Below are 72,089 nucleotides of genomic sequence, written 5' to 3' on the forward strand. Positions count from 1 at the left end.
CTTTAATGTGATGGGAAAATATTTTTCATTGATGGTAAAAGCAATACCAAAACCATCACCTTATATAAGTCACATTAGCTTAAATAGCATAACAGGAAGGCATACTTTCTCTAGATTAAATTCAACATGGGTTGAATTTTTCATTTCATTGAATTTTTCACAGAGACAGTGTCTTGATTTGGGTATTAGCTGAATTAAATTGGTAATAGACTCTGGCTTTGGGAGGTCTGGTACTTTACTCTGGATGCAAAGCTCTTTTCTGAAATGAAGTCCACTCCCTATAGTGGTCACTAGCTGGTTGATGATAAGACAACACTAGGCATCATATTTCACTAAGCACGTTGGCATTGCAATAGTGACCACTCGGGGACTCTATTCCATTATTTCTATAACTCCCCAGGAAGAACTATCTGAACTCATTCACAATCCTGGTCTAGTAAATCAGAATGTCATAATTAGAGCCCAGAAATCTGCATTTCTCCTGTTTTCCAGGTGTCATAGATGTATTTAAGAACAATAATGAAAGCTATAATGTGACATCCATCACTTTTCTCATCAGCTCCAGATCCTTCATGAGTTTGTATTTTTGAAGCCTATACAATCCACACAATCACAGGTGCTGAGTACAACTTACTGGTTGTCAACGCCTTCATGGAAGTGTTAGTGCTGCCACTCCTGTAATATAGGCATGTGTCCGCTGACCATGACCAGACATGTCTGAATCCCAGTAAGAAACGTGACTGGGACTTAAGGTTGGACACTGTCATGGCCTTGCCTTGTTTTATTCTTGCTCAAGTGTGTAAGAAGTGCCACTTGCTGTTTATTTTTTCATTTTCTGAAATGCTCACTCCACTGAAAATAGATTAAGTTAAGACAGTTGGGTTTCTTTGGGGTGGGGGGGAAGCTGTGTCCCACAGCTTTTCATCAGTGTCTCATATGGAATTGCCAATAGTGAAGAGTGTATATAACTTCTAAGTCAATAGAAGAATATATTTAACCCATATAAAAACAAGAAGAGAGAGACAAAGGAACACAGAATAGACAGAACAAATATTTCTATTTGAATGAGATGATAGACTTAAAACTGAATGTAAAAGCAATTTACTTGAATTTAAATGTATTAACACCAATTAATTGAAACTTTCAGGACAGATTTTTTTCAGTTAAAAGAATAAACAGAAGACTTATAGAATATAATTCCTCATTACATTCCTTACTACAATTATGCTAGGAACCAATAAAAAAAGAATAACTGGAAAATCCTCTTATGACTGGAAATTAAGAAGTGTACTTCTAAATAACCTATGGGTCAAAAGAAATCCCAGTGAATATTAGAAAATATTTTGATCTAACTGAAAATGAAAATACATTTCAAAATTTGAATTAAAAAATTACAATGAAAATTTGGAAATACTTTGATCTGACTGAAAATAAAACTATGTGTAAAAATTTGTGAAATGCCACTGATACCATACTTAGAAGTGTATAATGTTGTGTACATTTATTAGAAAACAAGAAAGGTTGAAAATCAATGAGTTGGCATACATCTTAGAAGTTAGGAGAAGAACATCCAATTGAATAAAAAGAAAGTAGGAGAAAGAAAATAATAAAGATAAGAGAAATTAATGAAACAGAAACAAACAATAGAGAAGGCCAGTAAAGAAAACGTTTCATTGAGAAGCCTAACAAAATTAATAAATGCTGGACAAGACTATCAAAAATATAAGGGAGAAGGCACAAACAAGCAATATCAAAACTAAAAAAGAGGTAGTAAATGTTCTGCAAACATCTGGGAAAAATAATCAGATGCAAAGAAACCGTGTCTGAGATTTGCTTTAAAATAATCCAGAGAAAGGGGGTAGTGGGAAGAATAAAGATGAAATAAATTGGTCATGTGTTCAAAATTATTGAAGCTGTGGGAAAGTACATTAGAGTTCATCATACTATTCTCTCTAGTTTGGTATATGGTTGGAATTTTTCAGAGACAGAGAAGAGAGGGAGAGAAAAAGAAAGAGAAAGAGAGGGAAATGAGAGAGAGAGAGAAATGAGAGAGGGAGAGAGGGAGAGAAAGAGAAAGAGAGAGAGGGAGGAAGGGAGGGAGGGAGGAAGGAAAGGGAATTTATCGAAGAGTAATATTTGTAGAATGTTCCAGTTTACACCGTTTGACTTCGTATCCCAGCTGCCTCTTATTTCACCTGAGTTGTCCTTTTGTGACAAAGTATCCATTTTAATACTTGCCGTAAAATAATCTTGATGAACTGGGTAGACCTCCTTTTTGTACTTTCACCTAATACCATTGCTTTATCTAGTTTCATATGTAATATATGTTCAATGAACAAAGTTGTCACTATAAAACTGAAGAGAAATGGTAATCTGCCACTCTTTTTGCTAGCCCTAACCATCCTAGCTAACACCTCCTTCTACAGGCAACAAGCAAGGCACCAGCTGATCAAATGAGGTGCACTTTGCAGGAAGGACATCCCCGTCTGACTCTGGGCTCTGGCGGAAGTAAAAGACTACTCAACACGGCTGCCCTGTCAGCTACTTGGTGTTCTAGTGAGTTGTGCCATGACTCATGCTATGACCTATGAGATGCAAGAAATCGCCAGGCTGCCAGTAGTGGAGTCTGAGAGGAAAGGAGAAATTAAAAGTTAAATGAGGAATTTATGTGGGAAAACAGCTGTGTAGTCCTGCCATAAGATGTATAGACTAGAAATATCTAAACTCTCTTGCTATAATGGTTTGTTATTTATTGAATGGAGTAAAACCTATAACTATCCACTTCTTCACTGTTAGGTAATGCTTTCTTATTTTCTAATACTTTCGAACTTTGAATTTTAGAAAAAAAATTAGTATTGAATTTCAGTTCCAAGGGTGTTGCTGTAAACATGTGATTTACACAAAATATTAGTTTACATTTACCAGTCATTATAGGAGTCATAGCATTATTCCTCACCACACACACACACACACACACAAGACAGAAGACACAAATCTGCTAAAGTATCAGTATTCTACTTCAAAATTAATAGTTATTTTGAGAAGGCTATTCCTGAAGACAAAAGTTAGCACAAGCAGCTGCAGAAGGTGTTATTTACACATCATTCTGTGAAGCATGATTTTTCATTTAGATCAAATGACTGCTGTAATTAATATCACTCATTTTGTTAATATAAGGTTTCTTGTGCACATATGAAAAGCGAAGTGACAGCCATAGATGTATTGGCTCCATTATTCAATAACTTCCCAAACATGTAAACACTGGCCTTATGCTACTGTCATCAGAGGCTTCAAATAGAAAATCAGTTAATTCAATAATGCTTTTGTTGTTTACACAGAGTAAAGTGCTAGGGAGTTCATTTATGCAGAAGCAAATGCTTGGGTGTTCACTCTGTTGAAAGTAAAATGAGACATTTTTGTGAATACTATTGTAAATTTCATGTAAAAGCTCAACAATGGAGACAAAATTATTTGCTTTTGTGATAAAGATACAAATTTTGGTGAACCATGACACCAATATTAAGCAATATTCTTACTAAATTTCAAACTTGTGTCACACAAGTTTCAGACTTGGGGTACACATGCTAATTCATAATTACATCCAAAGAAGCTGCTATATTCTGCTAATTGAAATAAAAGCTCTAGTTGTCAGTACGTACAGAGATATGTAAATTTGGCAATGAAATAAAAAATTTTACAATTAACTTAATATTGAGTATTTATATATATAGTTGTATATATATATAAACTTAATATTAATTCAACCTCAATGTCCTACAATGCTTTTGAGGTTCTTCATAAATAAGACTTCTAAAATTTGTTTTTATTTTTCTCAAAATCAGTTGGAAAACTTTAATTAAAATGTTCAACAAATGGAACAGCATAAACCTTCAGCTCTCAGAGTTATTAACTGTAATTAAGTAACAAAGCTTTCAGAGAGATGGAAATAAAAGTATTGATACATTCCTTTAAAAACAAGGAGGACCTGGAGAAATAAACTATGGGAACTCATATGGTGTATAAGATTTTGCATTAAAACATTATAATTGAGACGTGATATTTTAACTTGACATAAGAATTTTTTGATGGAGTTCCTACTTCTAATTGGGTAAATTTATATTCTGAACTGGAGTGGAATGAAATTGAAAAGGCCCAAAATTTTGCAGCATATAAATTTAGTGAATGCTCAAAAGAGTCAAAACCATAGACCACTTGTTTGATGAATTTTGCCTTGCAAAAATATTTTTCAAAGAAATGTACTCTGAATTGAAGCAAAAAGACAGGACAAGCAAAATATTTGGACTGAAATATTTATGTATTCCATTATGAAAAAAATAATAAAATTTATTCCAGGAAACTACTATGAGTTTTGAGGTACCTCAACACCTGTAGAAAGAGTATGTGCTCAATTAAAAATATTTTGATCTACAAAGAAAAGTCAATTGAAATTGTCAACAATATCAAATTTAGAAAGATAAAACCAATTTCAAAAACACTGTGGGCAATTACATGAAAAAGGTTAAAAATAATAAGACAATATTTTAAAAAGTATATTCTTTAGAAAAATATCAGTGATACAATAATATCAGTGACAAATACAGCCAAGAAACTAATTAAATGACATGACTATTTACTAAGAACAAACATTTTTAGGTCATTTTATAATGTTTAGGATATAAACATTGAATATAAAAAAGGGTTTTTTTGCATTAATGAAAATAGATATGCTACTTATATTTTATAGAAAGGCTTTTATCTTTTAAAATAGACTTTCAATCATTTTATAAGTACACTACAATAACAAAATCAATTTTAGGTAAATAAATAAATACATCAAAAATAAAGAATTTCAATAATTTGTAGTACCCTTCTCACTCTCAAAAGTGTTCCAGTAGGATTATGAATCATATTGTCACTATCATCACGAACAGCTTAAAGAAAAGGAACTTGGAAACTTACATTACATATTTTTACAAGTTTCCAAATACATCTGACTTACCTAAAAATATTTAATTACCAAAGATGAAAGAAGGAATTGAAAATGTAAACAATACTATCACTATTAAACAAATAAACTCTGTAAATAAGTATCTTCACCCAGAGAAAACTCCAGGCCAAGAGCAGTTACCAATGATGTTTAGCAAATATTCAGGGAGGAATAATGTCATTTTTACACAAACACAGAGAAAAGAAAAGGTGGGAAAGCTTGACATTTTTATTTTATAATGCCAGCATAACATTTATGACAAAACTTGACAAAGGCATTATGGGGGAAAAAGTTACAGACAAATCTAACTCATGAACATACAACCAAAATTCTTAAAAGCTGTATAAGCAAGCCACACCAGGATTAATACAACATAACTAATTTTGATTAGACCAGGAAAGCAAAATTTGTTTAACATTAGTAAAGCTATCAGTATACTTCACCACATTAGGAGAATTATGGAGAAAGAAATTATCTCAATATGAGCAGAGAAACATTTGAAAAGATTTAACATACATTTATGACTTAAAAAAAATTCCTAGTGAACTAGGAATATTCCTAGTGCACTAGATTAAGAAAGAATCTTTCTTAATCTGATGAAGAGTATCTACAAAAAACCTTCAGCAGACATCTTACTTTATGGCAATATATTTTGAAAGCTTTTCCTTTGAGATCAGAAACAAGAATAAGATGGCCACTATCACCACTTCTACTCAAAATCATGATGTCCTATAAGAAAAATAAGTAGGAAATATAAAGATTGAAAATGAAGAAATGAAATTCTTATTATTCACAGATAGTGATTATATAGAAATTTTACAATAAAAGATGGCTTTTAAAAATTGCTGGATAAAGATAAATATACAAAAAAAATGGGTTGTATTCAATTGCAACTAACAAAAAGGGAATTTTTTTGAAATGTTGAATTTTTTGAAAGATGTCACTCTCAGTAGTATCAAATTACCAAATTTCTAGGGATAAATCTAAAGAAAGCCTTGTAAGACCTCTACATAGAACTTTATAAAGTATATAGTAGAAAAAACCAAAGAAAACATAATTAAGTAAATAGATGGATATATTATGCTTATGGAATGGTAAAATTAATATTGTTAAGATGTCAGTTCTCCCCAAACTGATCTTGATGATTTACTGCAATCTCCCCAAAAAATCCTAAAGTGTTTTTTTGGATAATTTCGGTGGGTCTTGAAAAGCTGATTCTAAAATTTCTATTAAAAGATTAAGAAAGCCAAGACTGTCCAAGAATCATTTGAAGGAAAGCCAAGTAAGGATTTGCTCTCACAAAAATCATATATCAACACTTATTATTTATAAAGTGGCAGTAATTAAGACACTGTAATATTGGCTCAAGGATCAATAGATAGACCTATGAGAAAAAGTAAAGAATCTATATAGCCCTACCCATATGTGGACTCTAGATTGAAGACAAAGGTGGCACTGTATAACCATGAAAAAATTATATCTCTTTAATAAGTAGTTTGGGGACAGTTGGATATACACAAGGACAAAATGAAACATCCTCTACCTTAAATTGCATGCAAATATCTACTTCAGGTAGATTGTAGAGCTAAATGTGAATGGCAAAACAATAAAGTTCTAAAATGTAATATAGGAGAGTATATGCATTACTGAAGGGAAGGCATTATCATTGAAGGAAAAGATTAATACATTGGAATATGTTAAATTAAAAATGTATATTCCTCAAAAGACATCAGCAGAGTGAAAGGCAAGCCACAGAGATAAAGAAGATATTTACCATCCTTAAACTAACAAAGGGCTCATATCCAGAAAATATAGAGAAATCAATAAGAAAATGGTCCATTTGATAGAAAAATGACCAAAACAATACTTTACAAAAGAGGATATACAAATAGCCAATAAACACATTAAAAAGGCTCAATTTCACTGTCATCAAGGAAATGCAAATTAAAACCACAATGCAGCACCACTACACAATTGCCAGAATGGATAAAATGAAAAAGACAAATAACAATTGCTTACGAGTATGCAGAATAACTGGAATTAATCACTGGTAGAAGTGTAAAACATACAACCACTTTAGAAAACTGGTCGTACTTATTAAAGCTGAACATTCACATATCTTACAAATCCAACAGTTCTACTCCAACAGAAATGAAAACACATTTGCACACACACACACACACACACACACAAAAACAGATACAAGAATATTCACAGCAGCATTATTCATCATATCTCCTAACTGAAAACTTTCCAAATGTCCACTTATGGTATATTCTTCTCAGGGAAATCTATTCAACATTGAAAACGAATGAGCTACAGTTACACCCACAACTTAAATGTACTTTCCAAATATACTGTTGAGTGAAAAAAGTCAGATACAAATGAATATATGCCATATTACTGTAGTGCAGTGTTAACAGTTACGATACTCACAGGGGAAATGACCAGATGTTTCTAGATTACCAAGATATCTCAAGATTTCTTTAAATAACTCAGAAAAAAATCAATCTTCTTGATCACCGAGTAAAAAATACTCTTTCACTTTGATAAAATCAAAAGTAGAGCTAAAGGGGAGGGATAAATTGGGAGTTTGGGATTGACATGTACACACAGCTATATTTAAAATAGATAACCAACAAGAACTTACTGTATAACACAGGGAATACCGCTCAATATTCTGTAATAACCAAAATGAGAAATGAATTTGAAAAAGAATAGATACATGTTTATGTATAAATGAATCACTTTGCTGTACACCTGAAACTAACACAACCTTGTTAATCAACTAGGCTCCAAAGTAAAAAAAAAAAAAGTAGGGCTAAAGATTTTTTCCCAAGAGGGAATTGTGCGTGCTTGGGTAGCATGCCTGGGGGAAAAACAAGAGTAGAGTACTATTTTTGTGTCATAGTGCATGAGTCCAAGTCTTGATTCTACCATTTACCAGCTGGAAGATTTTAGGCAAGTTGCTTACCTTCTCTGTGTCTCAATTAATTCATCTTTAAAAAGAGGATGATAACACTTACCTTACAGGATTGTTGGAAGAGTTAAATTATATAATACAAGCAAAATATGTAAAACACGTAGTGTTTAATAGTCACTAATGACACTCAATAAATGGGTGTTATGCTACACTTGTATGTTTTAACAGTTAAGTTCATGGAAAGGAAGAGAACTAATATTCTCTGAGTCTACTGTGCTTCAGTTACCGCATCAGCCAATTTCTATATTTTAATTCAGTCCACAAAATAATATTATTGAGTAAATATAATTTCTAATTAATAGTATTAGGTCAACATATTATGGGAGAGATGTCTGATCTTGCCCAAGAGAGATGTCTGCTCTTGCCGAAGACCAGACAACTTGTGTTGCAATAAAGGTCTTTTTGTCATAAATAATTGGAAGGTCACGTATCTGGCAATAAAATTTGAAACCTTCTCCATGCATTTCTGTCCTTTTGTTTTATAAAATGGCCCCCTTTTTTTCAGGGTCAGAAAAATTCTCAGACTCCATTTCTTCATTTTGTTTTACATTTCTTGCCTAATCCTTATCTAAGCAGCCAATCCCTCCCCAAACCCCAGTCATTTCCTTCTGGATCCAGACCTGCAGTTAGACTAGTCACTCCTTGGTACAAGTAGGGGTTTGCTCCAGGATCTCCCATAGATACAAAAATCCGTGGATGCTCGTCTATGGTTAGCAGAAGGCCAACTGTGATAGGTAGAAGTGAAATGAATAGAAGGGGACATTCTATTAGAGGCTTTTTACATGTCCTGCTCTAGGGGGTCAGTGTAATTGACTTCAGAGCTTAGGAAGAGAAGTTACACTTATCCATCCCTGATTCACCACCACCACCCACTCCTAATACATACTCCTTGCTGTTGTTTGTAAGTTGATTTTAAATTAGCCTCTAAGTATATCTCAAAGCTTAAAGAATTATGAGGTCTTAATATTCCCAGGATCCCACCAAGAAGTCAAATTTAAAAAAAAAAACAGAAATCAAGAACAAGAACCAGTGGCCTGGAAGGTCCTTTTCATGGTTGTTCAGAAAAATAAGTGCTATATTTGCTTCCATGAGAAGTAAGGGACACAGGCTTGAGGGAACGAGGTCATAAAGTATTAAGAACTATCCCAGTGGTGAGGGAAAAGAAAACCAGTCGTGCCATTTACTCCTTGGCTGAGGCTGCTCTCCAGAAGGGCTGCCCAGTCTTCCTGTGGTAAAATGGGAGGAGCTAGCATGCATACCTTAGGAGCATAACCATGATGAACACTGACACCAAGCGTAAAAATAAATGGGCTAATAAATGGACAGATTTCTTGAAGTTCCTAAACTTTCTAAGTGTGGAGAGTCTAAGGAGTTCAATTTTCCAGACTTAGCTCTCTATAAAAGAGATTAAATCATGCCATTTATCACCTTAATTGTATAATTAATTTTTAATATAAAATAATCATCGAGGTTGTCTTATTGATACAACTATAAGCATGGGAACCAAACTAGTTTTATCTATACCTCCTTTGACCACATCATTATAATCAAACCTATAGGTAATTAGGTAGTTTAAGCAAACCAGGCCCCAAAATCAACATTTTCAAAACAAATTAGATCAGTGGGTGATTATTCACTTTACAAAAGTCTTTGTTTTTCTAAGGCATCCACCATAGGATTTCTTTTTGAAGTAGAAGTGCTCTCTGGAGCATTTAAAGTATGACTCAAATTTCTTTTTTTTTTTTTTTTTTTTAAACACCAGGGACTCAAACCAAGTGAAATATCAGGTTGGGTCAGGTTGGGTTTGGAGAGCATTCTGATGTTCTGGTTTTGTTCCATTTCAATTGCTTTAGAAAAATTTATAATGTCAGTCACAGCACGAACTGACTCACAGAGGCTTTTGGGAGGAAGTGGGGTATGGAGTGGGGGACCTGTGGTCTGTTCACAGTGCCATAGAAAAGAATAACTCAGGGTTTTCTTTTCTTTCAGACTTGAATCTATTAATGGAATTCCTCCGGCTCTTTTAGCTCATAGTTTTATTTTGGTAAAAACTCTTGATTTACATACAATTTTTCAGAAAACTGCTTAAAATTAGGTAAATCTGAAACACAATCTGATCCTTCCACCCCCTGTAAAAGTAGAGGCCAACAAAAAATTCAGTTTTTATAACGATTTTAGGTATATAGTGAGTGCTAATCTTGACCTTTCTCTCTAAACAGAACAACTCAAATGCCATTAACATTTACCCATAATTCTTAGCTTCAATGTCTTCCATCTTTTCATAGTTTTTCTCTAAATAATCTTTAATTTCTCTATCTTATCTTTAAGGGTAAATCAAATTTGCAGTTAATATGTTAGTAAAGGTTTTTCCATTTCTGAGTATATGAAAAAAGTGAATTTTCCCAGTCTCTCTTCAATTCTAAGCCATAGGCTGTCTTAACTCTTTTCTTCCCCACTCCCTCATCTTTTTTAAAAAGGTAATACAATATATATTTTTGTTCCCAGATCATTTTCATATTAGCTTATGTCAATTAATCACACCCTATTTTGTATTTTATTGCTTTGATTAAATCTTTGCATTTTCTATTAACCATCATTCCATTATTAATATTATGCATTTTTCTTTTTAAAAAACAATCTTCCAAGATATTATGATCTATGTCTTTATATAGCATCATCCAGAAGTCTTTTGACTAATTTCTACTTTTATCATTCATGTATTGCAAAAAAAGATGAATTAACAGCAGCCCCAAGATCCACAGTGACAAACCCCAAGTCTTGTCCTCCCCTGTCACAGATCATCCTTGTTTGAGCTTGAATGGAGGAAACTGTGAGAGTTCCCACTGAAGAACATGGGTTTTAGAGCCAACAGACCTGGATTTGAGTCCTAGCCCTGCTATGTTCTCACCATGTGATGTTGGGATGTTTACTTAATCTGTCCAAATCCTCAGTTTCTGCATCTTTAACATAGAGATCATTGAGTTACTGGGATGAATAAGCATCATCTTTATGGAAACCATTGAGTGCAGACCCTAATAGAGAGCCTGTCCTCAACACTATTTTTACTGTCATATATTTGTCCTGTGTTTGTGAGAATATGTAAGTCTCATAAAGAGGACAAAGAGATATTCTCTGGGGGGCACATGAGCAGAGAAGTCTGACTATCTCCGAAATTTCTAAGAGATTTTCATATCCTCTGCGGCTCCAAAAAGTGCATTTTTTGACACCAACTTATCAAAATGCATGATGTGATACATAAGACAGCAACATTATGATTACCTCATTTAAAAGCATTAATACACAGTTAACTTTCAAATAGTGCCCTAGTCTCTACCCTCTCAGAGCTTATAATTTAATGCAGAGTACATCTGATATTATGTACACTAACAAGCGAGAGAAAAAACCCAACCAGAACAGCATTGCGGGTGTAGCTGGAGGAAAGTATAGCTCAACATACATGCTCCTACTAAGTGGTTTGTGGAGGTGGGGGAGGAGCATAGTATAAACCAAGAAATCCATAGGAAGCTGTGGTTCAAAAGAGGAAACAATCTTCTTTATACAAGAAGATCGTCATCAAGTTGTCCTAGTGTGACGGTTGATGGTGCAGGGAAATCGCATTACTTTACACCGAATGAAGACTCTGTATATAGAGGACCATGGGTTTCAACACAAATTGTTATGCCTTAGAATAAATCCTGAGTGTTTTCTGCATATTTAGTCAGAATCTTCAATTGAAACTACTCAACTTTTGGAAACAAGTAGTAGTATTAAAATCCAGTTTAACCAATGTACTAATTACTATGCTAGACATTCATAGGTCAAGGTGAAGAGACTTTAAAGTCTCAGACACTGAGCTTTGTTTGTATTTGCTACCACCAGAAACCATAGATACGGTTTCTGAGCCCTTAGGGATTAGGTGTCCAGGCATCTCAACAATGTGCTGCATTACTCTCTGAACTTACCATAGCCCTTCTCCACCTCAGAACTTCACTCAGACGGTTTTTTTTTTTAACTCAAATCCTGTTTTATTGTTTAAGGAGAATCCTATTATGCTGGCTTTGAGAAAAAGCTTTACTTTTTTGTCCTAAACTGGATGTTATGAACCCTTACACCTCTATGCTTTTGTCCATACACTTCCATGATCCCTGGATGCCATTCTCTCCTCTCTGTCTCTTGACACTTATTTATGCTTCATATTTTAAAAATAAATGTGTTCTTTCAGAAAGAACATTCCATGAGCCCTTCATGTTCCCCTAGCTAAGCAGAATCAATAGGTTCCTACTAGGCATTTGTACTATGCTTTTTTTATACACTTGTCTGACTTATTTATTTAATGTTACTTATGCTGTACTAGTGCCAGTAGGGGCACTTATGAGCAACAGTGGCACCTCAAGCAAAGACCAATAGGAGGGGCACCCCGCAGGGACAGTAGTAGCAGGGGCTTCATTGAATTTTGACAAAGCCAGGAGGGATTACTACAATGAACTGGCACAGGAGAGGACAAAAATTGTATTTGCAAAATGGTAGCTAACGATTTAGTGAGTGGATCACCCATAAGACAACTCCTGGATACCAATGAGTAATTTTAGAGGAAATAGAGCCAAAGAAAACCCTGTTGTGAGAATCATTTTGGTCCTATTTTAATCCCTAGAAAACACTGGATGTATTTGTAAACTCATTTTCCCCCTTTAAATTGCAATTCTTGAAGACAGGGAATGTTTTTTTCCTCTCTAAGTCTGGGTCATGGTCTTGCTGAGAAAAATCTATATTGAATTATATTCTTTCAATCAATCAGCTTCTTTGAATATTAGACCATTTAGATTATTACTTTAAAAATGCCCAAGAGTCTTTCATCATAAGAAAAAGATCAATGGTGATTTTCAATTTCTCAAGCTTTGAAAAGTGCTTTGGCCTACATGCTGAGCAAACCAGAAGATGAAAACATTTGAGGTTTTACTTCTCTTTCTTCCTGTGCACTGATTAAACTTAATTTCCTATTGTCAGTTTCTTGTCCTTTCTCCCAAAATTACTTTCAGAAAATATAGCTGTTTTTGGCATAGATTTTTGTACACAGAAATTTTCTATTCAGCTCTGAGCATAAGAATCATTTCATTAAATAATGATAATACCCCTAATTTATATATCACTTTACACTTGCAATACACAGACACATAGTCTCTCAGATGGTTCTTAAACCAACCCTCTTGAAATAAGCAGGATAATTATTATTGAATACTTTATCTATGTGGAAGCTGAAATCATTAGAAGCCAGTAAGTCAGAGTTCAAACTAGGTCTTCTGTCTCAGTATTTATATTCTTTCCACTGTGGCAGAAGACATCACATCCTGGTACTTTTCCTCAAACTTTGCTCCAGGAACATCTAGAAAGCACTTGTGAGCTCAGATTTCCTATGTACCACCATCTCTCTCTTTTTTGACCACATCCCTTCAAATTCTGCCCTTTGCAGATTTTGACCTCTGAGTGTCTCTGGACTTACATAATGTATTAAGTCTTCTCAGGGTAACCAAGTAAAATATAGTAAATAAAAGGAACAGCAGAATGGGCAAACATAAATATGTATTAGACTATTAAATCATCTATTCCCAAGAACAATGGTGCACAGAAATTGGAGATGAAAAACACCTATGAGGTCATCTTATCCACCCCCGTGCCAAAGCAGGTTCAAGCCCAGAATACTGACAGCCAAGTTGTCGTTTAGTTTCCAGCCCTGCCTTTTGAGGCTCTAGATTGTATCTCCTGCTGGAATCTGCTGGAGGGAAAACAGCAAAGTGATCTCAAAGTTGGAGCACTAACTGGGGTCCCAAGGGCCTTATTGCTCTGTGCAGAGGACAGTGTGCCTGTAATTGATCAGTTCTCCCCTAATGGATGTGGTCCTAATCAGGAATAATTCCCACAGAAACTTTCATAGGTAACTGGCTGAGAATGAAAGTCCAAATTAATAAAAAGCACACAAGCTCAAATTCTTTTTGAAGTCAGAAGTGACCAATGGGAATGCCATAATACACACACACACACACACACACACACACACACAAACACACACAGTTTGGGTGACTAGAAAACATGCCAAAACCAATGCCTTGATTCTTTCCCTATCATTTCCTAATTAATCTCTGAGGCAAATCAGTCACCTTCTGAGCTAGAGTGCTGAACATTGCTAGAGGTCCCTAAGTAGCCCCTAAAAAAAAATCGCTATTTGAAGAACAACAGTAACATCCAGAAGCATTCTTTATATAGACGTTTCTTTTTTAACCCTATTCTTATTTGAGAGAAGACTTCATTTTATACTTAAAAACATGTTACTGAAAGAAAGCAGATACGTGTTTTTAAAGTATAGGGAAAAGAATATTGTGCTGAGAATTTTTAAAAAGTGGAATGATAACCAAGTTGTAATCTAATCATTCAGCAGCTATGTGACCAGGAGCAAGGTACTTCTTTTTCTCTCCTATGAAAAAAGAGCATAGGGGCTTCCCTGGTGGCGCAGTGGTTGAGAGTCCGCCTGCCGTTGCAGGGGACATGGGTTCGTGCCCCGGTCCGGGAAGATCCCACATGCTGCGGAGCGGCTGGGCCCGTGAGCCATGGCCACTGAGCCTGCGCATCTGGAGCCTGTGCTCCGCAACGGGAGAGGCCACAACAATGAGAGGCCTGTGTACCGCAAAAAAAAAAAAAGAGCATAAAACCATATTGCCTCTAAGATGTTTTCCATTTCTAAAACCTACCAAATAGCCCAAAATATCTGTTTATTTTAAGTGAAGCCTGTGGAAAAAAGACTCCCCTTTTTTTCTGTTTTGCCAGAATGCCCTCAACCAGACCCAGCAGGAGAACTTGGAATGTTAAGAGAATGAACCTCCATTTTACGCTTTGGTTTTCAGAGCTCGGTTACATTAGTATCTTCTATGGAGAGAGATTTTGGGAAAGAAGCTGTAAGTTTAGACAAAAATGGTGCCCCGTATGTTTGAATTCCTCCAGAAGCTTTGGGCAGGAATTAGTTCCAAAGGCAGTGCCCTGTCTCCATCATTCCCCCCTCCCTAGCCTCCATCCCCCTCCCACTTCCTTCCTTTCTTCCCTCTGTACCATTTCCAGGAAACACTTTTCTCTTTTACACCCTAGACATTCTTTTTTTTTTTTTTTTTTTTTCCCGGTACACGGGCCTCTCACTGCCGTGGCCTCTCCCGTTGCGGAGCACAGGCTCCGGACGCGCAGGCCCAGCGGCCATGGCTCACGGGCCCAGCCGCTCCGCGGCATATGGGATCCTCCCAGACCGGGGCACGAACCCGTATCCCCTGCATCGGCAGGCGGACTCTCAACCACTGCGTCACCAGGGAGGCCTGACATTCTTTTTTTTTCTTTTCTTTTTTTTTTTTTTCGGTACACAGGCCTCTCACTGTTGTGGCCTCTCCCATTGCGGAGCACAGGCTCCGGATGTGCAGGCTCAGCGGCCATGGCTCATGGGCCCAGCCGCTCCGTGGCATGTGGGATCTTCCCGGACCGGGGCATGAACCCATGTCCCCTGCATCGGCAGGTGGACTTTCAACCACTGCGCCACCAGGGAAGCCCAGCCCAGACATTCTTAAAGAACTCCTAGTCTAAGCTCCTTTCTCACTAGAAAATTAATTGTTTAATTTTGACCTCAGTAGCAATCTCTATCTTATCTTTGGCCAATATTGTGGGTTTAAATGCAGCTTCATTTGGGGGCTAAGTTGTAAAACTTCCTTCTTACTTGTCTCTCTTCCTTTCCCTTGTCACTTTCTAGGTAATTTTTTTAAATCGTACAAAACATCTTTGTGTCCCTCTCTGCAACATGTTTAGTCCTACCTGAGGACCAGCCTCCCTCCCACTCCTGTGTCCTCACTGTCCCTTGACCATTTGTCAACAGGTGAGGTGTTAAATAAACTATCCATGTACCTCAACGTCCTAAGAATTTCAGAGAAGATTCACCTCTGATCCTTCAGACCCCAGCTGCTCTACTTCTGTATCATCAGGTACAGAATATAGTTTGTCTGTCTTTTCACTGGTCAACCGTTGCTAAACTAATATTTATATTCACTTGCATAAATTATGTTTTATGTGCTGGATAAAGAGGATAGAGTACTGAGGAGGAGAGACAGAAGATGAAGATGGAAAAATTGAGTACATGTTTTCTCAGTTCATCTTTGAACAAATAACGAGAAGATGAGTCAAAGTATAACTTGCCCTTTACTTGAACCACTGAATTTGGTTAGGGATAAAAAGGACTGACATAATTGTATCAGAGTGAACTTGTAAAGGTTCATCGGGCAGAACTAAGTCATTATAAATCTGTATGTGAGGACAGCTGGAGTGTGATAGCTCTGAGTACCAAGACGGTTACCTATCACAAGCACCTAATTTACTGAGAGATGTGTTTAGAAGACTTGAGGATGTGAACGCTGGCACCATTAATGATGGGGTAGGAGGAGAAATATCAGGAAAGAATCTGGGTTCTGTGCTGCAAATGCCCTCGGTAACTTTGATGGATCTATTCCCTTCCCAACACCATGTATTAAACAAGCATAAAAGCCCAATTCTACATTGATCAACAGTGAGAATTGAGCTTTGATTCTCTTAGGATCCTCTTCCTTACTTATGCTTGGACTGACTGCTTTGATCCAGTGGATGTTTATGGATTAGAGCTGAGGAAAATAGATTTTAATTTTGACTTTTAGATTTGAATATTTGAAAAGAAGAGGAAAAGTAAGGCAAGCATTACAATCACTAACCACTCACACACACACACACACACACACACACACAAAACACACTGTTTTGTTTCAGCAAATTATGCTCACAGACAAGGATTATCTTTGCCAATAATGTATTTAACGCTGGTTCACTGTGGAATTCTAATTTATAATATTTCACAAGCCAACAGCATAGGGGATAATGCCTTTTAATAAGACAATAAAGAAATAACATACTCCAAACCAATGATAGATTAATTGCACTATTGTTCAAGGCAAAGGGGAGATAAAAGAAAAAAGTCCAAATTTAGTAGAGATGTACCTTTCTCTGAGTTAGTTGTGAGAAGAGTCAGCTGAGCCAACCAAGAGCTGACATCCAGCTGCCAGTGCAAATCAAAAGTTCCTTGTCATTAGAGCACAATGCTAGCAGAACGGAGGCTCCAGTGTTGGCAAAAAAAGATGATCTCCTTCATGGAGCCACTACACAGTTTTCACCACTGTTGGCAAAGAGTAGCCTTGCCACGGCAGAAAAGATGCCCCAAGGTCTTCGGAGACCTATTTAGATCAGCAAAGAGTAGACTTGTCCATATTTAATACTCTCAGTAAGTGTTCACAAATTCTTGGTATTTAAAGTCTAAGTGTCCATTACATCATAGTTGCCCCTCCATGAGTTCATATCAATAAGCACTCAGTAGCACAACAATCTGATGACATCATCTGGACATGGCATCCCAATGTAAACAAATTCACCCTTAGATCAAAACAACTTCACTTAAACCATGAGCAAGTGGATTTGAAATCATAACAAACCAATACACAACAATCCACCCTATGATATCAAACCACTCACAGACTAATTTATCCCGAGGTCCCAAGGCTCCATACAAATCTAAGTTCACAAAAATATCAATCCACCCTGTGAGTCTACATCACTTACAATCTAATTTTCCCTTAATTTCTCACAGTATTGTTACTGCAAACTTCGTGAAATAAATTCTTAATATTATAAGCAAAAATATAACAAGGAATTCTTTAATATGGTGCCAGATCCAATCACCAAAACGTCAAAAATTAAGTTTCTTGGGCCTCCCTGGTGGCGCAAGTGGTTGAGAGTCCGCCTGCCGATGCAGGGGATACGGGTTCGTGCCCCGGTCTGGGAGGATCCCATATGCCGCGGAGCGGCTGGGCCCGTGAGCCATGGCCGCTGAGCCTGTGCGTCCGGAGCCTGCGCGTCCGGAGCCTGTGCTCCGCAACGGGGGAGGCCACAACAGTGAGAGGCCCGCGTACCGCAAAAAAAAAAAAAAAAAATTAAGTTTCTTAAGCCACTCAGTTAAGCTTCCTTGTCAATTGTGTTTCCTTGTAAACGGCGTTTTTATAAAACTAGGAGGTACCATCTCACATAGCACCAGCAAGCATGGGTTTGATTGCTGTAACATTAGCATTCAAGGCTGTCATTATTTTAGGGAATGCATGCTTTGTTTTCTTTTAAATTCCTGCGAAGTTATTTATACTTTGTTAATCTCATCTTCCAGGTGTTGTTTTTTTTTTTTTTTTTTTTTTTTTTTTTTTGCTGTACGCGGGCCTCTCACTGCTGTGGCCTCTCCCGTTGCGGAGCACAGGCTCCGGACACACAGGCCCCGCGGCCATGGCTCGCGGGCCCAGCCGCTCCGCGGCACGTGGGATCCTCCGGGATCGGGGCACGAACCCGCGTCCCCTGCATCGGCAGGCGGACTCCCAACCACTGCGCCACCAGGGAGGCCCCAGGTGTTGTTTTAATTGTCTTAAATTTCCTAATGTACAATTTACATTTATTAGATTAATTTTAGGAGGTCAATGTAAAATATTTCTCCAGTTATTTTAATGGTTCCTCCATCTTCTATTGACCTCACATAATATATTTTTTCCTTCTATTGTTACATTCATTACCTGTTCTAGTTTTACACATCCCATCATGTTGTGTTCCTTATTTTTCCCTTGGCTCCAAGAGATTAGGATAAATCTTGGCTTAGAGGATGTCATCATGATCCAGTTTCCCATATTATATATAACTGGTTGATGTGGCATCAAGGCCATCATCATGGGTACTTGTACCACAGGTATATCCAAAGGTCTAGCAGTGATAACGGTATTTAGGTTCCATTCCACAAACATATCCTTATGAACATGTTTTCCTTCTATCATAAGGGGCCTTTTCTGTGGCCTATAATAATTGACAATCAATCTTTAAAAAAAATCTTTATATCGTTTTTAAGGACCTCTTTACTTTTAGAATTATCCCCAACTGCTTTCTTCAGAATATCCAGTGCCCTATCAGTTTCTCTTTGAAAATCATTTATGTTTTGCACTATGCTGCTATTTCTATCCATCTGTGGGTCCAATGATGATAAAGTTTCCATTGCATGTGTGTTAAATTGCGATTGTTTATTTTCAAAATTTTTGAAGTCCAAATTAATTTGATCAATTTGAAATTGTGAAAAGGCTGCTGCCATTGTGACTCTAATTAGTTTTCTCACAAGCCCAACAGGAACCGTAGGGGTTTTCTTACCTTTAATGAGTCAATCTTTAACATAGATTGTAGGTTAGGCATACAGTCGGGCGAACAAAATTAAGCACAAATAGGGCATCTATATCGGCCTTAAGATCCTGTGTGTTGAATTATAGAGCATATGCTACTGTAGTGGGCTCTACTATTATGCAGTGAGAGGTTTAATGAGCATAGGTTCCCATATTCAGGGAGTGAAGACATTAGGAGTGAGATAGAAGGCCAGAGTGGAGCACCATGGATAATGATAAGTATTATGTTGATAGACTAGGTTTCCAATGTATCCTCTATATACATTACATGGTTTTCCTTTTTCTTGAAGTCAAGGCATAGTGTCCATGGATTACCGTTAACTTTCTAATGGGTTGATATGGGTTATATAAAGTAAGTTGTGAGTATTGTAAGTGATCTAATGTGGGTTATGAATGTTCAGTGGTAGAGTAGCCCATGAGTTATCGTGAGGGAGTGCTGTAACTATATCTATTCCTAAGGCATCCTCATTGTTCATGACTGTAGTATGATACTTAGAATTCCAAATGGTAAATTCTTGCTGGTGTGAACTTCATGTTGCTTACAAGTTGTCCCACATACTTGATCTCAGTATTTTACTTTGAGCCCTAAGTTTCCACCAGTCATCTATACACTCCTTTTGTGTTCTGTTCCATAAGTTATTATTTTAGACCAGTTAGCAATCTTTGAGATGTCATTAGTATAACGTAGATTTTTTGCATTGAAAACTCAAGGCTCCTGTTCCCCATATGGTTGTATTTATGTATGAGTTGCATTTCGTGCATCCCAGTGCATGTATTGGTTCTGTAAAACTGGTTCATCACTACTAGAACAGCCTGTGGCCTATATTCACAATATCTATACACCACATCATATGTTCAAAGTAGAGTAAATCATTTGGGGCATGGGCCACCATAACGTTTGGTTCATGGTTATGTTATCTGGTGCTTCACTACATGGAGATTTAGTATAATTTAATAAATTGAAGCTTAGATTATAATCTGGTGATGGCACTGTTGTATTGATGTGTCTTGTTATAGCACCAAACTAACAGTTTGTATCTGTTTAATATGGGTATGAATGGTCCTATACTCTCAGGCCCAGAGGAGACATTAGTATAGATTCTGTTCACACTGAGGATGGGCATATAGTGACTTATTCAATTTTACCTGACCATGCCTCACTCCATAGTTTCTCCTCCATAAGTTCATATCAATAAACACTCAGTAGCATGACAATTTGATGACATCATCCTGACATGGTGTCCCCACTGTAAACAAATTCACCCTTAGATCAAAATAGCTTCACTTAAACCATAAACAAGTGGATTTGAAATCATAACAAATCAAAACAGCATGTGCACACACGCACGCGCACACGCACACACACACACACACCAGTTGGGCATGGTCTACTTGCTTTCCAAAGGGTGGTCCCTGGACAAGAAGCATGGTCCTCACCTGACAGCTTTTAGAAATGCAGAATCTTGAGCTCCACCCTAGACATATGGGCTTAGAATCTGCATTTTCACATGAAGCCCAAGTGAGTTGTTTGAGAAGCAGTCTACTACAGCCACCCTAAAAAGGGGAAGGAGAAGCACCATGTAATGAGATAGAAATAAGGCATATAATTGGGAAGAGAATTCTGGAGAGCATTTTCCTAACCCTATTTTCAGCCTATGTCAAGAGGACCACTCATCTCCTAAAAAACTATGAAATAAGACAATAATCAACACATTCCACTTTGTTGTTTTTAAGGCGAGTCTGAATATGTTATTATCATCCCAGAAGCTTGATCTGAAATTCAAATAGGTGCCTCTAGAAGAACAATGCTGTTTCACGCACAACTGCAAAAAGTCACCAGAGGAAGGTTTCCCTCAGGGAATATAACTGGGTCACACATTATGGTACCCAGTCCAATGAATGGTGTTTTTCTAAAAATAAAATAAACCTTTAATTAAAAATAGGCATAAAGGGGCTTCCCAGGTGGCGCAGTGGTTGAGAGTCCACCTGCCGATGCAGGGGACACGGGTTCGTGCCCCAGTCCGGGAAGATCCCATGTGCCGCGGAGCGGCTGGACCTGTGAGCCATGGCCACTGAGCCTGCGCATCCAGAGCCTGTGCTCCACAACGGGAGAGGCCACAGCAGTGAGAGGCCCACGTACCGCGAAAAAAAAAAAAAAGAAAAAAGAAAAAGATAGGCATAAGCCTAAAAAGTTTATTGTTCTCTGCCTGCTAATTAAAACAATGATATACAATTTAGTGTATAATGAAAAGGAATACCATCTCTTTCACTAAATAGTTTTCAAGTGTTGTTTAACCTAATTGCTTTATTTCTATAGAAACAAAACTCACAAGCCTTTCCTTAAAGTCAAAATAGCCTTCCAGGGCTACACGGGCGAGCACTTTGAAGCTTAAGCACTCTTCGTAAGCAATGCCTACACGCAACCCATTCAGTTTACACTCTCTGGGCTCCAAATATTCTTCCTAAGTACTCCCTCCTGCTTCTGTTGAAGCTTTGCTAGTGGGAGAAGAAGCTTTTGGAAACCAGCCCCTCCCATCAAAGGAAACTCCCTCTCCACATTCAGCTGGACAGCAGGCAACAAGTTTCTCCTGATGAATCTAAACATTCCAGCTTTCTTTTTTTCCCTCCAAGGCTCCAGGCTCACATTGGGACTTTCCTCAGAATTGATTTCTATACCAACATCAATAGGTTTCTAGACAATTTCCTTGCTTTTCCAGAGACTTCAGAGATTTGCTTTTAATTAAAGGAGACCATTTTCCCTTTACGAACATTTTTTTCTAAAATAGGTTTTTATATCAACCTACATAGTAGTTTTTCCACAGGAAGACAAAGCATGTTTGAAGAAGTCTCTGTTGGCAGGACATATTGAGATGGCAAATTATGGGGAAATGTTTTTTTTGTGTGTTCCTTTACTTCAACATAATTATTTGCTTGTAAAATACATGAGAGGGAAAAAAATTCATGAGGATATTTTCAAGATCAGCGAACTCAGAAGTAGAATTGGGATCATCTAGCCTGAAGATAAAATTCTTAATCTTGTAGAGGTTAAGAATATGGAATCCAAAGTGTACTGCCATGGTTCAAAGCTTGGCTCTGCCAAAACTATGTTGGCAAATTGGGCAAATTACTTATCTGTGCCTTGGTTTCCCCATCAGGATAATAAAAAAACCTACTTATTAGTGTTGTTGTGAAGATTGAATGAAGTAACATACATAAAACACCTAAAATACCTAACATATAGCAAGCGCTACATAAAATAATTACTATTATTAATTGTAGGCTGCCGGAGTGTAAGAATGAAGCAATTTTCCTAACATGTTCAGAGCTATATTTGATTTCACCATAATTCTAGTCTTCGTATAATGCAGTTTATTACTGTTTTTTTTTTAATATGACAGCCTTGCCCTCAAGGAGTTTAAAGCATTTTGTATTATCCTCCCAGCAAGTATTCAGGTAACATATACATGCATCCTTTCTGGAATATGGGGAAACAGAGGAATTAAAAGTATAACTGACTTAATTGGGAACAAAGGCCAGCCTGTGGCCCATCTCTTTTGATGCCTCAGCAAATTTTCTTTCAACTAAAAAACACACTTCTTTAAAGCTAGTTCAAATCTGTTTTGACCTTGGAAGGGCTGAGAACCTCTGGTTTCCAGCTTTTCTATTATTCGAGCTTGCTCACTAATAAATAGCCCCATGGCTGGAAATCCCCTAAAAGGCTTAAAAAGAGATGAGGGCTGCCTGAATGTGATGGAGGGGCCTGAACTGACAACCTGCATTACAGTAATTGGAAATATTCTCCATGTTTTATTTCCCTACTTATCCACACAAAGGTGGCCCAGCCTCAGGTAACTAGGACCATAGTATACAGCTGAAAACAGGAATCTTTGAGAAGCAAAGGGAGAAGACTTACATCATCCTCTAAAAAAAGCAAACAGGATGGAAAAAAAAAGGGGGGGGAATGTCTTTACTCTCTCTGGAGATTCTTGGTTTACTGGAAAAACTGACTTGCACGACCACCATGCTGCTTCATGTCCCTTGTTTCTTCTCCAAGGCAATTGTTTCATGCAGCATGATCCACGTGCCCTAGAGTCAACCTAAACAAATGGGTGATTCCCTAGAAAGGTTTCTGGCCCCCAAACCCACCAAACTGTGGAGCTTCTGTGAACCATATTCAAACATCTGCCTTCAGTAAATGGGGCTGGAAATCTTGTGAGAACATGTTTCCTGGATGGTGATTTTGAGACTTCTTGCTTCTGGTCTCAGCCAAGACCAGAAGAGACAAAGCAGAAGCTGGATTGGAAAGGCAGAGAGAAGATCATTTCACTGGGGGATCATTTCCATTCCTAGCATATCGTTCCATCAAAGTTGGCAATAGAAGCTTCCATTGGGATTGGCATATATACACTAATAAGTATAAAATAGATAACTAATAAGAACCTGCTGTATAAAAAATAAATACATAAATATATTTTTTTAAAAGCTTCCATTAGCTCTCATTTAATCTGAATCCATTGTATTGCAACATCGCATACAAGGAATCGTGCTTGATTACAATCAGGGCCCCCAGAATACAGCCAAGGGCTTACTTTCGCATCGCTCAGGGCTGGAATACCGGGGTGAGGAGGTGAGGTATGTGGCCTGTTCCGGGTTTGCACAAGCCCTGCTTTGGTTCCGGGTTGCAGCACCGTGCCCTAAGCTTCGTGTTTCCTGGCCTGTACAAACACCCTGCACAGTTTGGGAAATGGGTGTCTGCCTGGCCACGAGTCTGCTGCTGCCATCCCGTCCCGGGTGGGCCAGCGCTGTAGGTTTGGACTCCTTCGAACACCTCAAAGTACTTTTTGAATGTTTTGGGTTCGCTAAAACCCTAAAGTGTGCTCGGCCTTCTTTCCCTCCCCCCGCTCCTTTTTCAAACCCCTGCGTGTTTCAAGGGAAATTTAATCCATATGTTTCTGATACATTTACACTTAACTCATCAAAATATTGTTTTGTGAAAACCACTGGATGTCCAGGGCTCTTTAGGAGTTCTTTTCATGGCACTTTTGAAAGCTTTTTTTTCTTAGAAACAGGAAGTCACATTTGGGCCAAAAGTTAAAAGAACTCGAACCTCAAAAATGAAAAAAAAAAAAAAAAAAAGGAATTCGATCTGGAGTTCCAAATCCACAGGTTTCCAGGGGGTTCTAAACTTGGCAAACCATCCCATGTTTTGCAAACCGAGGCCTATAAACAGAACCCAGAGTCAGGTTCCACAGTCTCTGCATGAGCATAGCCGCCCCTATGTTACCTGAGATAGAAAAGGATGCGGCAGGGGAATTATGGCAATAACCCTGCACATAAAAGAAAACTTAAAGTTCTTTGGTAGGACCATCAAAACCTGAGCAGGAGGATCTGAGCTTCATCCATGCCTTGGGGTGGATTTGATTGTTTCAAGTGCTGGGTAAATTACCAGCTCCCCTGTATACTTAAATCCTTGCTTTTTAAAAATAGAACATGAGCAATTTGGGCCAAAGGTGCTTTGTTTCTGCAGAGCCCAAAATGAAAACCAGGACCAGGAGCTTCAGCTGTAAAACCAGGGCTTTACAGCTACAAAGAGAAAAAGACTTTCCCCTCCAGAACCCTAATTACTCTTACTTTTCATTAAGATCTTGCCAAGGAGATTGCTCTCGGGCTGCCCACCCGCCCTGTTGCTGAAGGTTGTATTTTCCTACCCAGGATCTCTAGCTTAAGCCCATGAAAGGCAAGTTTAGTCATCTGATTTCTCCCAAGATTTGTCTGTCCTCTGTCAGCCTTGTATTTTAAAAGGAGTTCATAAAACCTACCTTACCATGACTGTCTTGACATGATTTTTATAACACTCCAATTAAACACTTTTCATCATGGTAAAATGCAACTCTGTTTTCCTGTTCAAGTCCGGGGGCAATTCTAGCTCCTGTCCTCTTAGGCCCAAAGTGAAAGAGAGCTGTTTGCACCTTTCTTCTCTTAGACTGGTTTCCCAGCCTTGATAAAGAATCCTCCCTGCTGTCTGACTTAATCCTCTCATGTGAGGGGAACACAGGAGAGGTGCACAGAGACCTGGACAGAGCCTTTTGAGGGTAACCAGGGAGAGCTCAAAAGTTCCTAGGAGTTCACCCCACTGAGCTTTGCATAGTGCAATGACCTGAATGTTTGTGGCCCCTTAAAATCCATATGTTGAAACCCTAATCCCCACATGATGGTAGGAGATGGGGTCCTTAGGAGCTAACTAGGCTATGAGGGTGAAGGTTTCATGAATGGGGTTAGTGTCCTTACAACAGGGCCCCAGAGAGATCCCTCACTCCTGTTCCACCATGTGAGGACACACCAAGGGGCCAGCAGTCTGCCACCAGGAATAGGGCTCTCACAAGCACCCGACCACGCCGGCACTCTGATCTCAGACTTCCAGCCTTCAGAACTGTAAGAAATAAACTTCTGCTGTTTATAAGCTACCCCACAGTTTTTTTTTACAGCATCCTGGACTAAGACAGATAGCTTTAGAGGCAGATCTTCCCCAGGCAACAGAGTACTATTTTCTATCTTTAGGATACAGAGCTGCCAGTTTCTTGTATGACAGGGAGCAACTTCTTTGTTCTGTCTCATTCCACCACACATGTGCACTCAGAAATATATATATTGTCCACAGGGTGCTTTGCTCTCCATCGGAAACCATACTCTCCACATGTGTCTACCCTGTTCAGAGCATTGCTGGAAGAAGTACCAACCTCATTGTCAAGGTCATTCCCTGTGTCTCATATTCCAAAACTTGAACAGTCTAAAAACTACTCCCGTGCCATGGGCATGCTCTGAGTAGTCATTTCGGGGTGTGTGCATATATTAAACTCCATACCCATACATGCTATGCATACTTACACATAAACAACATATCTGCTCTGGCCAGAACAGGACCAGGGAAGCAGCAGGCTTCGGGGCAGTGCTGGTGATGGAGAACGCCAGAGAAGGTGCTCAGTTCTCTTCAGCCTTGGCTTCATTCCCCACACACAGGGCCCCAGTGACTGCACATCGAGAGGAAAGGCCCCCGTCTAGGACTCAAGGCACCTTCCTGTTTGCTTGGCTGCCTTTGCACAATCTCTCTGAAAAATCAACTGTCTCCCCTTTCAGCCTCCCCCGGGGAAGGCTCTGGCAGTCCATGAAGTACTGTGTAAAACGTCTGTGAAATTTTTTTTTTAAATCCCAGGAAAACAGTTTTGGCCTGAGCCACTTTCTGTTAACCTTGGGTATGCACTTCTGATTTGAAAGCAGGAAAAAAGAAATGCCATATTGTTTCCTCTCAACTTCTCTTACCTTGCTTGGCATACCATTTGCCAGTTTAGACCACCTATCTTGCAGACCTGCCTTGGAAGAAAAGGCTCTCTGATGAGAAGAAAATCTAGGAATTTGTAAAGCAAGAATGCCCTCTAATGGAAATGCAAAGGACACCGTATGATTCACAAAATTATTATCCTGGTGCCTTATTTCAGTCTAAGTGGCAATAGAACTGCTCCAGATTTTAGATCTTGGGCTGAGAGTTAACATTTATTTCGTATATGATTCCGAAAGAATGAATACTTCAAATGACTGTGACCATTCTATATCTAAGCCCCTTGGTCTTGTATGGGTCTTATAAACTCTGTTCTAAGAGGTTCTTCAGGATTATTCTAGTCTTCTATGCCATTTCAGCTTCTATATCCAACCATGCTATGGTAGAGCAGTGCCAAGAACAAACAAAAATTATTCTCTGACTTGTCTAAATGTCCATCAGCTTTGTATAGACATAATTCCTCTCATCATTTTCCCTTATGTCTCTGTTTAAAAATGTGTCCCTTCCTCTGTCCCCGTGATGGTTGAGAAGTGTAAGTTTTCCACGCTCAATTTCTTTCAGGTTCAAGGTGGGGTACCCAATTCTCTCAGACTCATTTCCATCTGAGAAGTTTCTATTTTCTTTCATGAAGGCATATGTTTGCCATTGAGCCCGTTTCACTTGGCCCAGAGCACCACTGAAGCTCTCCTGGTCATGCAATAGTGCAGCATATGAGCCCAGGCAGAGCTGTGTCAGACAGCATAGGAGGGTTTTGTTCAGACTTGCTGACTGCACTTACTGAGAAAAACCCACATAGGCATTTTCCATAAAGACTGATGATTAGCTTAAATTGAACCTAGGATAAGGCTAAAGCTCTCCTGGCATTACATATCTATTTCCTCTGTTGGTCAATTAAATAATTAATACTGAATGGTGCAGAGGCGGTTGCCTGGCACTTAGCAGCCCATGTTTAAAGGCCTTCCCACCTACGGTTATTTAGCCATGATGATGGCTCGGGCAGTAGATGGGACCTAGCCAGGGTAGGACTTACTTTACATACCACCCAAGCAGAATCCCAGAATCCAGGCCATGGGTGGAACGCAGACCATTGACTTCTGAGGGTGGAGTTTTCTCAGATAAAAGCTGTAGAGATTGGTGTTGGCAATTTAATGTCATTAGAACCAAACCACATAGACGCTGCTACTTACTTCTCTCCCACTGGGGTGGAAAATTGCTGTCAGGCTTGTAGGCTGGTGGGTATTTACTAGACTTCTGACTGGACTAGTCAAACCTGAGCCAGTAGGAGTGTCTGCTCTCTTCTCAGATTTTGATTCATGGTCTTATCTTTGACTTCTGTGATTCAGATCATTAAATGACTTGGATGTGCCTGTGGCGAGGAGAAAGGGAGTGTTGGTGGGGAGGGAGGAGGGTTAGGGGTAGGGTTCTCTGGAAAGCCTACTATCTAATCCTACCTATAAAGATCTCTTGCCAAAAGGCCTCAAGCATCTAACACCACTGCTGGAGGGAGTGACGAAGTGAAGTTACTTAACATTAAGTACACCTGAGGGAAGACGTGAACTAAGCCACTTGCATTCCCACCGACCACAACCTGGCAGATCTGAGTCAACTCCTTGCCTGCTCTACACCTCTGTCCTTCCATCTCGAAAATGGAAACAATGATATCAACTCATATGGGTATGGAATGATTAAGTAGACCAATTACCTCCATATTAATAGAAAATTTGCATTTGGTTGGTCACCTTGGAGATATGCTTTGCATTGGAACTCTGGTCTTGAAAACATAGTAATGAGCCTGATATTCAGCATTCCATCATTGTCCATTTTTGTCTGCTGTTGCTGATTTGACACAACTGAGAAGCACATAACTAGTTCTTGTGTCCACGTGATTTTGTCATGAAGAACATGATTACCCTCTCCTGATTTCTCTGATGAAAGTCAATATCCTATTGAAAAATCACACCTGAGTTGGAGTAACTTACTTTTTTTACTTTTTTTTTTTTTTTTGGCGGTACACAGGCCTCTCACTGCTGTGGCCTCTCCCATTGCGGAGCACAGGCTCCGGACGCGCAGGCTCAGCGGCTATGGCTCACGGGCCCAGCCGCTCCGCGGCATGCGGGATCCTCCTAGACCGGGGCACGAACCCGCGTCCCCTGCATTGGCAGGCGGACTCTCAACCACTGCGCCACCAGGGAAGCCCTGGAGTAACTTACTTTTTAATGAAATAATTCCTATTTAAACTTTGGCAGTGTTTTTCATTGAGAAGGTCCTATTAAAAGTTCCAGTTTAGTTTCCAAACAACTTTTTAGCAAGATAGATCCTCTGCAATCATTATTCAAAAATTCAAGTAGTCATGAACAGCTGAACGCCAGTCTGTCGTTCTTTTTAGTACATTTTGGAAGGCTCTGAGGCTTCGCCCCAGATTTCCATCTTGCTGTAATATGAAATTCTGCTGTCACAATATATTTCTCTATGTTCAACACTTCTTCTCTTGTGGTATTTTAAAGTGCAAATGCACCAGGCAGGGTAACATCTCAACCAGCAGGGAAAAATTATAGAGAATAGAAAGTGCATTTTGTTTGAGAGTAAACTGGAACCTCCTTGATCCCTTTTATGGGCCTCCTCTTGTTTTAAGACAGCACAAGGGCAAGAAAGCCTAGAGGCCCACTTTGAAAAATATTCCAAGTCTCCAGCGGTGAGCAAATTAGATCCTTGCCCTGGCTGGGGCCTCGGCGCCTAGGGCAGACAACAAGGTAGAAGGCAGTGAGAAGCTGGCGGTCAGCACAAGAAGCATAATGAAGATGCAGTGCTGTAGGTCAGACGTGCGCAGGTGTATTAGTTGAATTATGTGTGGGTTCGGGACCTGAGAAGCAAAGTGTGGGCGGCCTGGCCTCAGGGGTACATAAAGAACTGTGTGGCAAGATCCTTACATGACCTCTGCCCAAAGTTGACTCAATCTGGTTCCAGCCAAATGTTATTCATTCCTCATTTTTAAGAGTGACATAGTCACTTACCAACTCCCAAAGCCCTGGAATTAATCAAACTTCAGAGAGAACCCAAAAGAAAAAATAGTATTTAAGTAATACCTGGTGATTGCCTATAAATCTTAGCATGGGGAGACCTCCAGTGGCTGTTAGAAAAATTGAACCCTGTGCTGTATGTCTCTATAATTTTGTTCAGATGACTGAAGAACCTGGAAAAGCTGTTGTTGCTATTGATACATAACATACTGCTATTGGTCTTTTTATATAAATAAATAAATCTCTCTATATATACTTATACATATATATAACTTGAATTTTTTGAAACTTTAGCTGTGCTGTCAACTTTGGAAAAAGTATCCCAGTTGTACCATGTTGGGTTGGCATTGTACAGAGATTAACAGCCATATTGGTCTAGAAACATTAAACATAATTTTTTCCATTTGTACAGGGGTAATGAACTGTATTAAATATGTAAGGTCTTATCTACATGGGTTTGAGTACAGAAACTAATATTCTCTAAATGTAAAAAAAAAGAAAAATTGAACCCTGATTAGTTTGGGCATCAGATAGTCTCTTAGAAGAAGTACAATCAACATTTTTAAATTACCTATTAATTATCCCCATTCATGTAATAGCATCTAAGATGAAGCTGGACAAACTCTCTAAGAGGAGGAAAGGAGTCTTGCTTGCCTAAAGATATAGGTCACAGCAGGGAAAGAGTTGATACTGAAGTTGGCTTTCTGAGTTTGTTCTGGCTTTTTCCTGGCAAAGTGTATGACTTTGGGCCCTTCTTTTTCCACTACCTGAGCTCCCTTCTCTGTTGCTTTCCTGTAGCTCTGTTATGAGGATCTAGCAAAATAGCAGATTTGACCACCTAGTAGATAAGGTGTCCTAAGAATGCTCATTCCATCCACTTTTCCCAAGATCATTGTTTATGGTTGTACCATTAGCTCTGGACCTTACAAAGAACAGAAATGTTTTGGTAGTTGTCTACTTCTGGGACTATTGTCTTCCCAACTTGCTTGACAACTGGCCCTTCATACTTCTTTATATCCATTAACTAGTGACTATCTGGTACATGGTCAGCACTGGGTGAATGCTGATTATATGCAACTATATATATATATATATATATATATATATATATATATATATATATATACTACAGACCTTGAGCATAACTCGTTGGATAAGTATCAGACCTGGCATAAAACTGAATAGGTCAAAAGTTCATAAGGCTGTATGATCAAAAGAAAAAACGAAGGTAAAATATGAATGAATATGGCCGTAACTCTCTGGGGTCCAAAGTGTTTTCACATGTATTATTTATATGTGGCAGGTTTCACTTTCCAAAGATGGTCAAAACAATATCTCCCATCTCATTGGCTCTTCTACAATATGACCTTGCCATGCCCATTGAGAGGTAGAGTCTAATTACACCTCCCCTTGAATCTGTGACCACTTGCAGTAACAGAGTACATTAGAAGTGACGCAGTGAGCTTCCAAGACCAGGTCCTACAAGGCAATATATCTTCTACTTTGTTTGCTTGAACCTTGCACTTGTCACCCCACACTTTCATATAAGAAGTCTGATTACAATTACATTGCCATACTGAAGAAGCCACATGTTGGTGCCCTGGTCAACTGCCCGCCCTATGAGTGAACCAAGTTGGACATCCCGCCAACTTGAGCTTTTAGATAATGGCATCTCCATTGGTTACAACTGACTACATCTGCATGGGTGACCCCAAGTGAGAACTACCCAGATGAACCCTGTCCCTGCAAATTATGAGCACAATAAAATTACTGTTTTAAACTGCTAATTTGGGGGTACGTAATTTGTTATGCAGCAACAGTATTCAGAACAATTTTTGAAGCTGGTGGAATTCCCATTTCAAAGATGAGGGTGGCTTCAGTTCATTAGCATTTGCTAGATACTGGGCATTGGTACAAAGATACTTTACATGTAAGCCATGCCTCAGTGATCTCCCAGACTACTAGAGAAGATGAGGGGTGGTGAAGATGGTGTGTGGGGAGGTCATGAATAGTACAACCAAAGTACTACAGAAGTGAGAAGAAGGAGATTGCTTTAATTCACATGATCAGAGAAGGCTTCATGTAGATGGTGACATTTGAACTTGACTTTAAACGATATCATGGATCTTTTTTGAAGAAGAAATATCATGCACAAAGATCCAGCCATGTGAATGGGAAGTGTTTTAGTGATAGTGAATTCTTTAAGCAACTGAACTTTAGCTCATGGCCTTCCCACCCCATCTCTAATCATTGCTTACTGAATCTAAAGTTAAGCTACCCATCAGGAAGCCGGCTGAATAATTCCACCAGAGAGAGCAATGAGCCTTTGAAACCGCCCAGAACTGCCAAAGGACACTCTCTTTGCCACATCTCCAAGGCTGAGATTTCCAGGGTTTAAAAAATAAGATCTATAATGTGAATTCTATAAAACCGTCTTTTGCAGTTATCCTTGAAACACTCAGAAGAGAGCTAAAGAATCCCTATTCCTTTTCTGTTTATTATTTTATATGCTAATTGTTTATTTTTAAAGTAGCATAAATTAATCTTGCATCAATAACAAATATAACTTATATCCAGGACTTGATATCTGAGATATCCCAATTGAATGTTGTTGTTGAAAGGCAGCAGTTTTAAAATTCAAGGCAATCTTTATTACTTATGTGACCATTTAAATTTGAAAAGTAATTCCTTCCCTTCCTCTTTTCCTCCTCCCCCCTTGAAAATACCCACTTTATTAATTATAACCTGGATCTAAGATACTCAACAAGGGTTTTACTTTTAAAGTTTTGAAAGAAACATTACAAAACAAAATTGGAAAATACATAGAAATTCGTTTAAATAGATAGATAGATAGATAGATAGATAGATAGATAGATATCATGGCTTGAAATGCCTATGTTGTAACCAAAATTTTTCTTTTGCACAATGAAAGCAACTTGGAAGAAAACATATTTAACTGGGAAGGAAAAAATCCAAACACTGTTGATTAGTCTTGGAACACAATACATAAGAGGCAAGGGTATCTGAGGATATATCAGCTAGAGCTGCTCTGTTCTGTTTAGTAGTCACTAGCCATATGTAGCTGTTTTAATTTAAATTAAAATTAAGTAAAATAAACAATTCAGTTCATCTGTTGCACTAGCCACACTACAAGTGTTCAGGAGCCACATGTGGCTAGTGGCTACCATTTTAGATCGGTAGATATCAAACATTTCCGTCATCACAGAAAGTTCTATTGAATAGCACTGCTCTAGATGATTAGCTATTTCCCTTCATCAGTATTCAGACAGCAGTGTGGAAATGATTTGAAATGCAAAGGCTCTAATAATTCTTGAATCACAAAGCACTATCTGTTTGTTGGAGGAGCACATTAATCCCACAATAAAAGGTCTTATTTGAATATTAACTTTGGAAGAGGGGTTGATAAGTTTGAAATATGGCTATACATTTTTACTCATTTTGAAAATTTTCATCAGTTTTTGCCTTGTGAATATCCAAATAGGTGTTAAGTCTTGAAACCAGTTTTGATTCTAGGAGGCATTTAGAAATTATAACTTTATAACATATATGTTAAGTAAGATGAATATTTGTACATAACTTCCCTTAAACCTGCCCAGAGACCAAGTAAAAAGAAAACATCGAAAGACAGTATTTGTTCTGAAATTAGTAGTAATATTCAATATACACAATTTTAATTTCAGCTTTCTTCATCATAAATTCATAAATTTCATTTATTCATTTATTCTTTCACTCATTTAACAAATGTTTGACCATTATCTGTGAGACTTAAATATTAAAATTTCTCTTTTCAAAAGATTTCAGCTTATTCAAAAAAGAACAACCAGTATGGGGAAACCATAGTAAGTGGAAACAGTTGAAAGAACTGGGAATGTTTTCTCTTGCAAAGAGAATTCTCAGGGAGCATACTGCTTTCTAAAAACATGAGGACTTTCATGTGGAAAAAGCATGAGAATCGTTCTTTATGATCGCAATGGAGAAGTGAATCAATGTATGAAAGCTACAGGACAAAAACTTGATTTGGAATTATTCTTAGTTCAAAACTAGCTAAAGATAGAAGATAGTGCTAAAAAAGAAGTGAGTTAAAAGTTACCAAAGACATTCAAGTCCAAGCTGGGTTTGTCAGTGATGTAGTGCAAAGAACCCAAAGATCAGGTGTTTGATTTTACAAGGTCTTCTATAAGGTCCTTCTGAACTTCTGTGATGCCAATATTAAACTGCATCACAGAAGTATTCTGAGGAATAATAAATTGTTTTACAGTGTTTATTACTAATAATTTTACCCTAGGGCTAAACTATGTAATAGGTAATGTTTGTCAAATGAAATTTTTTTCTTGATGATGTTTGCTTTTACAATCTAATCACCCCACTCATATATCAAAAAAAATTATAGGCTATATTCCTCATGCTATACATTTAATCCCTGTGACTCACTGATTTTGTAACTGGAAGTTTGTAACTCTTAATTTCTCTCACCTATTTCACTCATCTCCCCACCTCCCTCTCCTCTGGCAATCACCAGTTTGTTCTCTGTATCTATCACCTGTTTTTGTTTTATTATGTTTGTTCATTTGCTTTGGTTTTTAAATTCCACATATAAGTGAAATCATATGGTATTTGTCCTCTCTGTCTGATTTATTTCACTAAGCATAATACCTTCTAGGTCCATCCATGTTTTCACGAATAGAAAGATTTTATTCTTTTTTATGGCTGAGTATTCTTTTTTATGGCTGAGTAATATTCAATTATATACATACATCTTCTTTATCCATTCATCTACTGATGGACATTCAGACTATTTCCATATCTTGACTATGGTAAATAATGCTGTAATGAGCATGGATTGCATATACCTTTCTCAATTAGTGTTTTCATTTTCTTCAGACCAAAACCCAGTAACAGAATTGCTGTATCATATGGTATTTTTATTTTTAATTTTTTGAAGAACCTCCATACTAGAAAACTTTAGCTAGTTTTCTAGAGTGGCTGCACCAATTTACATCCCCACCAGCAGTGCACAAGTGTTCCTTTCTCCATGTTTGCACAACTACTTGCTATTTGTAGTCTTTTTGATAATAGCCATTCTGACAGGTATGAGTTGGTATCTCATTGTGGTTTTGACTTGCATTTCCCTGATGATTAATGATTTTGAGCTTTTTTTCATGTGCCTGTTGGTCATCTGTATGTCTTCTTTGGAAAATTGTCTCTTCAGGTCCTCTGCCCATTTTAAAGTAGGTTGGTTTTTTTTTTTTTCTACATTGAATTATATGAGTTTTTTTGGTATATTTTTTATATTAACCCCTTCCCTAGCTGTGTAAAAGCTTTTTAATTTGAAGTAGTCTAATTTGTTTATTTTTACTTTTGTTGCCCTTGCCTGAGGAGAAGTAACCAAAAAAAAATTGCTAAGACCAATGTCAAAGAACATGCTGCTTATGTTTTCTTCTGGGAGTTTTGTGGTTTCAAACCTTTAATATTTCAGGCTTTAATCCATTTTGAATTTAGTTTTGTATATAGTGCAAGTAGTCCAGTTTGATTCTTTTACATTAGCTGTGCACTTTTCCCTACACGTTTTATTGTAGAAGCTGTCTTTTCCACATTGTGTATTCTTGTCCTTATTGTCATATAAGTGTGGGTTCATTTCTGGGCTATCTATGCTGTCCCTTTGATCTATGTGTCTGTTTTTGTGCCTATACCATACTGTTTTGATTACTGTAGCTTTATAGTATAGTTTGAAATCCAGGAGCCTGATACTTCCAGCTTCATTCTTCTTTCTCAAGATTGTTTTGACTACTTAGTGTCTTTTGTGTTTCCATTTAAATTTTAGAATTATCTGTTCTAGTTCTGTGGAAAATGCCATTGATATTTTGATAGTGATTGCATTGAATCTGAAGATTGACTTGTGTAGTATGATCATTTTAACAATAGTAATTCTTCCAATCCATGAGCACAGTATATCTTTGCAATAGGTTTTGTCATCTTCAACTTCTTTCATCAGTGTCTCATAGTTTTCCAAGTACAGGTCTTTTACCACCTTAGTTAGATTTATTCCTAGATATTTTATTCTTCTTAATGCAATTGTAAATGGGATTGTCTTCTTAAATTCTCTTTCTGATAGTTGATTATTAATGTATAGAAACACAACAGACTTCTGTATATTAATTTTGCATCCTGCAACTTCACAAAATTCATTTATTACTTCTAATGGTTTTTTAATGACATCTTTAGGAACTTCTATATATGTAATCATGTCATCTGCAAACAGTGATAGTTTTATTTCTTCCTTTTCAATTTGGATTCTTTTATTTTTTCTCTTGTCTGATTTCTGTGGCTAGGACTTCAAATACTATGTTGCATAAAAGTGGTAAGAGTGGGCATTTTTGTCTTGTTTCTGATCTTAAAGGAAATGTTTTCAGCTTTTCCCCATTGAGTATGATGTTGGCTATAGGTTTGTCATATATGGACTTTATTATGCTGAGATATGATCCCTCTATTATAACTTTGTTGAGACTTCTTTATCATAAAGGGATACTGAATTTTATCAAATGATCTTTCTGCATCTATTGAGATGATCATGTGATTTTTATCCTTCATTTTGTTAATGCGGTATATCACATTGATTGGTTTGCAGATATTGAACCATCCTTGCATCCCTGGAATAAATCCCACTGGATCATGCTGTGTGATTCTTTTTAAATATTGCTGAATTATGTTTGATAATTTTTAAATGATTTTGCATCTATGTTCATCAGGGATATTGGCCTGTAATTTTCCTTTTTTGTGGTGCTTTTGTCTGGTTTTGGTATTAGGGTGATGCTGACCTCATAGAATGAGTTTGGAAGTGATACTTCCCCTGCAATTTTTTGGAATAGTTTGAGAAGGATAGGCATTAACTCTACTTTCAATGTTTGCTAGAAATCCACTGTAAAGCCATCTAGGCCTGCCTGGACTTTTGTTTGCTGGAAGCTTTTTTATTACTGATTTAATGTTATTACTGGTAATTGTTCTGTTAACATTTTCTATTTCTTCCTGATTCAGTCTTGGGGGATTATACTTTTCTAGGAATTTATTCTTTTCTTCTAGGTTGTCCATTTTATTGGCATAAAATTGTAGTGATCACTTATGATCCTTTGTGTTGTCAGTTGTAACTTCTTCATATCTGATTTTACTATTTTGTTCCTCTCTCTTTTCTTCTTGATGAATCTGGTTAAAATTATATTAACTTTGCTTATCTTTTCAAAGAAGCAGCTTTATTAAACTTTTCTATTTTTCTAGTGTTTGTTTCATTTATTTCTGTCTGATCTTTATGACTGATTTTTTTCCTTCTACTAACTGTGGATTTTGTTGGTTCTGTTTTTCTAGTTCCTTTAGGTGTACAGTTAGCTTTTTTATTTGAGATTTCTCTTGTTTCTTGAAGTAGACTTCTACTGCTGTAACTTCCCTCTTGGAATTGCTTTTGGTGTGCCCTGTGGATTTTGGATGTTTGTGCTTACATTTTCATTTACCTCCAGGTATTTTCTGATTTCCTCATTGATTTCTTCAATGACCCATTGGTTGTTTAGTAGCATATTGGTTAGCCTTCACATATTTGTGTTTTTGAAGAGTTTTTTTTTTCTCATGGTTGATTTCTAGTTTCATACTGTTATGGCCAGAAAAGATGCTTAATGATTTCAATCTTCTTAAATTAACTGAGACTTATTTTTGGCCTAGCATGTGATCTATCCTGAAGAATGTTCCGTATGCACTTGAAAAGGAAGTTTATCTGTTGCTTTTGGGTGGAATGTTCTATATATATCTTTAAAGTTAATTTGATCTAATGTGTTGTTTAATTGATTTTTTGTCTGGATGATCTATACATTGATGTAAATGGAGTGTTAAAATCTCCTACTATTATTGTGTTACTGTTAATTTATCCCTGTATGTTTGTTAATATTTGCTTTATGTACTTCGGTGTCCCTATGTTGGGTGCATATATGTTCACAATTGTTAATATCTTCTTGTTGGATCTATCTCTTTATCATTATGAAATGTCCTTCTTTGTCTCTTGTTACAGTCTTTGTTTTAAAGTCTATTTTGTCTGACATTTAATCAAAGTCTATCACATTTAATCAAAATATCTTCATAAATATTGATGATAAGCATTTGCCAAATTATATTGATTATAATTTTTAATCAAGAAAATAGAATGAATTATAGATTCAACTCACAAAAAATTTGATAAATCTGAAAAGTTTAGCACATTGGTCAATTTTTTTAAAGTTGCCAGGAGATTAACAACTTGATTAATAGTAAATATAATTTAGTAAGCAAGATGAAGACCATGTTTTATTTGTGCAGAAGAAAAATTACAGTATTATATGAAATACTGAATATGCTACAAATTATAGACATGGCATTGCACAGTACTTATAGCTCTCTGACTTCTACATAGCTACAGAAATTTACTAAAATGTCTTATAAAATGGTGATGGCCACCTCCATTTGAAAAGCTAAATATATCAGAAACCATTTCTGTTTCCATGTAGGAATCCAAACCAGAAATCAAACTTAAGATTGTCAGTAAATTTTGAAATGTTCCAAGCTTTGTCAGAATTTGTCAACTCATTTAAAAGTTATATTGACACAAATATACTGAGAGAGGAGAATAAAGTGTTACGCAATGAAACTGAAGCAGAGACATTTCATTTGATTAATGAGTGTCATCAGAACCTCTGTCTGAGTTTAATATCACTGTCTGTTCAGTGTATTTACTTGGAGTGAGTTTCACATTCAGTGATATGGGCCATGAAGCAAGTGTGAGCTCTCTATTTTAATTATTTCATAATTATTTAGGCTAATGTTAATTAATGATTCTTATAATTAATTATTAATACTGAAAATATTTTTGCTTTGATGTCTTCATCAGAAAGAAAGTTTTAATTTTTTTTCCTTCTTATAAGCTCTGGTAATAGAGGAATAAAATTAAATACATAAAAGTCCATTAAAAGACACCCTTATTGTCCTGGCATTTAAAAAAAAATGAAGCCTCACAAAAATGGTATCCTATCTTAATTGAGTAACACATATAATTTAAAATGTCAGGAACAACCTTATTAATTGAAATAAGCAGTTTCATCTGACTTTCATTTGTGTATGTGTTTTTGCCATTCATATTTAAAGGGTACACACTTGGGTAATATTGATGTTAATTTGGAAAGCTGACAGAATAGTTTTCTCTTGGATACTATGAAAGCCTAAGATGGCTCTTCATTATTTATGTAAAAGCTTCCTCAATGGGATTCTGAGTTTTCTGTCCAGTTTTCTTTGAGATTTCTTATCCAGGTGTTTCTTAAATTTTAATCCTCTAACAATCTTCACCAGAATCTTTGGAAAAATACATTAAAATGCAAACACCAAAATTTTACCAGAGTCAGATTAAGTAGATCTCTATAGGGTAGAGACCAGGAATTAGCATTAGAATTTTTTTTTCTTAACTTATTGAAGTTGAAGAATCTTCTATTAAAAGTTAACAAAATGTTCACCTTTACAAAGATGTAGAAACCAGGACTATATTTAACCTCCAACCTAAAACTCCTTTTAAAAACAACAGATAAAATATAACAAACAGCAGTTTTCAGACATTGGATATCCTACAGCACAGTCTCTCTGAGAGGGGAGAAACAATAGTGATTCCTATGATTGCCCCAGCAAGAGTTTCCAAGCTACCACCTAGGGAAAGGAGAATGCAGGAAGAGCCTCTTGATCTCTCTGAGTAGAACAGATAGAGCTGGGAGTCCAGGAATGCCAAAAGGGATAGAGTTTTCAGGGGAGGGTGCCACAAAGAAGAAATTTGCACAGGAGGAATCTCCAGAAATCAGTAGAGCCTCCATTTCATTTCTTCAGCCGAGTACCATCCAATATGCTCAAGTTTCTTAAGACTAAATTGACATTATACAGTTAAGGATTTTCTTCTTTTCTAATATAAGCATATAATGCTATAAATTCCCTTCTACATAAAGAAACTCTACAAGCTGCAAGGAAATTCAGAAATAGTTTCAAAATGAGATATTTATTAAAGAGATAAAAATCATTTTAAAAAAACAAGCAAAAATTGTGAGTTGAAGAACTCGATTAGTGAAATGAAATATACAATAGAAAGCATCTTCAATAGGGTAGAGCAAATGGAAGACAGAATCAGAAAAAGTGAGTTAGAGGATAAGAATTTTGAAATAATCCAGTTAGAGAACAAAGGAAAAAGAACGAAAAGGAGTGAAGAAAGCCTACAAAATCTATAGGATATCACCAAAAGAATAAATATTTGAATAATGAGGATTCCATAAGGAGAAGAGAGGGAGAAGGTGCAGAAAATTAATTTAAAAAATAATAGCAGAAAAATTCCCAAATCTGGGGAGGGAATTAACATCCAAGTTCATGAAGCTAATAGATAACCCTACAATCTCCATGCAACAATTCTTTCTCCATGACACATTATAGTAAAAATGTCAAAAATCAAGCATAAAGAAATAATTCTAAAAACAGCAAGGGAAAAAAGATCGTAGCCTACAAAGGAGCATCCATTAGTCTAACAACAGATTTCTCAGCAGAAACTCTATAGGCCAGGAAAGAGAGGAATAATAAAGCTTTAAGAGAAAAATATTGCCATCCAATAATTTTCTAACCAGCAAAGTTATCTTTCATCTGTGAAGGAGAAATAAAGAATCTCTCAGACAAACAAAAGCTATGGAGTTCATCACCACTAGACCTTGAAAGAAATACTGAAAGGAGTTCTTCAAGCTGAAATTAAAAGACATAAATCACTGACATGAAAAAAGCAAAAGTATATAACACACTGGTAAAGGTAAATATACAGTTAGACTTAGAAAGCTCTAATTTGTAATAGGATGGTGTATTAATCACCTAACTATAGTACAAAGGTCATAGGAAAGTTGTATTTAAAATAATTATTAAAATAATTACTATAATTTGTTAACGAATACCACAATATAAAAAGAGGTAAAGAATGACATCAAAATTATAAAAAGGAGTAAAAGAGTGAAGCTTTTATTAGCTTTTATCTTATTGTTATTAAACAATTAAAGTTAAGTTGCTATCAGTTTAAAATGTCCTGTTTTATATATGAGATGTCAGATGTAAGCCTCAAGGTAAACACAAAGCAAAGAGTTAGATCCACAAAACGTAAAGGAGAGAAACAGAGCATACCACCATGGAAAATCACCAATTTACAAAGATAGTCAGAAACAGAGGGGAAAAGAAACAATGAAAATACAAACAACCAGAAAACAATTAATAAAATGGCATTAGTAAGTCCTTATAAAGCTATAATAATTCTAAATGTAAATGGATTGAATTCACCAATCAAAAGGCAGAGTGGCTGGATGGGTTAAAAACAACAACAACAACTATATGATGCCTATAAGAGACTCACTACAGCTTAAAGTTCACACTTAAGCTCAAAGTGAAGCAATGGGAAAAGAAACTCCGTGCAACTGGAAACAAAAAGAAAACAGGGGCTTCAGACAAAATAGACTTTAAACAAAAATCAAGAAGATAAAATATTCATAAATATATAGGCACCCAACACAGGGGGACCTAAATATAATGAGTGAATTCTAACAGATCTGAAGAGAGAAAGAGACACTATACAATAGTAGTAAGGAAATTCAATACCTCACTTTCAACAATGGATTGATCATCTGGACAGAAAACGAACAAAGAGACTTTGAACTTGAACCATACATTGGACCAAATGGACCTAACAGACATTTACAAAACATTCCATCCAACAGGAGCAGATTACACATTCTTTGCAAGTGCACACAGAACATTCTTTAGGGTAGACCATATGATAGACCCAAAACAAGTCTTAACTAATTTAAGAAGATTGAAATCACGCCAAATATCTTTTTTCCTTGCCACAATGGTTTGAAAATAGAAATCGACAAGAGGAAAGATGAAAAATCTACAAATATGTAGAAATCAAACAACAAACTTCCCGAACAACCAATGGGTCATAGAAAAAATCAAAAGGGAATTAAGAAAAATATCTTGAACAAACGAAAATGGAAACACAACATACTAAAACCTATGGTATGCTACAGAAGCAATTCTGATTGAGAAGTTTATAATGATAACTGCATATATTAAGAAAATAGAAAGTTCTCAAATAAACAATCTAATTTTATATCTCAAAGAATGAGAAAAAGAAGAATGAACTTATTTCAGTTAGCAGAAGGAAGGAAATAACAAAGATAAGAGCAGAAATAAATCAAATACAGACCAGGAAAATAATGTAAACAATCAACTAAAAAAACTAAGAGCTATTTTTTCAAAAAGACAAACAAAATTAACAAATCTTTAGCTAGACTAAGTAAGAAAAAATAATGAAGATACAAATACAATCATAAATGAAAGCGGAGACATTATAACTGATACTAAAAACATACAAAGATCATAATAGACTACTATGAACAATTATATGCCAACACTGGATAACCTGGAAGAAATGCATAAATTCATAGGAACATACAAGCCACCAAGACTGAATGAGAAATATAGAAAATCCTAACACACCAATGAGTGAGGAGATTGAATCTGTCCAGCAAACAAAATAGGAATGTGTCCAGCAAACAAAAGTCCAGGAGCAAAAGTCTTCACTGGATAATCCTACCAAATATTTAAAGAATTATTGCCAATCCTTCTAAAACTCCTCCAAAAAAATTGAGGAATACAGAACATTTCCAAAATCATCTTACCAGATCATCATTTCCCAGATATCAAAGCCAGATAAGGACACTACAAGAAAAGAAAACTGTAAACAAATATTCCTGATAAATATAGATGCAAAAATTCTCAACAAAATATTAGCAAACAAATTTTGACAACACATAAAAAGGATTATACATTAATTACTAAGTGGGATTTATCCCTGGGATGCAAGAATGTTTCAACATATGCAAGTCAATCAATATGATACATCACATTAATTGAATAAAAGCTAAAAATCATTTGATCATTTCAAGAGGTGCAGAAAAAGAATTTGACAAAATACAACATACTTTCATGATAAAACCCACAACAAACTGGGTCTCGAAGAAATATACCTCAACATAATAAAGATGATATGCAACAAACTTATAGCTAACATTATACTCAATGGTGAAAAATTGAAACTTTTTCTCTAAGATTGGGAACAAAACAAGGATGCCCATTCTCACCACTCTTTTTCAACATAGTACTGGTAGTCCTAGATAGAGCAATCAGACAAGACAAAGAATAGAAGACATCCAAACTGGAAAAAGAAGTAAAATTGTCATTATTTGAAGATGATATGATCTTATATATAGAAATTCTAAAACTCAACCAAAAATTATTGGAATAAACAAATTCAGAAAAGCTGCAGAATATAAAACCAACATACAGAAACTAATTGTATTTCTATAAACTAACAAAGAAACATCTAAAAAAGAAAGAAAGAAAACTATCCTATTCACAATACCATCAAAAACAATTAAATGTATTTAAATAAATTTAAATAAATAAAGAGAAAGATCTGTACATGGAAAACTACAAGACTTTGATGAAAGAAATTAAAGAAAACATTAACAAATGGAAAAATATCTCCTGTTCATGGGTAGGAAGAATTAATATTTTTAAAATGTGCATACCACCAAAGCCATCTATAGATTCAGTGCAATCCCTGTCAAAATTTTGGTGGCATTTTTTACAGAAATAGAGAAAGCAACCCTAAAATTTGTATGGAACCACAAAAGACCCTGAATAGACAAAGCAATCATGAGAAAAAAGAACAAAGCATCACACTTCCTGATCTCAAACTATACTACAAATCTATAGTGACTAAAACAGTACTATTTTTGCATAAAAATAGACACATAGACCAATGAAACAAAATATAGAGGCCAGAAATTAGTCCCCGCATTTATGGTCAACTAATATTTGACAAGGGAGCCGAGAACACTCAGTGGTGAAAGGATAGTATCCTCAATAAATGATGTTGAGAAAACAGGATAAACACATGCATAAAAATGAACTTGGGGGCCTCCCTGGTGGCGCAAGTGGTTGAGAGTCCGCCTGCCGATGCAGGGGATACGGGTTCGTGCCCCGGTCTGGGAGGATCCCATGTGCCGCGGAGCGGCTGGGTCCGTGAGCCATGGCCGCTGAGCCTGCGCGTCCGGAGCCTGCGCGTCCGGAGCCTGTGCTCCACAACGGGGGAGGCCACAACAGTGAGAGGCCCGCATACCGCAAAAAAAAAAAAAAAAAAAAAATGAACTTGGACCCCTATCTTATACCACTCACAAAAATTAACTTGAAATGGATTGAAGACTTAACATAAGACCTGATACCATAAAATGCTTAGAAGAAAAACATGGAAAAGAAGCTCTCCAACACTGGTCTTGATGATAATTTGTTACAACACCAAAAGCACAAGGAACAAAAGCAAAAATCAAAGAATGCATCTACGTCAAACTAAATAGCTTCAGCACAGCAAAATAAACAATCAAAAAAATAAAAAGGCGACCTATGGAATGTGAGAAGATATTTGCAAAGTGTATATCAGATAAAAGTTTAATATCCAAAATATATGAAGAATTCACACAACTCAATAACAAAAAGCAAACAATTTGATTTAAAAGTGGGCAGATGAATTAAACAGGCAGTTTTCCAAAGAAGACCACCAGGTACATGAAAAGATGTTCAATATCACTAATAATCAGGGAAATGCAAATAAAAACCACAATGAGATATCACCTTATACCTCATAGTATATCACCTTATAATTAAAATGACTATCATCATGAAGGCAAGAGAGAACAAGTGTTGGCAAGGATGTGGAGAAAAGGGAACCCTTGTGCACTGTTGGTGGGAATATACTGGTTAAGCCACTGTGAAAACAGTATTGATGTTACTTAAATTTTTTAAAATAGAACTACCGTATGACCCAGCAATTACACTTCTAGATGTATATCCAGAGGCAATGAAAACAGAATATCAAACAGGTATATGCATTCTCATGTTTATTGCAGCATTATTTATAATAGCAAACTAATAGAAAAAACTTGTGTCTGTCAACAAATGAAAGGATAAAGAAGATGTGGTATATATATCACACACACAAAAACAATAGGGGATAGATTTGGCATAAGCTATGCAAGACTTCCACATTGAAAACTACAAAACATTGTTGAGAACAATTTTAAAAAAACTTAAATAAAGGTAGAAATATATCCTGTTCATAAAATTCAACCAGGCCCTTTTTGTAGAAATTCACATGTTGATTCTTAAATTTATATGGGAATTCGAAAGACCTAGACTAGCCCAAATGACTTAGAAAAACAAATTTGAAAGGTTTGCATTTCTTGATCTCAAGACTTATATAAAGACAATGTGGTATTGTCATAAAAATAAACAAGTAGATCAATGGAGCAGAAAGGGGCTCATGCATATATGGTCACTTGATTTGGGACAAAGTTCCAAAGCAATTCAAAGGAGTAAGGACAACTTTTTCAGCAAATTGAGCTGGAACAATCAGATAGTCATATACAAAAAATAAACCTTATCTCCCTCAATATACAAAAATTAACTTGAAATGGATTATAGATCTCATGTAGGAGCTAAAACTACAAAATTTTAGAAGTAAAGATAAAATCTTAGTGACCTAAACTTGACAAATATTTCTTAAATATAATACTAAGGGCAGACTGTAAAAGAATAAATCAATAAATTCAAAATGTTTGTCTTCAAAAGACACTTTTAAGAAAATAAAAAGGCAAGCCATAGAAAGAAAATATTTTCAAAATGTATACCCCCAAAAGTACTTGTATCTAAAATATATATATAAAGACTTCTTACAACTTAATAAGAAGATAAACAACTTAATAAAAAATGGGCAAAAGATTTGAGCAGATATTTCTCCATAGAAAATTTAGGGAGAGCAAATAAGCATGTGTAAAGATGCTCAACATCATTAGTCATTAGAGAAAGGCAAATTAGATGCACAGTGAAACACCACTACTCACATACTAGAATGTTAAAAATTATATATTGATCATACCCGGTGTTGACAAGGATGTGGAACAACTGGATCTTTCATTCACTGCTGGTATGAATGTAAAATAGTACAAATACTTTGAAAAAACACTTTACAGCTTCTTTAAAAAAAAATATGTACATAGGACCCAGCCACTCTGATCTCAGAGAGACAGCAGTGAGTGGTCCTGAAGAGAGATCTTAGTCCCCTGCCCAGGAATTGAACCTGGGTAGCCTGAATGAAAACCAGGAATACTAGCCTCTAGACCACCTGGGACTAGAGGCTAGAAACAAAGTGGTCCTGGCTCTTTCCCCTGTTTGAAAGCAAGAATATTTCAAGGAGGCAAAAACTGTAAAAACAGGTACAAAGTTTATTATTAGAGACACAGCACAATGTATGGGAGAGCACACAGAGAAGCAGTTTATTTATTTACGTCAGAAGGTAGGCAGAAATACACACCTGGAGAGAAAGGGAAAGGGTGTGGGCATCCTTCCTAATGAGGAGGAGTGCAGTCAAGAGGTGATTTAAATCTCTTATATAGGACAGTTCTTCTGGGTCTTTGTTTACCTTTGGCCAATTATCCCACTTCTTTTTCTACATCTGACCTGTTTTAGGACACTCCCCAACACGCATGTGCAACTTTTTGCTAAGATGGATCCCCCTGAAGAGGCCTGTGGGGCTATGTCCACAAATATTATGGGGTGGTGCCCCTTCCCTTTTTGACCCCCAAGGAACCTTTTTGTGCATGTGTAGACAAGGAAGTTTTCCTTGACCACAGGAATGGTCATCTTATCTCTTTATTCCAGCAGAGCTCAGCTTCTGCCACTAGCTTTGTCATTGGAGTTTCTGGGTGAGAACAAAGCTTCAGTTTCACTCCACTTGACAAACACCAGCTGTCCAGCCCAAGGGCCCATCTATCTCCCACCTCAACTCCACTTTATAATATTTACCCAAGGGAAATGAAAACATATTTCTATACAAAGACTTGCATATAGAATGGTCATAGTGACTACTTGCTTGCATTATCCAAAAAACTAGAAACTACCTAAATGTTCATCCACAGATTAATGGATAAGCAAATTATTGTATATCCATAAGTAGTAATAGTAGTTAGCAATAAAAATAAAAAACCATTGATATGCACAGCAACACATATGCATCTCAAAGTAACTATGCTTAGCAAAGCAAGCAAGATGGGGAAAGAATGGGAGTAAGGGGGCAATAGAGCATGAGGAAACTTTTAGTAGTGATAGTTTCATTAACTTAATCGTGGTGAAGATTTCACAGTTATATACATATATATGTCAAAAATCAAATTGTACCATCTTAAGTATGTATAATTTATTTTATATCAAAGTTGCCTCAATAAAGTTTGGGGTACATCCTACAAATACCACCATTAGCTCAGTTATGTTGATTTAATCACTTTTCCAAAACTCCTGAAAGGTTTTGTTTACTATTCTTCCACATAGACTGTCCTTTTCTTATGCTTCTTCGGAGTTCTCCTTCTTCCAAGATCCAGCCCAAATTCCTTTATTTTCATAAATTCTACCCATGGCGGCTACACTGATTGATTCTCTCAAAGACTTATAAGTTATGTTATATATCTGCTGAATGCTTTTCAAAATGCCAAATAAATCATTCCCATAATGGGCAACACCTTATGCTCACACATCTTTTTTTTTTCTCTTTTTTTTTATTAGTTTCTGCTTTATAACAAAGTGAATCAGTCATACATATACATCTGTTCCCACATCCCTTCCCTCATGCATCTCCCTCCCTCCCACGCTCCCCATCCCACCCCTCCAGGCGGTCACAAAGCACCGAGCTGATCTCCCTGTGCTCTGCGGCTGCTTCCCACTATCTATCTCCCTTACGTTTGGTAGTGTATATATGTCCATGCCTCTCTTTCGCTTTGTCACAGCTTACCCTTCCCCCTCCCCATATCCTCAAGTCCATTCTCTAGTAGGTCTGTGTCTTTATTCCCGTTTTACCCCTAGGTTCTTCATGACATTTTTTTTTAATTCCGTATATATGTGTTAGCATACGGTATTTGTCTTTCTCTTTCTGACTTACTTCACTCTGTATGACAGACTCTAGGTCTATCCACCTCATTACAAATAGCTCAGTTTCGTCTCTTTTTATGGCTGAGTAATATTCCATTGTATATATGCTCACACATCTTTTTAAGATATACTGTTTTAACTGAACTACTGCTACCTGGCAGTAATATGGCTGAATCCAGCATATAATTTTAAGCAAAGAAACGATACACATGAGTTCATATTGTATCTTTCCATTTATCAAAAGTTCAAGGATAGAGGTAAGAATAGTGGTTCTATTTTGAGGCTATTGACTGGGCAAAGAAATATTCTTTACCTAGGTTGCTGAAATAAGGATGTATGTGCACGTGTGTGCATACGTAATAAATGAAGTTTTTCTTTGTTATAGCTTGTTTCTATTCTTAACCAAATAAGAACCACATAATTATTTATTATTTTGTCTTTTAATCTATAGGTTTCCACTCCATCACTAACCTTGAAATTCTATATTGAAGAAACTAGATTGTTTGTCCTATGAGTTTCCCACAGTCAAAATTTTGTTGATTTCATCCACATTATGTCAATTAACATGTTCTTCTCTCCTCTGTGTGTCTTGTAAATTGATTGTTAGTTCTAGATGCTTGATCAGATGCCTGTTAATTTCTTTAGCAACACAGGTAGTGATATGTTCTTCCTTCAAGAGTTATGCAATTTCTGCTTGACTTTCTTTTTGTGATGTTATTAGCTGTAGACACTTAATGACTAATTATTGAGGACTGCCAATTGGTAGCATTCTAATTCTATTATTTGTTTGTTGTTGAGAAAATTATTGAATTTAAAGGGAAAAAAATAATCTTAACTTCTTCTCTTGTATCAAATGGTAAACATTTTTGTACATTTTCCTCTCTGATTACAATCATCCAGGGATGGCTTGGATCAGAGTGGAAGGGATAAAGAGGTTTTGTCAGATCTGGGATAATTGCAAAATAGCTAACATTTATTGAAACCTTACTTTTTTTTTTTTTTTTTTTTTTTTTGCGGTACGCGGGCCTCTCACTGCTGTGGCCTCTCCCGCCGCGGAGCACAGGCTCCGGACGCGCAGGCTCAGCGGCCATGGCTCACGGGCCCAGCTGCTCCGCGGCATGCGGGATCCTCCGTCCCCCGCATCGGCAGGCGGACTCCCAACCACTGCGCCACCAGGGAAGTCTGAAACCTTACTATTTTATTTGCTTAATTTAAAAATACATATAACAATAACTGTGTGCCAGGCACTGGTATCAGCACTGTGTTCATTTCTATTCACTTAATTTAATTCTCATAGTAACCCTATTGAAGGGTATTTTTTCCAGATACAGAGTTCATCCTTCTTACATATTATGAGAGGCCTGCTCCTGGCCAAAATGCATGACTTTCAGGTGTGACCATAGGTGATTACAAAGGCTTTAGCTGGCCGACGTCATGGGGAAAACTGCCCTGCCTACATCAGACTTGGTAGATAGCATGAATTGCAGTCCCTCAAAGTAGTTGCAGTCAGGGATTCAGGTCCCTCTGCTCTTACATGTTTGCATTTCTAACCTGGACACTTTCCATTTGAGACCCCTTTATTTGGGGCCTTCAACCTAGGTCTTTTTCAGCCATCCCTACTGAGGTCTTCTTTTTTTTTCTTTCTTTTCTTTTTATTGAAGTAGAGTTGATTTCCACTATTATATTAGTTTCAGGTGTACGACATAGTGAATCACTATTTATACTCCATTTAAAGTTATTATAAAATATTGATTCTATTCCTTATGTTATACAATATATCCTTGTAGCTTATTTATTTTATACATAAGGTAGTTTGTACCTTTTAATCCCCTACCATATATTGCCCCTCCCCATTTCTATCTTCCAACTGGTAACCACTAGTTTGTTCTCTATATCTGTGAGTTTCTCTTTCTCTGTCTGACTTTTTTCACTAAGCATGATAACTTCCAGATTCATCCACACTGTTGCAATAGCAAAAGTCCATCTTTTTTATGGCAGAGTAATATCCCATTGTATATATATACCACATCTTCTTTATCCATTTATCTGCTGATGAACACTTAGTTTGCTTCTATAGCTTGACATTTGTAAATAATACTGCTATGAACATTGGGGTGCATGTATCTTTTTGAATTAGTGTTTTTGTTTTCTTTGAATATATACCCACATGTGGAATTGCTGAATCACATGGTACTTCCATTTTCAGCTTTTTGAGGAACCTCCATACTGTTTTCTGTAGTGGCTACACAAATTTATATTCCTACCAACATTGTATTAGGGTTCCCATTTCTCCACATCCTCACCAACATTTGTTGTTTGTGGCCTTTTTGATGATAGCCATTCTGACATGTGTGGTTTTAATTTGCATTTCTCTGATGATTAATGATGTTGAGCATCTTTTCATGTGCCTATTGGCCACCTGTATGTCTTCTTTGTTCTTCTGTCCATTTTTTAATTGGGTCTTTAGTTTTTTGGATATTGAGTTGTATGAGCTGTTTATATATTTTGGATATTAACCCCTTAATGGACAAATCATTAGCAAGTATTTTCTCCCATTCTGTAGATTGTCTTTTCATTTTGTCAATATTTTCCTTTATTGTGAAAAAACTTAAGTTTAATTAGGTCTCATTTTTTTTATTCTGTTTCCTTTGGCTGAGGAGACAGATCTAAAAAAATATTGCTATGATTTATGTCAAAGAGTGTTCTGCCCATGTTTTCTTCCAGGATTTTTATGGTTTCTGGTCTTATATTTAGGTCTTTAATCAATTTTTAGTTTATTTTTTACATGGTGTGAGAAAATATTTGAACTTCATTTTTTTACATATAGCTGTCCAGTTTTCTCAGCACCACTTATTGAAGAGATTTTCTCATAGATTAATGGACCATAAATGCATGAGTTTATTTCTGGGTTCCTATTCTGTTCCATTGATCTATGTCTCTTTTTGTGCCAGTATGCATGTAGTATAGTCTGAAGCTTTGTAGTATAGTCTGAAGTCAGGGACATGATATCTCCAGCTTTGTTCTTTTTCCTCAGAATTGCTTTGGTTATTGGGGGTCTTTTGTACTTCCATATAAATTATAGAATTATTTGTTCTAGTTCAGAGGAAAATGTCATGGGCATTTTGATAGGGATTGCATTAAATTCGTAGATTGCTTTGGAGAGTAGGCACATCTTAACAATATTAATTCTTCCAATCCATGAGCAGGAGATATCTTTCCAATTCCTTCCATAATCTTCAATTTTCTTGATCAACATTTTATAGTTTTCAGAGTATAGGTCTTTCACTTACTTGGCTAAGTTTATTCCTAGGTATTTTATTCTTTTAATGTGATTTTAAATAGGATTATTTTCTTGCTTTCTCTTTCTGATAGTTCATTATTTCTGTATAGAAAATAAACAGATTTCTGTATATTAATCTTCATCTTTACTGAGTTCGTTTTTAGTTCCAATAGTTTTTTGGTGGAGACTTTATGGTTTTCTATACATAGTATCAAGTCATCTGCAAATAGTGACAGTTTTACTTCTTGTCTTCCAATTTGGATATCTTTTACTTCTTTTTCTTGTCTGACTGCTGTGGCTAGGACGTCCAACAGTATGTTAAATATAAGTGGTGAGAGTGGGCATCCTTTTCTTTTTCCTGATTTTAGAGGAAAACTTTAATCTTTTTTTTTTTTTTTTTTTTTAATTTTTTCTCCAAATGAATATTTTTTTTATTAGTTTCTGCTTTATAACAAAGTGAATCAGTCATACATATACATCTGTTCCCACATCCCCTCCCTCATGCATCTCCCTCCCTCCCACCCTCCCTATCCCTCCCCTCCAGGCAGTCACAAAGCACCGAGCTGATCTCCCTGTGCTCTGCGGCTGCTTCCCACTGTCTATCTAGCCTACGTTTGGTAGTGTATATATGTCCATGCCTCTCTTTCGCTTTGTCACAGCTTACCCTTCCCCCTCCCCATATCCTCAAGTCCATTCTCAAGTAGGTCTGTGTCTTTATTCCCGTTTTACCCCTAGGTTCTTCATGACATTTTTTTTTCTTATATTCCATATATATGTGTTAGCATACGGTATTTGTCTTTCTCTTTCTGACTTACTTCACTCTGTATGACAGACTCTAGGTCTATCCACCTCATTACAAATAGCTCAGTTTCGTTTCTTTTTATGGCTGAGTAATATTCCATTGTATATATGTGCCACATCTTCTTTATCCATTCATCCGATGATGGACACTTAGGTTGTTTCCAGCTCCGGGCTATTGTGAATAGAGCTGCAATGAACATTTTGGTACATGTCTCTTTTTGAATTATGGTTTTCTCAGGGTATATGCCTAGTAGTGGGATTGCTGGATCATATGGTAGTTCTATTTTTAGTTTTTTAAGGAACCTCCATACTGTTCTCCATAGTGGCTGTACCAATTCACATTCCCACCAGCAGTGCAAGAGTGTTCCCTTTTCTCCACACCCTCTCCAGCATTTATTGTTTCTAGATTTCTTGATGATGGCCATTCTGACTGGTGTGAGATGATATCTCATTGTAGTTTTGATTTGCATTTCTCTAATGATTAATGATGTTGAGCATTCTTTCATGTGTTTGTTGGCAGTCTGTATATCTTCTTTGGAGAAATGCCTATTTAAGTCTTCTGCCCATTTTTGGATTGGGTTGTTTGTTTTTTTGCTATTGAGCTGCATGAGCTGTTTATAAATTTTGGAGATTAATCCTTTGTCAGTTGCTTCATTTGCAAATATTTTCTCCCATTCTGAGGGTTGTCTTTTGGTCTTGTTTATGGTTTCCTTTGCTGTGCAAAAGCTTTGAAGTTTCATTAGGTCCCATGTGTTTATCTTTGTTTTTATTTCCATTTCTCTAGGAGGTGGGTCCAAAAGGATCTTGCTGTGATTTATGTCATAGAGTGTTCTACCTATGTTTTCCTCTAAGAGTTTGATAGTTTCTGGCCTTACATTTAAGTCTTTAATCCATTTTGAGCTTATTTTTGTGTATGGTGTTAGGGAATGATCTAATCTCATACTTTTACATGTCCCTGTCCAGTTTTCCCAGCACCACTTATTGAAGAGGCTGTCCTTTCTCCACTGTACATTCCTGCCTCCTTTATCAAAGATAAGTTGGTCATATGTGCGTGGGTTTATCTCTGGGCTTTCTATCCTGTTCCATTGATCTATCTTTCTGTTTTTATGCCAGTACCACACTGTCTTAATTACTGTAGCTTTGTAGTATAGTCTGAAGTCAGGGAGCCTGATTCCTCCAGCTCCTTTTTTCGTTCTCAAGATTGCTTTGGCTATTCGGGGTCTTTTGTTTTTCCAAACAAATTTTGAAATTTTTTGTTCTAGTTCTGTGAAAAATGCCAGTGGTAGTTTGATAGGGATTGCATTGAATCTGTAGATTGCTTTGGGTAGTAGAGTCATTTTCACAATATTGATTCTTCCAATCCAGGAGCATGGTATATCTCTCCATCTGTTTGTATCATCTTTAATTTCTTTCAGCAGTGTCTTATAATTTTCTGCATACAGGTCTTTTGTCTCCTTAGGTAGGTTTATTCCTAGATATTTTATTCTTTTTGTTGCAATGGTAAATGGGAGTGTTTTCTTGATTTCATTTTCAGATTTTTCATCATTAGTGTACAGGAATGCCAGAGATTTCTGTACATTAATTTTGTAACCTGCTACTTTACCAAATTCATTGATTAGCTCTAGTAGTTTTTCGGTAGCATCTTTAGGATTCTCTATGTATAGTATCATGTCATCTGCAAACAATGACAGCTTTACTTCTTCTTTTCCGATTTGGATTCCTTTTATTTCCTTTTCTTCTCTGATTGCTGTGGCTAAAACTTCCAAAACTAGGTTGAATAAGAGTGGTGAGAGTGGGCAACCTTGTCTTGTTCCTGATCTTAGTGGAAATGGTTTCAGTTTTTCACCATTGAGGACAATGTTGGCTGTGGGTTTGTCATATATGGCCTTTATTATGTTGAGGAAAGTTCCCTCTATGCCTACTTTCTGCAGGGTTTTTATCATAAATGGGTGTTGAATTTTGTCGAAAGCTTTCTCTGCATCTATTGAGATGATCATATGGTTTTTCTCCTTCAACTTGTTAATATGGTGTATCACATTGATTGATTTGCGTATATTGAAGAATCCTTGCATTCCTGGGATAAACCCCACTTGATCATGGTGTATGATCCTTTTAATGTGCTGTTGGATTCTGTTGAGGATTTTTGCATCTATGTTCATCAGTGATATTGGCCTGTAGTTTTCTTTCTTTGTGACATCCTTGCCTGGTTTTGGTATCAAGGTGATGGTGGCCTCGTAGAATGAGTTTGGGAGTGTTCCTTCCTCTGAAATTGTTTGGAAGAGTTTGAGAAGGATGGGTGTTAGCTCTTCTCTAAATGTTTGATAGAATTCGCCTGTGAAGCCATCTGGTCCTGGGCTTTTGTTTGATGGAAGATTTTTAATCACAGTTTCAATTTCAGTGCTTGTGATTGGTCTATTCATATTTTCTATTTCTTCCTGAGTCAGTCTTGGCAGGTTGTGCATTTCTAAGAATTTGTCCATTTCTTCCAGGTTGTCCATTTTATTGGCATAGAGTTGCTTGTAGTAATCTCTCATGATCTTTTGTATTTCTGCAGTGTCAGTTGTTACTTCTCCTTTTTCATTTCTAATTCTATTGATTTGAGTCTTCTCCCTTCTTTTCTTGATGAGTCTGGCTAATGGTTTGTCAATTTTGTTTATCTTCTCAAAGAACCAGCTTTTAGTTTGGTTGATCTTTGCTATCGTTTCCTTCATTTCTTTTTCATTTATTTCTGATCTGATCTTTATGATTTCTTTCCTTCTGCTAGCTTTGGGGGTTTTTTGTTCTTCTTTCTCTAATTGCTTTAGGTGCAGGGTCAGGTTGTTTACTCGAAATGTTTCCTGTTTCTTAAGGTTGGATTGTATTGCTATAAACTTCCCCCTTAGAACTGCTTTTGCTGCATCCCATAGGTTTTGGGTTGTCGTGTCTCCATTGTCATTTGTTTCTAGGTATTTTTTAATTTCCTCTCTGATTTCTTCAGTGATCACTTCGTTATTGAGTAGTGTATTGTTTAGCCTCCATGTGTTTGTATTTTTTACAGATCTTTTCCTGTAATTGATGTCTAGTCTCATAGCATTGTGGTCGGAAAAGATACTTGATACAATTTCAATTTTCTTAAATTTACCAAGGCTTGATTTGTGACCCAAGATATGATCTATCCTGGAGAATGTTCCATGAGCACTTGAGAAAAATGTGTATTCTGTTGTTTTTGGATGAAATGTCCTATAAATATCAACTAAGTCCATCTTGTTTAATGTATCATTTAAAGCTTGTGTTTCCTTATTTATTTTCATTTTGGACGATCTGTCCATTGGTGAAAGTGGGGTGTTAAAGTCCCCTAGTATGATTGTGTTACTGTCGATTTCCCCTTTTATGGCTGTTAGTATTTGCCTTATGTATTGAGGTGCTCCTATGTTGGGTGCATAAATATTTACAATTGTTATATCTTCTTCTTGGATCGATCCCTTGATCATTATGTAGTGTCCTTCTTTGTCTCTTCTAATAGTCTTTATTTTAAAGTCTATTTTGTCTGATATAAGAATTGCTACTCCAGCTTTCTTTTGATTTCCATTTGCATGGAATATCTTTTTCCATCCCCTTACTTTCAATCTGTATGTGTCTTTAGGTCTGAAGTGGGTCTCTTGTAGACAGCATATATATGGGTCTTGTTTTTGTATCCATTCAGCCACTCTGTGTCTTTTGGTGGGAGCATTTAGTCCATTTACATTTAAGGTAATTATTGATATGTATGTTCCTATTCCCATTTCCTTAATTGCTTTGGGTTCGTTATTGTAGGTATATTCCTTCTGTTGTGTTTCTTGCCTAGAGAAGTTCCTTTAGCATTTGTTGTAAAGCTGGTTTGGTGGTGCTGAACTCTCTCAGCTTTTGCTTGTCTGTAAAGGTTTTAATTTCTCCATCAAATCTGAATGAGATCCTTGCTGGGTAGAGTAATCTTGGCTGCAGGTTTCTCTCCTTCATCACTTTAATTATGTCCTGCCACTCCCTTCTGGCTTGTAGAGTTTCTGCTGAGAGATCAGCTGTTAACCTGATGGGGATTCCCTTGTGTGTTATTTGTTGTTTTTCCCTTGCTGCTTTTAATATGATTTCTTTGTGTTTAATTTTTGACAGTTTGATTAATATGTGTCTTGGTGTATTTCTCCTTGGATTTATTCTGTATGGGACTCTCTGCGCCTCCTGGACTTGATTAACTATTTCCTTTCCCATATTGGGGAAGTTTTCAACTATAATCTCTTCAAATATTTTCTCAGTCCCTTTCTTTTTCTCTTCTTCTTCTGGAACCCCTATAATTCGAATGTTGGTGCGTTTAATGTTGTCCCAGAGGTCTCTGAGACTGTCCTCTGTTCTTTTCAATCTTTTTTCTTTATTTTGCTCTGCATCAGTTATTTCCACTATTTTATCTTCCACCTCACTTATCCGTTCTTCTGCCTCAGTTATTCTGCTATTGATCCCATCTAGAGTATTTTTTATTTCATGTATTGTGTTTTTAATCGATGCTTGATTCATCTTTAGTTCTTCTAGGTCCTTGTTAACTGTTTCTCGCATTTTGTCTATTCTATTTCCAAGATTTTGGATCATCTTTACCATCATTATTCTGAATTCTTTTTCAGGTAGACTGCCTATTACCTCTTCATTTGTTAGGTCTGGTAGGTTTTTATCTTGCTCCTTCACCTGCTGTGTGTTTTTCTGTCTTCTCATTTTGCTTATGTTACTGTGTTTGGGGTCTCCTTTTTGCAGGCTGCAGATTCGTAGTTCCCGTTGTTTTTCGTGTCTGACCCCAGTGGCTAAGGTTGTTTCAGTAGGTTGTATAGACTTCCTGGTGGGGGGGACTAATGCCTGTGTTCTGGTGGTTGAGGCTCGATCTTGTCTTTCTGGTGGACAGGTCCACGTCTGGTGGTGTGTTTTGGGGTGCCTATGGCCTTATTATGTTTTTAGGTAGCTTCTCTGCTAATGGGTGGGGTTGTGTTCCTGCCTTGCTAGTTGCTTGGCATAGGGTGACCAGCACTGTGGCTTGCTGGTCGTTGACTGAAGCTGGGTGCTGGTGTTGGGATGGAGATCTCTGGGAGATTTTCGCTGCTTGATATTATGTGGAGCTGGGAGGTCTCTTGTGGACCCGTGTCCTGAAGTTGGCTCTCCCACTTCAGAGGCACAGCACTGGCTCCTGGCTGCAGCACCAAGAGCCTTTCATCCACCCAGCTCAGAATAACAGGGAGAAAAAGCAGAAAGAAAGAATTAGTAGAAGAGAGAAAGAGAGAGGGAAAGAAAGGAAGAAGGGAAGAAAGGAAGGAAGGAAGGAAGAAAGAAAGAAAGGAGGGAGGGAGTGAGGAAGGATGGAAAGAAAGAAGGAAAGAAAGGAGGGAGGGAGGGGGCAATGAAAGCAAAAGGAAGAGTGAATGGAAGAAGGGAGGGAGGGAGGGAGGAAGGGAAGAAAGAAAGAAAGACAGGAGGGAGGGAGGGAGGAAGGAAAGAAAAAGAAAGTGGAAAGAAGAAGGGTGGGAGGGAGGGAGGAAAGAAAAAGAAAGAAGGAAAGGAAGAGCGGAGGGAGGGAGGGAGGAAGGGAAGGTAGGAAAAAAAGAAAGAGCAGGTAAAGTAAAATAGAATAAAGTATGAAATATAGTAGCGTTATTAAAATTAGAAAGTAATTATTGAAAAAAAAAAAAAAAAAAAACGGACCGATAGAACCCTGGGACATATGGTGGAAGCAAAGCTATACAGAGAGAATCTTACACAGAAGATTACACATACACATTCACAAAAAGAGAGCAGGGGGAAAAATCAAAAATCTTGCTCTCCAAGCCCACCTCCTCAATTTGGGATAATTCGTTGTAAAAAGAGGAAAAGGGCAAGAAGTCTGAAATCTTGCTCTCTAAGTCCACCTCCTTACTTTGGAATAATTCGTTGTAAAAAGAGGAAAAGGGGGGAAAGTCTTAAATCTTGTCCTCAAAGTCCACTTCCTCAATTTGGGATGATTCGCTGTCCATTCATGCACTCCACAGACGCAGGGCACATCAAATGGACCGTGGAGCTTTAATCCGCTGCCTCCGAGGCTGCACAGAGAGATTTCCCTGACTCTGCTCTCACAGCTCCCGGGTCTCAGCCTTGGACCTGGCCCCGCCTCTGTGCGTAGGTCGCCGGAGGGCGTCCGTTCTTCGCTCAGACAGGACGGGTTTAAAGGAGCCGCTGATTCGGGGGCTCTGGCTCACTCATGCAGAGGGGAGGGAGGGGCGCGCAGTGTGGGGCGGGCCTGCGGCGGCAGAGGCCGGCGTGACGTTGCAGCAGCCCGTGGCGCTCCGTGCGCTTTCCCGGGAAAGCCGTCCCCGGGTCTCGGGACCCCGGCAGTGGCGGGGTGCACAGGTCCCCCGGAAGGCGGGGCGGACAGTGACCCGCGCTCGCACACAGGCCCCGCGGTTGCGGCGGCGGCGGCAGGCGGCGGCAGGCGGCGGCGGTGGCGGGCGGCGGGGGGCGGCGGCGGCAGCGGGCCTCGGCGGCGGCGGCGGTGGCGGGCCGCGGGGGCGGCGGCGGCGGCGGGCCGCGGCGGCGGTGGCGGCGGCGGCAGGCCGCGGGGGCGGCGGCGGCGGCGGCGGGCCGCGGCGGCGGCGGCGGGCCGCGGGGGCGGCGGCGGGCCGCGGGGGCGGCGGCGGGCGGCGGGCCGCGTCGGGCGGCGGCGGCGGCGGCGGGCCGCGGCGGCGGCGGCGGGCCGCGTCGGGCGGCGGCGGCGGCGGCGGGCCGCGGCGGCGGCGGGCGGCGGCGGGCGGTGGGCGGCGGCGGGCCGCGGCGGCTGCGGGCGGCGGCGGCCCACGCCCGTCTCCGAGGTCCACGCCTTACCCGCGGCTCGCGCCTGTCCCCGGCGCTTCCCTAAGCAGCCCTTTTAATGCCCTCTCCTCGCGCACCAGGAAACGAAAGTGAAAGTGAAAAAAGACTCTTGCCTCTTCAGCAACTCCAGACCCTTTCCCCGGACTCCCTCCGGGCTAGCCGTGGTGCACTAACCCCTTCAGGCTCTCTTCCTGCCGCCAGCCCCTGTCCTCTCCCTGCGCTCCGACTGAAAGCCGATACCCAAGCCTCAGCTCCCAGCCCCGCCCGCCACGGCGGCCCGAGCAGACAAGCCTCTCGGGCTGGTGTGTGCCTGAGGGCACCGATCCTCTGTGCCGGAATCTCTCCGCTTTGCCCTCCACACCCCTGTTGCTGTGCTCTCCTCCGCTACTCCGAAGCTTTCCCCCTCCGCCACCTGCAGTCTCCGCCCGCGAAGGGGCTTGCAGTGTGTAGAAACCTTCCCTCCTTCACGGCTCCCTCCCACTGGTGCAGGTCCCGTCCCTATCCTATTGTCTCTGTTTATTCTTTTTTTCTTTTGCCCTACCCAGGTATGTGGGGAGTTTCTTGCCTTTTAGGGGGTCTGAGGTCTTCTGTCGGCGTTCAGTAGGTGTTCTGTAGGAGTTGTTCCACGTGTAGATGAATTTCTGATGTATCTGTGGGGAGGAAGGTGATCTCCGCGTCTTACTCTTCCGCCATCTTCCTCCGGCCCTAACTTTAATCTTTTTACCATCGAGTATGATATTGGATATGAATTTGTCATGAATAACCTTTATTCTGTTGATATATATGCCCTCTATGCCAACTTTGATGAGAGTTTTTGTCATGAATGGATGTTGAATTTTGTCAAATGATTTTTCTGCATCTATTGAGATAATCATGTGATTTTTATTTTTCCTTTTGTCAATGTGGTGTATCATGTTGAATGATTTGTGGATAGTGGACTATCCTTGCATCCCTGAAATAAATCCCACTTGATAACAATACATGATCCTTTTTGTATATTGTTGAATTCGATCTGCCAATATTTTGTTGAGGATTTTTCCATCTATATTCATCAAAGATATTGGCCTGTAATTTTCTTTTTTTGTAGTGTCTTTGTCTGGTTTTTGTATCAAGAAATTGGTGCCCTCTTAGAATGAATTTGGAAGTGTTCTGTCGTCTTAAATTTTTTGGAACAGTTTGAAAAGGATAGGTATTAACTCTTCTTTATATGTTTGGTAGAATTTCCCTGTGAAGCCATTGAGTCCTGTACTTTTGTTTGCTGAGAGTTTTTTTTTTTTTTTTTTTTTTACAAATTCAGTTTCACTACTGGTGATCAGTCTGTTGAGCTTGTCTGTTTCTTCCTGATTCAGTCTTGGTAAGTGGTATATTTCTAGAAATTTGTTCATTTCTTCTAGGTAGTCCAATTTGTTGACATATAACTGTTTGTAGTAGTGTCATATGGTTTTTGTATCTCTGTAGTTATGATTGTTATTTCTCCTCTTTCATTTCTTATTTTGTTTATTTTGGTTCTTTCTCTTCTTCATGGTGAGCCTGGTTAAGGGTTTATCAATTTTGTTTAACTTTAAAAAAAAATAACCCTTGCTTTCATTGATCTTTTCTATTGTTTTTATCTCTTTTTTACTTATTACTTCTCTTTATTATTTCCCTTTTTCTGCTTTGTGTTTTGTTTGTTCTTTTTCTAATTCCTTTATGTGGTAGGTTAGCTTGTTTATTTGAGATTTTTCTTATTTATAGAGGAAGGCCTGTATCACTATAAACTTCCATCTTATAACTGCTATTGCTGCATCTCACAGTTTTTGGAGTGTTGTTTTTCCACTTTCATTTGTCTCAAAGTATTTTCTGATTTCCTCTTTGATTTCTTCACTGATCATTTTTTTAGTAGCATGTTGTTTAGTCTCCATGTGTTTGTGCTTTTCCCATTTTTCTTTCTGTAATTGACTTCTAGTTTCTTACCATTGTGGTTGGAAATAATGCTTGATATTATTTATATTCTCTTAAATTTGTTGAGACTTGTTTTTTGACCTAGCATGTGATCTACCCTGGAGAACATCCCCTGTATGCTGGAAAAGAATGTGTTTTCTGCTGTTTTTGATAGAATGTCCTGTAGATGTCAATTAAGTCCAACTGATCAATTGTGTCAATTAAGACCACTGTTGCAAAAATAAACAAATAAGGCCTAATCAAATTTATAAGCTTTTGTACAGCAAAGGAAACCATAAACAGAACAAAAAGATAATCTACGGACTGGGAGAAAATATTTGCAAATGATGTGACTTAACAGGGGTTCATTTACAAAATATACAAACAGCTCATACAACTCAATAACAAAAAAACAAACAGCCCAATCAAAAAATGGGCAGAAGACCTAAATAGACATTTCTCCTAAGAAGACATACAGATGGACAATAAACACATGAAATGATGTTCAGCATTGCTAATTATTAGAGAAAAGCAAATCAAAATTACAATGAGGTATAACCTCACACCAGTCAGAATGACAATCATTAAAATGTCTACAAATAATAAATGCTAGAGAGGGTGTGGAGAAAAGAGAACCCTCCTACACTGCTGGTGGGAATGTAAATTGTGCCGCCACTATGGAAAACATGGAGTATGGAGATTTGGAGTTTCCTTTAAAAATTAAAAATAGAGTTGTCATATGATCCTACAATCCCACTGCTGGGAATATATCTAGAGAAAACTCTAATTAGAAAATATACATGCACCCCAATGTTCACAGAAGCACTATTTACAATAGCCAAGACATAGAAGTGACCTAAATGTCCATGGACAGATGAATAGATGAAGATGTGATATATATATATATATTATATATGTATAATACATATATATAATGGAATACTACTCAGTCATAAAAAAGAATGAATTAATGCCATCTGCAGCAATGAGGATGGACCTAGAGATTATCATAATAAGTGAAGTAAGTCAGAAGGAGAAAGGCAAGGGAGGTAGCTTGGCTGAGTGGTCTAAGGCACTGGATTTAGAAAGAGAAAGACAAATATCATATGATATCACTTATGTGTGGAATTAAAATATGATACAAATGAACTTATTTACAAAACAGAAACAGACTCACAGATGTAGAAACCAAACATCATTATCAAAGGGGAAAGGGGTTGGTGAAGGGATATATTAGGAGTTTGGAATTAGCAGACACACTACTATGTATAAAATAGATAATCAACAAGGACCTGCTGTATAGCAAAGGGAATAATACTCAATATCTTGTAATAATCTATAAGGGAAAAGGATCTGAAAAAGTATATATATGTGTGTATATATATATATATATGTATATATATATATATATGCATATATATATATACATATATATGTATATAATTGAATCACTTTGCTGTATACCAGAAACTAACAAAATATTGTAAATCACTGATAATTCAATTAAAAAAAAAAAGACCACTGTTGCCTTATTGGTTTTTTGTCTGGATGATCTATTCATGGATGGAAGTGGAAGTGGGGTGTTAAAGTCCCCTACTATTACTGTATTATTGTCAATTTCTCCCTTTATGTCTGCTAATATTTCCTTTATATTAACTGATCTGTATTTTTCAGCTTTTAATCTTCAAACATTGAATAATTTTATTTCCTGAATAAATATTATTCCTACCACCTATCACCCTTTGCAGCAGAACCTGAACTTCTGTAAAGGCCTGTTTCTTAGCACAAGTTGAGGAACATGATCAGTAGGGTGGGGGTGGGGGGTTAAAAGGAAAAATCAATTACATTCTCATGTCTTCATGCTCAGTATTCTGAAAATAATGAGCAGTAGAGATTGGAGTGCCTACTGCAGCTCTGTGACCTCACAGTCCTGGCAGAAATGCTACAAAGGAAGCACTACTTCATTTGAGGTGAGCATGTTCTAGCTCTGCAAGGGTGTCTCTTCTCCCCAAGGGATCTTGAAATTGTCAAGAGATAAGCTTGTTCTCGAGAGTCAAGAGAGTTTTCTGACTGATGGAAAGAAATCTCAATCTCATCCTAAATTCAGAATTTACTTACTCATTTGAAGGCCCTAATTACCTTAATCCTTAAGCCGAATCCCTTTATTTACTAAACCCAGATAGGGTTCCAGACTTGAAGACACCAGACAAAAACTTGGGTCAATCCTCCAAATCTGGCAGTGCTTTCTAAAAACAATCACAACCCTGCAGATACTAGCCACAATATAAACTTCTACTGCCCACAAATTCAAAGACTAGAAAGGCCTATGTTTAAAACCATCCATCCAAACCACTCCAAGACATGTTTTCTCCCTATTCTACCCTGTATGTTGATTTCTCAAGGTCACCAGGCTAAAATACCATGCATTAGATTTATGAGAGACAATTCAATTCCTTGTCATTCCAGATTCTGTTCCAATTAAAATAGAAAGACACACAATTTTTGGCCACCAACAGCAATAGTTGATTTAGTTAAGAATCATCAGTGGAAGCACAACCAATGCATCACATATCCCATTGTTGAATGGGATCAAACTATCTACATATAGATTGCATATCAATTACAAAAGAAAAAGTGATTTCTTTATTTTGGCAAAATTATACTAATCAAGTGATCAAAGTTAACATCATCTTGAATGGGACAAACTGACATCATATGCCTTCTGATGTGAAAAACTAAGGACTGCTCATCTATACATATGGTATTCCTGACAAAGATACAAAACCTAAATCTAACCATGAGAAAACCATCAGATGGCCCAAGTTCAGAGAGCACTCATAAAAACACTGAATTGTACTCTTCAATAATGTCAGCCAAAGAAACGCTGAGGAGCTGTTCGAGGTTAAAGGAGACAAAAGACACAAATGCAATGTGAATCTGGGATTAGAACATGGATCAGGAAAGAAAATTGTTATAAAGAACATTTCTGGAGCAACTGGTAAAATTTAGATATGGACTGTGTATTAGGTAACAGTATTCTGTCAATTCTAAATTTCTTGAATTTGATAACTCTAACTATGTAGGAGAAAGTCTTTCTTCTTAGTATATATATACTGAAGTATTAGGAGTGATGATTTATGATATCATCAACTTTCAAATGATTCTGAAAAAGTAATAATTACATTAATATGCACATATTTATGGAGAGAGATAAAGTATATGTATAAAATGTTAATAATTACTGAATCTAGATGAAACATATATAGGTATTCATTGCCTTATGCTTGAAGTTTTTTGTAGGTTATAAATTTTCAAAATGAAATACTAAAATATAAATTCAAAGCACATAAAAAAATAAAAAGTAAATCTAAAAAATATGTACAAGAGTCACATTAAGGATCCAAATATCAGCTTTATTACTCATAATACTAGATTGGAGAACATGAAGAGTAAAAGAAGAAAATATGCTTCCTATTCCTTCCTAAAGTGCTTGACTGGAGACAGAGTAGCTGGAAAACTCTAGGCATTTCCCAAGCTCCCTCACCACTTCTCCCCTGAGAAAAGTATGCTTCTCTAATGGGTTTGGTCACATAGAGTGTATTCTGTCTGGTTTTTTTTAACTTCTTATATTGTCACTTGAAACATAACACACAATATGTTTTATTCCTAGAATTCTTATTTTTGAAAAGTCTGTATTCATTCTTGATATTTTTGGTATACTCATCATTATAAATCCATGCTTTATTATTATATGTAAAAGCTTTTCATAGTTTTTCTGCATCCTGTATCTGCCAATTCTAATATTGTCAGTCTTTTGGTACTTACATGTTTTGTGTCCTGTTTCTGTTGAGAAGCATTCATTAAGACCACTCGACTTCTCAATTTTGGGCAATCTTGTTTCTGAAGTCATGCTTATTTCCGTCTTTGAGAGTCCTATTCTGAGCCAGTTCTGAGCAACTTTCGAAATTTTTGTCAGCCAGATGATCCCCTAAACAGGGACAATCTCACACTCTTCAATTATTTTGGCTCCAAGCAGGTATCTCAAACGTAGCTTTCCCTCTCTCTGCTTTTTTGAAAATTGATATCCCCTTGACTCTGAGGCTATAGGAATCTGGCTGGCTTTAGGGAAATTCTCACTGCCTGTTGGCCCAGACAGCGTCTCTGCCACTCTGGTTTAGTAACACTCACTCAGCCTCTCCAGCCATTGCTCCAAGCCTCTGGAGTTCTGACTTCATTCCACACTGGTCCGGCTTCCAAGTATTCCCAGCTCAGCTCCTGGCCATAAATATCCAGGCCCTGTCCCTTAGAAAATCGAGGTTTATTTTGTCACTGTCATTTTTATTTTTTTATCTTTATTTTTTTACATCTTTATTGGAGTATAATTGCTTAACAAAGTGAATCAGTTTTATATATATATATATATATATGTATTCCCATATCTCTTCCCTCTTGTGTCTCCCTCCCTTTCCCCTCCCTATCCCACCCCTCTAGGTGGTCATAAAGCACCAAACTGATCTCCCTGTGCTATGCGGCTGCTTCCCACTAGTTATCTATTTTACATTTGGTAGTGGATATATGTCCATGCCTCTCTCTCACTTTGTCACAGCTTACCCATCCCCTTCCCCATATCCTCAAGTCCATCCTTTAGTAGGTCTGTGTCTTTATTCCCGTCTTACCCCTAGGTTCCTCATGACTTTTTTTTCTCTTAGATTCCATATATATGTGTTAGTACGTGGTATTTTTCTTTCTCTTTCTGAATTACTTCACTCTGTATGACAGACTCTAGGTCCATCCACCTCACTACAAATAACTCAACTTCGTTTCTCTTTTTGGCTGAGTAATATTCCATTGTATATATGTGCCACATCTTCTTTACCCCTTCATCCGATGATGGACACAGGTTGCTTCCATGTCCTGGCTATTGTAAATAGATCTGCAATGAACATTCTGGTACATGACTCTTTTTGAATTATGGTTTTCTCAGGGTATATGACCAGTAGTGGAATTGCTAGGTCATATGGTAGTTTTTTAAGGAACCTCCATACTGTTCTCCACAGTGGCTGTACCAATTCACATTCCCACCAGCAGTGCAAGAGTGTTCCCTTTTCTCCACACCCTCTCCAGCATTTATTGTTTCTAGATTTTTTGATGATGGCCATTCTGACTGGTGTGACATGATACCTCATTGTAGTTTTGATTTGCATTTCTCTAATGATTAATGATGTTGAGCATTATTTCATGTGTTTGTTGGCAATCTGTATATCTTCTTTAGAGAAATGTCTACTTAGGTGTTCTGCCCATTTTTGGATTGGGTTGTTAGTTTTTTTGTTATTGAGCTGCATGAGCTGCTTGTAAATTTTGGAGATTAGTCCTTTGTCAGTTGCTTCATTTGCAAATATTTTCTCCCATTCTGAGGGTTGTCTTTTGGTCTTGTTTATGGTTTCCTTTGCTGTGCAAAAGCTTTGAAGTTTCATTAGGTCTCATTTGTTTATATTTCCATTTCTCTAGGAGGTGGGTCAAAAAGGATCTTGCTGTGATTTATGTCATAGAGTGTTCTGCCTAGGTTTTCCTCTAAGAGTTTGATAGTTTCTGGCCTTACATTTAGGTCTTTAATCCATTTTGAGCTTATTTTTGTGTATGGTGTTAGGGAGTGTTCTAATCTCATACTTTTACATGTACCTGTCCAGTTTCCCCTCACCACTTACTGAAGAGGCTGTCCTTTCTCCACTGTACATTCTATCCTTCTCAAACTCTTCCAAAATATAGCAGAGGGCAGAACACTCCCAAACTCATTCTACGAGGCCACCATCACCCTGATACCAAAACCAGACAAGGATGTCACAAAGCAAGAAAGCTACAGGCCAATATCACTGATGAACATAGATGCAAAAATTCTCAACAAAATACTAGCAAACAGAATGCAACAGCACATTAAAAGGATCATACACCATGATCAAGTGGGGTTTATTCCAGGAATGCAAGGATTCTTCAATATACATAAGTCAATCAATGTGATACACCATATCAACAAACTGAAGGAGAAAAACCATATGATCATCTCAATAGATGCAGAGAAAGCTTTCAACAAAATTCAACACCCATTTATGATAAAAACCCTGCAGAAAGTAGGCATAGAGGGAACTTTCCTCAACATAATAAAGGCCATATATGACAAAACCACAGCAAACATCATCCTCAATGGTGAAAAACTGAAACCATTTCCACTAAGATCAGGAACAAGACAAGGTTGCCCACTCTCACCACTCTTATTCAACATAGTTTTGGAAGTTTTAGCCACAGCAATCAGAGAAGAAAAGGAAATAAAAGGAATCCAAATCGGAAAAGAAGAAGTAAAGCTGTCACTCTTTGCAGATGACATGATACTATACATAGAGAATCCTAAAGATGCTACCAGAAAACTACTAGAGCTAATCAATGAATTTGGTAGGGTAGCAAGATACAAAATTAAGGCACAGAAATCTCTGGCATTCCTATACACTAATGATGAAAAATATGAAAGAGAAATCAAGAAAACACTCCCATTTACCATTGCAACAAAAAGAATAAAATATCTCGGAATAAACCTACCTAAGGTGACAAAAGATCTGTATGCAGAAAAGTATAAGACAATGATGAAGGAAATTAAAGATGATACAAATAGATGGAGAGATATACCATGTTCTTGGATGGGAAGAATCAATATTGTGAAAATGACTCTACTACCAAAGCAATGTACAGATTCAATGCAATCCCTATCAAACTACCACTGGCATTTTTCACAGAACTAGAACAAAAAATTTCACAATTTGTATGGAAACACAAAAGACGCCGAATAGCCAAAGCAATCTTGAAAACTAAAAACGGAGCTGGTGGAATCAGGCTCCCTGTCTTCAGACTATACTACAAAGCTACAGTAATCAAGACAGTGTGGTACTGGCACAAAAACAGAAATATAGATCAATGGAACAGGATAGAAAGCCCAGAGGTAATCCCACGTACATATGGTCACCTTATCTTTGATAAAGGAGGCAGGAATGTACATTGGAGAAATGTCACTGTCATTTTTAAATGATCTCTGATTTCAATGATGTTCCCTCAAATTGGTACATCTCTTCGTCTGTTACTTAAACTTGGATTGTCATCTCTTCCTTACTTTCTTCTCCTTTTTTAAAGTCCTCTGTGCCTTAGGTTGTGAAAGTGCTCCCTTCAGAATGTTTGTGAATTTTATTCCTCAAAAGACCCCCAAATTTTTAACTTTTCTTACAGATTGTAGATGACTAGAGGTGACTTTTTTTTTCCCTATGCACATTTTCAGGTGGATGACAAGCGTTTTTGCTGTTGGTAGAGTTGTTCTAGTTCTTTTACCATGGATAGGTGGAGGTTAAAAGCTTCCAAATTTATGCAGGAGGTTAGTTTCAGCATTCCTCCTTGTGTGAACTAAAGACCATGTCTTCTCTCCCATGTCCCAGGTCTGGGATTTGTGCTCTTTTGTACTGCTGTCTATCAGCTCCTGATTGTTCTTTTGCCTTGAATTTCCTCTAAGTTCTGACACCTGAGGATACCTCATTTTTTCTTAAAGTTATGCTTATTCATAAGTTCAATGTGTTTGTAGCATGGTGTGGGGAGCAGAAGTTGTATGTTCCATGGTCCATTTTATTTTGATTCACCATTTTTATAGCTATTCTCATGATACCTCCTCTATAACCATTTACAACTTCCTTTACTTCCATCAATTGGCTTGCCAGTTTGGTAGGATTGACCCTACCCTCAAGTCTATGGGGGCTTAAGCCAATTAACAAAGTCCATAACCCTGGGCAAGGTTGTCGGTTTAGAGCTGGGTCACATTCACTCAGTACAGATCACTGAGATGAGAAAAGACATTCTCTGACATACTTGATAAAAGATAGTTACCAAGTTTTAAAAGATACAAGATGGTAGTATGGTAATGTTATTGACCACAACACATATTACAATTTTTATTTTACAATTTTACATTAAATTTTGCTTAATTATGTTTGCTTGATTATGTCAAAAACCACTCAAAATAATGTAATTGATTTATACCAAAATGTAATATTTATTTACTTTGGACCAAAGGGGCAATTATATGAATACTTGAAAGCTGTCTTCAGAGAGGCCTTACTTGTTATCTCAAGATAAAAGCCCTTCATTTATTCTCCATTATATAATGTAGTTTGTCTTCATACCATGTATCACTAGCTGAAGTTGTAAATTTATTGGATTACTTATTTTGTCTCCTCCATAAAATTTAATTTCCATAAAACAAAGACCTTTTCTCTCTTATTAACCACTATATTCCCAGTGTCTAAAATAGTATATGACACATATTAGAGACTCAATATTAGTTGAATAAGCCCTAGCCACAACTCAGAATTTTCCTGTCTAACCTCTTCCCAATCACTTGTTCATGCATCCAAAAAGAAAAGATCATCTCTGTTAATAATTCCTTCAGAAGTATAAGACTGCTTTTTTCCAAGAAGTTACCAGAAAAATCTCCTGGATCTCATTGTCCTGTATCAGAACATGTGACCACCCCTGAGCCAATTACATTGACCAGAATTATGGTCTCCACAAACTGACTTAAGCCAGACAAGACCCATCCATATTGCTGAGGGTAAGAAGAATCCATTCAAATCAATTTGCTAAGAAAGTAAAAGAGGTAGTTCCCCCGAAGAATATTCTGGTGCAATTGCCATGAAAAAAAATGCTTTACACGCTAGTATCTCCTACAGCTGTCCACTATACCACCCAACCTTTAAGCAGGATCTTACATATGGCAGTTTTTGTCCAGAAAGATCAAGTGACTCATATAGGGCATTAACAAAGGATTAACCTAGGACACAATTAACATGTTAAATTCCCAAAGGGCTAAAATTGGAGCAAAATCTCCAACTCCTCTGCCTATTATTTAATTCTTATTTAATTTAATTAGTATTACTTAATTTCTTGGTACACATTCATTCATTCATCAGCAAATATTTATTGATCTATCATGTGCCAGACACATGCTGTGCCAGGTCTTGAGGTTAGAGCAGTAACCTATACAAATGAGGTCCCGATCCTAATGGAGTTTATATTATAGTGTGAAAGACAATGATGAATCTATGACCAAGTGCTTATGTAATATAAAGTCAGATAGCAATAAATAAGGCAGAATAAGTGAATGGAGAATGACGAGTGATATCTTATGAAAAGTGGTCAGAGAAGGCCTCGCTAAAAAGATGCACTTGAGGAGAGACCTGTGTGAAATAAGTGAGATATGAGGATGTCTGTTGGAAGGGAACTGTAGGCAGAAGGAATAGCAAATATCAGAGGCCTTGTGGTAGAAACATGCTTGGCTAGTTTGTGGAAGAGCAAGGAGATAATGTAATATGATAAAAGAAACACAAGTTGTCTAGTCTTGGACAAATTAATCAACCTCTCCTAACTGTGATGTCCTCCTTTGTAACCAGGAGATAGCCTACTTTGTATTGATACTATGGATAAAAGAGGACTGTGCATATAAAGCCTCTGACACACAGTAGGTGTTTCGCCAAAGATGATATCTTTCTTTTAACACCCTTCACCTTTCTCATGGATCCAGTCCTCACCCAAGTCATCTTAAGACACTAAATAAACATATGCTCAATTTCCCTTTATAAACCCTTTCAGTTTGAAGGCAACTGCTGCTTTGAACTGTTTTCTGTCCAAACCATGTGGTTTTGTGACCCTTTTGTTCATGATCCTGTTACACTAACCACAATCCACAAAGGAGACTGCAACACGTTACCTTCTTCACGTGGGTGTTTTTTGCTGTTGCTATTGTTGTTTTTTAAGTTAAGCAGATTGTGTGGGTGTCTGATCATATGAGTCAAAGGTTCCAACCAGAATATAAATAAAATCCAGCTCTTGGTCAAAAGAAGCCAGTGTCAATTGGTATAGACCAGACCATGTTGTGTACCATAAACCCTTGTAAACTATTGCAATCCATTCTCCATTAACGTTTCCAAATGCTTAGAATATGTTTTCTGTTTGGTTTCTACATTGCTAACTTTTTCTAAATAGCCAGGTCTCACTTTATGCATAAATTTTTTATGTATATGTATTCTGTGTATGTATACATATATATCAATATAAGAATATATATATGAATATACATGGGAGTGTATGTGAGTGTAAATAAATAAACTAGTCTAAGAATATTTATTTGACTAGGCATTTTATAAATCCCCTTATGGCACTGGTTTTCAACCTCAGCTCCACAAAATCCTTTCAAGCTATGGTAAAGGGACATGTGAGGAGCAGAAGTGTATGTGGGCTGAGATGTGGGCTTTATGCCATCACTATTTCAATTGGAACTTTGGCTATTATCTATTTTACATAGTTGGTAAGATTTCATTTAAATAAAGAGTTCTGTTAATTAAAAAAGAAAAACAATTGTAGATGCTTCGGATACCATAACAAAGCCAACTTGAGATATGCTTGGAGATATATTTAACAAATTATGCCCAGTTATCAGATGGCGAAGAGAAGAAGATGTTAGATTTCCTGACTTCCTATAGTCATTGTCAGTGACAAGGAGGTGTCCCTTTCTTCTCTCTAATTTATTGTACTAGGCATCTTTAGGTATATGTGGATGAAGTGAAAAAAGGAAAATGTAAACTATTGTGTAATTACTGTGAGAAAAATAGTAGGTTATAACATTAATGGAGTAATGTTCCCAATTAGGATTAATTCTGATTTCCTAGTTGCATTAACAGAGGAGTGGCTTTGCCTTTAAGAGTATTTGTCAACCCACTGAGTTACAGTGGTTTTTTTTTAACATTTCAGAGTCAAGATTATATAACAGATTTATATGAAATATCAATGAACAAGGTCTTGTTAGCAATAGAATTTTTGTTAAGCTTCTGATTAGAGTTACATTTGCATAATAAAATTTATCTAGGATTCTCCTTTTTAAACTATTAGAATTGTCAGTTCTTTTTCTATGAAATTGAAAAAGATCATTTTGTGAGAGATCTGCAATGACTTTCCTAATCAGCAATGTTCCAGCCTGACTACTTTCCACTCTGCTGGCCTCTTCAGGGCATCTTCTTTTAAAACAAAGCACTGGTCCATTTCATCCAGGTCCCTTCCAGCTCAAAGATTCTATGATCCTATGAAATGTTGCCTTGTGGAGTTTTCCACATCTCCCACTATATTTACACTGGAACACATCAAGGGAGTGGAGAATTTCCAGTTCTTTTTACTGATTTGTTTTTGTATTTCCTTCCACCCAGATTCTGAAGAAGAGGGTGGGACTTGAACCATTTTTTTTCTTAAAAAATAAAAAATTCTAGTGTTAAAAATAGCCTTTCAGAAAGAATAAATTCTTACCAGGAGTTTCCGGGGTCGGGGGGTTTTGTATTCACTGTTCTCTACCTTAGGTGCCAAGTTTTCAAAGCCAGGGAAGAAATAAATTGCATGAGATGGTGGATGTTCCCAGGTGGCCCCAACCTGCTGATGATGATAATGAAGAGT

Source organism: Mesoplodon densirostris, chromosome 11, assembly GCF_025265405.1.
Source record: "Mesoplodon densirostris isolate mMesDen1 chromosome 11, mMesDen1 primary haplotype, whole genome shotgun sequence".
NCBI lineage: Eukaryota > Metazoa > Chordata > Mammalia > Artiodactyla > Ziphiidae > Mesoplodon > Mesoplodon densirostris.